Source organism: Magallana gigas, chromosome 1, assembly GCF_963853765.1.
Source record: "Magallana gigas chromosome 1, xbMagGiga1.1, whole genome shotgun sequence".
Taxonomy (NCBI): Eukaryota; Metazoa; Mollusca; class Bivalvia; order Ostreida; family Ostreidae; genus Magallana; species Magallana gigas.
This window is the reverse complement of record NC_088853.1, coordinates 38435294-38493859: the sequence shown is the minus strand read 5'-3', so window position 1 is coordinate 38493859 and position 58566 is coordinate 38435294. Positions and strand designations below refer to the sequence as shown.

Sequence of the window (58566 nt, the reverse complement as noted above, 5' to 3'; positions counted from 1 at the left end):
GAGCCTCTCAAATCTGTACACAATTCAAACACACAACTAACAAACACATTTGTTTCTTATTTATTCCCTCTAAAATGAATTAAAAAAAACACATGAATTTATTATGGATTTATAGAAAATGTTTAAGAATTGATTAATATGGTTTAATTGTTTACAAAAGCAGTTGGTCCCTGGGTTAACCTTGTATTCTGTTTTCATTTTAATATCAAGCAGCTGTAACCATTATCGCCAATAAATTCATAAAACTCACATATAGTATTTTTCGTGTGTATTTTTTTTTATCTCTTGATATCTATGTAAGTCATTTTTGTCTTTGATAAATGTTTCTTTATGAGCCACTGTATATTAAAAAATCGATGATCGATATTCTAGTACACTTTTGAGCAACGTGTAAATCGCCCTCTTTAAGTGTCTTTTTTTAATAAAGAAACGCACATAGACTCATTGTTGCCTTGAATTTGAAAAAATTGACAGGACGTGCATTTTATAAGTATAAGCCTCTTCAACATTTGCATTAAAAAAAAACTCACAAACATTTTAACTCACAAACATTTTGTCTGAATTATTTTGAATCCTAAATAGAAAGTTGTACATGTAATATATTTCGAAACAAATTTTTGAGAGGGTTATGATTTTTTGGAGTTATTTTACCTATTTATATACGGTTTGAAAAAATACAAGAGGCCACTGGATGCACCATATGCATTGAAAAGAATAAGTGCTATATTTAATCATAATTCGTAAGAAAAAATCCTCCTCTTAATGAAAGAATTTTTTTTTATTCCTTATGCTTAAAATGGAATTCATGTACAATATATAATTAATTTAAAAAATGTTGTAAGCATGACAAATATAAAACAACATGAATAGTCATATTCAGAGATATAATGAATTCAATGTTGTAATATATGTACATCTACCGAGTGTGATTCCCTATATGTTTAGCTCTATAGAAACACCTAGACTGAATTATACACGCCCCATTTATCGGTTTGTCAAAAGATATAGCGACCAAAGGAAGATCACGGACTGTACGAAGTACCATAGAAGAGAATTCGGCTTATTCTTTTATCTGGTGTATCAGAAGTATATAGTAAACTCAAATTCTCAAATTACAATCTAAATATGTTTAAGTATCGGTAAAATGGGCTTATTTTTTATCAGATTTTTAGACTTAAGATTTGAGATTATTTTAGTATGCCATTCAGTCATACCCTGACAATTTTTTTTTAATGTTCAAAATTACTATTTTATAACGATCCTCTTGACTTGTAGCAAAACAACGTCTGATTCTCTGCACATCGTACTTTGAGAAACGTGTGAATTGGTTACAACGTGCAACACATGCATTAAGAACAATACTGGCTCTTGATTTCTAGTTGCAAAGGATTTCTTTCGGAGAGTTTACTTAATTTCTCGCAATAGAAGTTTGAACACACGTAAACTTTGAATAAAAAGTCACTAAACTCATAAACCATGTGTAAATTTGAAACTATTTACACTAACATACCTTTTTTAGTTTTTACATCTTTTTTTTATTTTTTTGGAAGGTGGTGGGGGTTATACAAGTAAGAATCACCTTGTTCGCATGTTTGTCCGTCCGTCTGTCCGTGCAATCGTGTTTGATCCTTATTCTTTTAATTGAGAATCATTGGGAGTTTTTATTTCACACAAATATTGCTTATGACCTTAAGGTATGTTTTGATTCGAACCATGGTTATTTGGGCAAGTTCAATGTCATTGGAAAGAAAAAAATATGTCTCCGCTCTTTATCTTTCTTATGAAGAAACATTGGTCGTTCCCACCTCACACAACTATTGCTTACGACCTGAGGTTGTGTCATGAAACTGAATCAAATGCATGTGTCAAATTCATGGAAACTGCAAAGAAAATGCATATTTTTATAATAATAGTACACTTTTTGTCATGGAAAATTATTAGAAGCTGAAATTTGACACAATTATGTCCAGACATTGAGCTTTAATTAATTTTTGTAAGTTCTAGATCACCATAAAAATAGCATGCCATCGACCTTATCGGTCACCTAAGTAACTGCACTATGGCTTTGTCACTGTACATTCATGTGCATTATGGTTACAAGGTTAATGAAATCATTTTAATTATTTAGGAATTGATAAATCAACTTAACTTTCTAGATTCTATGAACTATCAAAATACTATAGCCTGACATACAGAGATATTATTTTATAATACAAACTTCAACCGGATTGAATTTTACAAAACGCTAATCATGAGTATGTGTACATTGTTCATGTGAAAAACAGATTACTTTTAGGTGGGTTTTATTTTTTAAAAAAAATCATAAAGTCACCCGGTTATATTTATTCTACTGCTAATATAATTAGTAAATTTAGTAATTAGTAATTTTTAAAGTTTTTGTAATAGAAGATTGTTTGTAATCCGTGCCAACGAAAGATATTAAATAAGTTGTAGAACTTGAATATCAATCGTTTTAAAATCAATAATGTTAAGTTTTTTTATAACCAAGAAAGGTGTAGCAAAATTAGTCTTGTTTTTTTTTTTAAATATTCTATAACAAGAACTTCATGGAAAAATCTAAATTGCTGTATTGATGCCTTGTTAGATTAAATAAAAAACTTGAAGTAGAGGGGGGAATTTTAAAATGAAATCATGTAAGCTAACATAAAGTTCATAGGTGAATCATGATTTTTTTTCTAGTAATAGCGATAGCGTTAACCGTTAAACTAAAATATGAAAAACAACTTGTTTTAGTGTTTTTTTTATTTTTTTGTTTATTTTTCGGTTTTCTTCTTTTTTTAAAGTGATTTTCAAACACTGGAAGCAATGATCAAAATCAAGAAACCGCATATGTAGTTAGTTCAGTGCCATTGTCATATTTCATTCCATGTAATTTGTGTGCCCGTTAGCCTTCAATTGTTTAAAAACATAATTCTTTTGTCTCTGTTACAGTAAAAAGCTGAAATGTTGTTATAATTGTCACTAGTGGTAAGACGGCCCTAACATGCGATTAAAAGGTTTATCAAAATAAAAAAGGGCAACTACGTGTATGATGATGTTAATAAAGATTCAAACCCGCAGTAAAACTTTTATTATTCTGATATATCTAAGGGTTATTACACAGTTTTCTATATGACGTCATCGCGACGTTATCACTTGAGGGACAAACAAGACTAGCCCCTATAGAGAAATGTTGTTAACACGTGTTACATATATACAGTACCTGCAACGTTATTTTTTACAAGATAAACGATAGGATAGGATACACGCACGAAAGGATAGGATTAACGCACGATAGAACAGTATACACGCACGAAAGGATAGGATTAACGCACGATATAACAGTATAAACGCACGATATGATAGGATTGATACACGATAGGAAAGGGTAAACGATGTTCATGATAAACGTATGATCGCTTTAAACAATATGTACGAACAAACTGATAATGGCAGAATGTGATTTACGTGGAATTTCTTTTTAGTAACAATTGCCGAGTTGTTAATCATCGCTGCATCATTTATAGAATGTATAAAAACAACCAGTTTTTTTTTTCCAATTAAAATTATGAGCTTTAATGATCAATACATTTTCTGTATTGTTAAAATTGTTTTCATTACCGAACACCCTAGCCGATCGCCGCGAATATTTCAGCCCGAGATTTAATCACTCGGAAAATAGCGGGTTTAATTATATAAATCCAACTCTTGTATAACGTAAATATAAAATCTATCATTAGTACATTTCTTTATGTATAAGAAAATGATGCATTAAAAACGAATTATTACAGACAAATTAAATATTTACGCAGATACACATTCCGCGTAAGATTTGTTAACACTGTTTTCATTACCACACAACCTAGCTGATTGCCGAGAACATTTCAGCCTGAAATAAAATATCACACGGAAAATAACGGGTTCAAAATACAACTCGGGGTTTTAATTAAATATAAATTATATCATAAATAGTTCTGTTTCTGTAAAATATTATATTGCATAAAAGTTGATGTTTACGCAGGTATACACTCTGCGTACGATTTAATATATTCGATATACAGGTAAATATGTTACCTTGTTCCTAAGAACTTCGTATTTCATTTTCAATGTTAATAGATATGATTTACATATAACAGTGCGACATTTAAGTCCGGACATGACAAAGTCCGGGCTTTTAGCTACCCTTTCCGTTGGACATAGCTAACTTTTGTTTATATATCTTGGTGGGACATTTTACTTTGATCCTATCATATCAGCATGAATGTACACATTGCTCTAGTTTTCATATAATTGTCTCTCAAATATCAAAATCCCATGGGATTTTGGTGGGATTATTCATCCCATCTCAAACCCCACCAAAATCCCATGGGAGAAAAAAATCTTTGTGGGATATAAACTCCCGTGGCATTTTTTCTCCCATCATTGGTGTTGATAGGATAATTAATCCTATAAAAGGCTTTTATAGGATTTAAAATCCTATGAATGACCATGTTGGGATATTTTATCCCAGAGGATAAAAAGTCCTCTAAATATATCATCTTGATTGATTGTATGTTGGGGTTAACTAAACACTTATGATTTAATTGTCTGATCATATAGTCTAGTAAAAGCAATATTCAAACAACCAATGTATTAATTTATTAGATAATGTCATTATATCCATCTAATGAATTACACGTGCTAAATTATATGTACCATCAATAACATATTCTTCTTGAAATGACTTAATAGAGCTTATAACGATAAGATTTAACAAATTCTGAAAAATAAATACCAAAAATTACCAATTCTATTCAATATTAATAAAAATATCTCTGTTTATGTAAACCTATAAACTCTTACTTTTCACTGCTGCAAGGAGACTCATTTTTGTTTTAAATTTTGATTGATTGATATGAATTGATTTGATACTGTACATCAGGTGAACCGGCATGACCCAAGGAACAAGAATATATATGATTTATGGGCGGGGATCTCAACTGTTTTCAAGATATTTGGGCACTTCCTGTTCAAAGGGGGGGGGGGGGGGGTACATGACAACCCTTGGGGCCCATGACCTATACACTATTTGATGCTCCTTGACACAAGGAACAAGAATATATTTGGTTTAGGGGTGGGGATCTCAACCGTTTTCGAGATATTTGGGCACTTCCTGTTCAATGAGGGTCAGGACAACCCCCAGGGCCCATAACCTACATACCATTTGATGCCCCTTAACACAAAGAACAAGAATATAAGTAGTTTGAGGTTGGGGATCTCATAGGAATTTAATGAGATATTTAAATTAGGGCACTTCCTGTTTCAGGGGTAGACGGAACCACCCCCATATGGCCATAAACTATATACCATATGATGCCCCATTACACAAGGAACAAGAATATATATGGTTTAGGGGTGAGGAGTCACGGTTTTTTAAATATTAAGTAATATCCCAAACCTGGGGGTTGGGGATCGAATATATATAGTCCCCAGAGATCATATCTATAATGTACCATGTATTGACCATAATTAACACTCAATATATTTAGCATTTGAAAAATCCATGTAAATATCTTTAACGGTTTTCAAGTGATAACCGTTTACAATATAGTGTATAATTTTTCCCTAAGGATTCAGTGTTAGACCCCACCCCTATTTGACCCCCCAAGACTATGGTTGCCCAACCCCAATTTAAAAACAATAAATTTAAAATTTAAAACAGGGTATGCAGGCCTATCATATTCTAGATCTAGAGTTTTGTACAACTCTGTTCAGCCATCTCTGAGAAACGCAATGGACAAGTTCAGAGGCAAGAAAGAAGAAAAAGAAGAAACCGCTTTCAAAAACAATGTCTCCAAACTTCTTTTGGGAGACTTAATTACAAAAGGTACAATGTAAACAATTATTTTTATATATAGAAGGAGAGTTTATAAATACTCCCTCTTCGGTTACATGTGTAGAATGGCCATCACTTGAGTAAAATTTGGCCTACCCAGAAAGTTGGAATTCCTATCCTGATGACAATTTGTAGGCTTAAGTTAATTACTGAGATAAGAATAAATTAATACTTTTAAAACAGTTTTTATCAATTTAATCATTAAATTTATAAATCTGCAGTGAAGTGTCTCTCTCGGGTTTTATGAAATAACATTAAGAAACCTGACAAATTATACACCCATTTTTTTTTTAAAAAGAATATGTTTCTTTCAAATGTAGTAATTACATGTAAACAAATGTAGTTATCATAGTATCAACCTTAAAAACCCAAGTATATGTATCCTGTGCAAAAGTGATATTTAAGATGTTTTTACATTAGTTAAAAAATCATCTTCCTTCTTTCATTACGTATACATGTATGATATGTAAAGATACACTTGACCTTCAAATAACATCTAGCTACTATAATTACGGTACTACTACATGTATTGAAACAAACAAGAATCAACATATTTTTACACTTTTATTGTATATATGTGTCAAAAATGTAGAAATACATGTAAAAATTGAACATTTTTCATGAAATTCTTATCCATCTCCAGCTACCCTGGTGTGTTTGAATTTTATTTAAATTAAAGGTAGGCATATCATACTTGCAGGTCCTACTGTTTATCAAAAGGAGACTAGAAACCAGAATAGATAAGATATTCACTAACTTCCATTTTCATGGAAACAAAAAAAAAACATGCAGGATGGCATGTCTAGTTGTGAATAAAAATGCTACAAATCATCCAATTTACCAAAAAAGAGCAATTTCTTAGCATCGGTGATGATTATTTCAAATATGTGTAAGAAATGACCCAAGAAAATTGCCACAAGTTTCATAATACATGTATTAGGTAAAATATTTCAAACTATAAATGCTTTTTCTGACAATCAAAATATGGGGAGTGTAATACATGTAAGAGTATTTCTAAGTGATTTGATGATTTTATCATGGTAATATTATGTAGATGTATGTAGTACTGAATAAGGTTTCTTATTCAAGGAGGTTGAAAAACAATTGATGTCTAAAAGATTAAGTTAATATGTTTTACTATTTAAGTAGAGCCCCATGAATCTGTGTTACATAGAGGAGTGGGGAAATGGTAGGTTCACCTAAATGGCTATATTTTTCTTAAACCTCAATGGAATTGGCAATATGATGCATATTTTTTCTCCGAATTGCATAAGCTTTCTAATTTCATCTTTTCATAGAATTTTAGTGTAAGTTAAAGAGAGCAAGTCAGACAGTTTTGGATAATAATGGGAGTAACTCCCTCCTAAATTATTATTTTTTTTTTTAAATAAAATATGTTTAAAGATATTAATTGTTCCTCTTGAGTTGGGAATTGTAACTCATTTTTAAAAAAGTGTTCATCCCACGGGTACACAATTAATACTAAAGAAGTTTTCCCATGCTTTTCCTTTATGAAAAAAGTCATTGTCCCATGCCTGTTAAATGAACTGGGTCCCATCATTGTGATAAATTTAAGGTTCTCAAAAATTATAGCTCATACAGCCTCAAAACATTAGATTTGCTCATCTGACTTACATTGGAATCATTATTATATGATTGACATTTATTAGTCAAGATTGTTTTAAATATTTACTGAATGGCGGATCAGAGGCTAGAACCCATTAATTTCTTAAAGAACATTTATTTATTATGCAGTTGTATTATGTTGGTCTCAGTGGTACTTATATAGATATTGTGAGGTTATACTATAAACACTTAAATGTTTATTCAATAGTTATGTTACATATTAAATTTTTCCTAATACTGTACTCAATGAGCTTAAATAAAGCTCTGAATACATACATGTATTTTTAACCAGTGAACCCTAATGTTCAACAACTCTCTCTCTCTCTCTCTCTCTCTCTCTCTCTCTCTCTCTCTCTCTCTCTCTCTCTCTCTCTCTCTCTCTCTCTCTCTGTCTCTCTCTCTCTCTAGAAGACGAAATACATGTATAGGACACATTCCAATTTCTTCTAAAATGAACTTAGATTACAATCTCAGAAGAAAACTATATCAAAGTGTTTTTTTCCAACTAATCTCTCTAATTTCTAAATTCAAACTCTCTTTTGTAATTTTCCAAGACAAGCTACAAATTTTATTCATTCTGCATTTTAATTAAGACAAATTAAGTTCTTGCCCATGCATAAAATCATAACTTAGTGTTAACAGTGACTTATCATAGGTCCAATAAGCAGGTGTTTGATTTATGTAATTGTATACTACTCAGTTGTAAAAGATATACACATGTCACAATAATAAATGATTTACTTACTTACATATAACTTAAATCATTCAACGGACTTATGTAAATTTAAATTGGTTTGGTAAGACTATCTTAGATGTCCAGCTCATTTAATTAAGTTATTCAAGGTTTTACAATCATCATATGATATATAACATCAAATTAATAATTTTGGGTAAAAATATGCTTTGCATAAAGACATTAATAATTGATAATTTTATACACATGTATAATATTATTTGAAGAATATAAGTTGACATATTAGTTTACTTTGTAATAGGAGTAGTAAAATAATTTGACTATAACAATAGAAACGGTTCCTGACAAAAGTCTTCAACCCCCCCCCCCCCCCCCCCAATGAGAGAATGCAAAGTGCACAGTCTATAATAGACATGATGCCAGACTATATATTGTTTTTTAAAATGTTGCCAATTGTACTAATGACAAAATTGAAATATGGTTCTGTTCATATTACTTATAAATATTTCCTTAAAATGAAAACAATACAAATATAGTAACAAAACTGTATTTAAACTTTATCAATATAGATCAATGCATAGTATATACCATTAGTATTATATTTATACCTTGATCTCAGATGGAGAGAACTAATATAGGCTAGTATTGCCTTCTGTTCAATGCAGATTCATTTATATACTTATATGTATATTTTTGAATAAAATATTTCTTAAACTATCAATGCATATAGTTTTGTGAATGCAATGATTTGTATTACATTGACTATATATGATAATCTACTCTTTCAACATTTTATTTCTTGCACATTCATTTCATTCATAATATATTTTTAATAGCTTTTAAATATTGTGTTGATGTCAATTACAAATAAGCTTTACATGTACCAGCTGTGTACATGGTAGCATCAAAAGTCTTTGTTGTGTTCATTGTGAATTCCTCATAGATAAGTCAACTGACCAAGGAGACACATTCTGTGTATACCTAATTACTATCCTATTGTCCTAAAGCATCTACCAATTCACATGGCAGTATCTACAGGTGTCAGTCTGTGTATATTAATTAACACCCTATTGTTCTACAAAGAATGGAGATATACACGTGTAAGACACGTGCGAGCAGATACCAGATTGAACAGAAACACGTGACACAGGTGAACTCGCTCGAGGCTAAAATTGGATGAAGAAAATAATTAAGAACATACATGTACTTACTGCTCATGATAGCAAAATTTTCCCCTAGTTTGTCTTCACTCCACTTCCGAGTATTGGAAACTGTGAACCAGTTTATCAAGTTGCATGATACAATGGAAATTTGGCACATACAAGGAGTGAATTGTGAATCTTTATTTTAATTTTGGATTGTTTTTCATCCATTTTTAAGGTTCTGCGTTCTTATCTTTTTTTTAGTGGAAGTTCAGAAGCAAGAAATTTTTACCGAACACTTATCATTAAGGTCTTCCGTCTCTACGAAATCAAACACGGTTTTTATTACGTGAATGTAAACATTATTAACCAATTTTGTTAACTTTAATCGTTACTATCAATATAAATGAATTATTTAATTAATTAATCAGATAGCTTTTGGCATAAGATATTTACGTGGATCAATGCGACATATATCATTTTAAGTAAATGGTAGTTGTCTTGCCAGTGAGACACCAACGTCCCTGGTTTTGCTAATCCCGTTACAATGCCATCCCGAAACGAAGATAATTATATTCACATTTTGCCAATCAACACAAGTGTGCGTAAGTTTTAAAACACTGTTAATTATCGGGCTTCTTAACATGTATTAAACGGGATGCCACAAATTTGGACTGATCATTTAATTAAATTATTTCGTGTAAATCCAAGTTAAATGCAATACATGCATGATTTTGAGAATCATTTTTAAGAATGAACAAGTGCTTCGGTTATTATGAAAAAAATATCATTGGTTTCTAATTAGAACGTATAAATGATCACGAATTTCAAAGATAATGCTAAGCTGAATATCAAACCGGCAGTGGCAAAACGCGTATCATTGACCGGACAGACCCACTTGAAAATTTACAATTTACAAGAAATATCAAAATATGCCTCTGACCCCCTGGCAAACTAAAATGTCACTTCGAACCCAACCCCCCCCCCCCTCACCAAGGAAAAAAAGCTGGATCGGTGCATTTCAAGTCCATAGCACCGGGCGGTGATGTACATAAATGTCCCTGGTAGTACTATAAAACATCAAAAAGTAATTATTCAAATTTTAAATAAATAACCATAACAAGGGGTGAAATACTCTATATTTTTAAGAATATATTTTTCCGAAGAAAAAATTAGATTTACTTTTATTGAATTTCAGTTTATATCCTTTTTAATAAGATAGCCTTACCTTATATTTATAATAAAAGCACATAAATTTAAAGCGCGAATGGCGCAGTGGCTGCGCGGAGGGCGATGTATGTAGCACTATTGTGTTAGCGTGGGTTCAAATCACGCTAGCGGCACTGATTTTTCTCCAAAATGTCTTCATAATTAATACAAGTTTATAATTGAGAGCAAAATTAATCACAAGCTTAGCAAGTTGAGTGAAAACAAAAAATCTAGACAAAATCCACTGACTTGTGTGCTGTGTACACAATGACCTTCTCGATATACATGTACATACAAAACGACATGAATACAAAATATGTACACAGATATACAAAGCAAATATATAGGAATTGGTAAATAATATGTTTACTAGTTAAGCATCACAAATAAAGCTCTATGAAATGGAGTATTTACGGCATGAATGCTAGCAGTTTGATAGTATTGAAAATTATTTGTTCTACTTACATACTATAATTAAGGCGACATATTTAACATTATTTTATTAATTTGCTTATTCGACATGCGGAAGAGAGGCTACGAGATCAACAGGAAGGAAATTACCTTAAAAAGCTTTACAAAACAAAATTCGATTTTGCAGTTAAAAATTAAAAAAATTGATATAGCTCTGATGTTTTGACGTATCTAGTTATTTTAAGTATTGTAGATTTAGAAATTTGTATCCGTAATTATTTTGTTAAAATCAAGTTTCTTTTTAAAGGATTTTGGCTATTATCGTTGCCTTTTTAACCGATGATTACGATATCTTAAACGCTTGCATGGGCAGATTGGTGTTCATTATTCAGTTATTGATTACATAATCTCCCTTCACACACGAATGACCCGAGACGATGGCACAGGTAAACTAACGAAGCTACTGCTCCAGACACGTGTGTGTCTGGGGTATGTATACACATGGTACACGAGTCTGGTGAACAAAGAGGAGGTTTCACACCTCTAGACTGGTAAATTGATTTGTGTATAATTAGCTACTCAATTATTAACAGCTAAAACAGAAATTAAATACTGTGTAAAATAAGCATTCATTAGCTTATACACGGGTAAAGTCCGTCAATCAGTGGTTAAAGAAATATTTTCAAAATATGCCTTAAATGTTACTTATCTTATCATTTAAAAAATGACAAAACTCACAATTCAGCAATTTAAACCTTATTTAAAAAATGCTATCAAGTAATAATGAAGTAATAATTTCGGAAGTAATTACGTTCCTGGTCTTAATTTCTTGTCCAATAAACACTTTTCTAACTTTTCTTTCGAGCGCTATAGTCAGCAATTTAACTCCAAATAGCTTAATTAAATTGTTATACTGACACCGATTCATTATTAAAACTGAAAGAAACTTTAACATATCTTGACAAAGGATGTAAATATGTGTAAAATAAAATTCCATTTATCGTATTTTCAAAGAAGTTACTAGACAAACTTCATCATGCGGCCATCTTGGACTTTCGCCTTGATCCGTTAATAATCCCTCGATTGTTTGTTAAAATGTGCACGCTTTTTTGCTGGTTATTAGTCCGAAATCAATATTAAAATGAATAATCGGGCAATATTGATGTAATTTCGGACAGGTAGCATCGTTTTTGACCCCCCCCCCCCCCCAATTCAAAAACGATGCTACCTGCCTAAAATTACATCCCAGACTCATCCAAAAAATCTTGACAAGCAAAAAAAAAAAAAAAATAAAAAAAAAATAAAGGGGAAATTGAAAATCTTCTATATCCTTATCCGTGGGGGAGGGCGGGAGCTGGCGTGGTATATATCTGTAACTTCAATTTCACTCTTAATTTCCTTAATTAATACTTATATATTATATGGGGGTAGCTCCATGATAATTCAATTTTTTATATGTAAACACGGTAAATGCAAGCCCCCCCCCCCCCCCCCGACCGATGTTTCGTGCCTGAATTTTATGTCTCATACGAGGAATAGACCCCCACGTTACTTTTAACAAAACATATTTATTAATATCATTATTGATGTCATGAAAAAACATCCGAAAAATGTTTTAAAAATATATGTCTATAACAATAGTGTCTTGATTGATTGTCAATTTGCTACATAGAATACACATGTGATGCAAAATGTGTCACACATTTGACTTAATTCATGAAGCAAACGTTAACAAGTTTCCGAATTCGGCATTTTTGTTCGATAAAATATGGGTTTAAACTCAAACAACAGTATATTTAGTCATTCAGTGTTGATAAGGAAATTTAAAAAAAAAATGTTCATATATCGAAAAAGCAATGCAAGAAAACAGTTTTCATACGATATTCTTGTTTCTTATATTATAGTAGTTGACCCCGTGACGCCACAGTTCATCCTGCGCCAAATCGGCTTGATTAAAATTCGTTCTGAAGGTGTGAAATCGGGTTTTCCCCAAATATCTCGAAAAGTACCTATGCGACCGCAAAATTTTCAGGATGGTTTTACACATAGATCTCCATTATATCAAAAATTGACCACACTATACATGTAGGTAGTCTAGATACCGTTTGTCCCTGGTATACTTTAAAGCAGTACTAAAGCAAGCAAATAATGAGAGAGAGAGAGAGAGAGAGAGAGAGAGAGAGAGAGAGAGAGAGAGAGATTTCAAAAAATAAAACATTTGGTAAACGATTAATTCATATATAATTTCTTTTACAGGGAAAAAATATTGTAAACAGTAAATTGAATTTTAAACAAAAATTTCACTTTTGTGTTATCCTAGAACCGTACATCTCGGATTTAATTACAGGTACCAAGTCTTAAACAGTCCGGGATATAATTACATGTATATACAATACGAACCACCGAGGGGTAAGAATATTAATCAAGGTGACAGTCTGGAAATATACGGGTTGATGTTTGCAACATTGCCACCTTTGGTCTTCTGTACTATGTATGTGCATGTATTTTTAAAATACACTTATTTGATCTACTGTTACTTACACGTATGCAGGTAATATACACAAGTACAGAAACTCGCTCAAGCTGAGCTCGGTACAACCAACCTATAGAAATAGCGTTTGTGAAATTTATTAAACTTAGCGACAATTTGAAGTCTTGTTACCTTCTTACATGTATCAAAACAACAACAATCACATTGAAAAAACACCCAAACAGTCTCACTATAATGACTTAATTAAACTACAAAACTTGATACAGTTATTTTAGCATGATTTTGAAGTCAATATAAAACTTTTTTTTTTTCCAAATGTTATATTTTACTCTCTTTTATTAAAAAAATCTGCACATTGAGTAACAATGCGGCGTAGACAATCGCCGTTATTGACGATGTGGTGATGTGGTTCTTGTTCTGTACACCTGACTCCATGAAACATGATATGAGATTGTCTTAGTATTCCGAATTCTTTTAAAAGGGGGGGGGGGTATTTAACAATCGGGTTCGTAATTCAACATAATTATTACACTCCAAGATGAAAAATGGGAACATCACTGGGAACATCGGTCTGATCAGAGTTGAGAAATGACTACATGAGAAATATGAGAAGTTTATGAGCATTAGATATGAAAAAACGTCATCATTGGGTAAACATTTGGTTGCTTACAATCTGCATAAGGTATTTTTTGAGCGTTGCATTAGTACTGCACAGCAACAAAGGTCATTCTTATCTGCTGAGGTAAAGAACTGCACCTGTTAGACGCTCACCATCTATACATCATTGTGCCAAATATTCATCTCTTTTCGGGATGGATTTTTTATACACTGATTTTAGGTGGGAAGCGCCTATGGTAATTACAAGAAAGAGCTATATAATATGTAATGAAATTATAAGTTCCTAAGAGATAGATAACAAGAAAGTCTAATTAGATGGATTAAAAATGAAGAACCAAATAATAACTATTTATTGAGGATTAGAATCTGCATTTTATAGTAAACATGCACATACAGTATTTTTGAAAATAAACACAATACATCCTCACATGTCTTTAAAAGATTAATATCAGATGAAAACATGAAATGTTAGTACAGTTGTTGATCCAATCAATTGCTATGAGACAGAGGAGTTTAATGTTATGTGCAAATTAAGGTGAAATAACAAAAGAAAATAATCTATTATGAGAAATCATGAGAAAAATATCTGTGATATATGGGAAAATTTATCCTATGTGAAAAATCATGGGATATATCCCATTTTCTTTATTATATGGGATTTTTTGTCCTATATGGGAGAATTAATCCCATCTTTTAACAATGGTGGGATTTTTTCTCCAACATGGGACAATTTATCCCACAGTACTTTTTCTCCCATGGGATTTTGGTGGGGTTTGAGATGGGATGAAAAATCCCACCAAAATCCCATGGGATTTTGATATTTGAGAGACAATTATAAGAAAACTAGAGCAATGTGTACATTCATGTTGACATGATAGGATCAAAGTAAAATGTCCCACCAAGATATATAAACAAAAGTAAGCTATGTCCAACAGAAAGGGTAGCTAAAAGCCCGGACTTTGTCATGTCCGGAGTTAAATGTTATATAATATTGGTTAATTTTGATCTAAAAAAATTAAAAAATTAGTATCCTGACGGAATGTTGGATAGGATTTTACAATTATTGTTCGATAAATATTCGAATACGACGCACCGAACGAGTTGCAACTTAGTAATAAATTTACTTGCTTATGAAAAGGCACGAAACGATTAACACGATAGGAAAAACGGAAGAATTGTTCAAATTAAACGATAAACCTGATAGGATTAACGCACGATAGGATAGGATTAACGCACGATAGAACAGTATACACGCCCGATAGGATAGAATTAACGCACGATATAACAGTATACACGCACGATACGATAGGATTGATACACGATACGATAGGATAGGATTGTAAAAAATAATGTTGCGGGAACTGTATTTATATAATAATTAAAAGAAAAAAATATTTTATGTATACCGCTTAAAAACAGCAAGAAAATTCCAACCCATCATGCTTTCGACTGAGCCCCCCTTCCCCCCCCCCCCCCCCCCCCCCCGGGATTTAACACGAAACCTTGTTTAGCTACCTAAATGACGGGGTCATAATAAGAAAATTATTTTGATTGTTTTTGTTTATTAAAATTTTAATCATACAAGTTTATTTTAAAGATATGAAACAATATTGTATTAAAATGTTATTCACGCTGTATTGTATCATTTAAGACAGTTTTGAATTAAAGTAACGTAATGTTTTTGAGGTTAGTTTTGCTCTAGGCACTCTTATTTTCTGTGGAAACAATAGGCTCACATTATTTGTACATATCCCGAAAACGTATCTAAATCCTTAACTACGCAAATATGAATCCATAGTAAAAAAAAAATCACAAAAAGCAAACTTTAAACAAACACTTTTTTTCACAAGAGAAACAGTGATCTGATTATGTTCTTTAAATTATTTGTGTACATGCACATATATTTGTACCTTGCAAAAACAGACGTGCACTGAATAACTTGTGATGCAACAATTTAATAGGATGAACGCTGAAAGAACTGAAAAGTAGTCCAAATACTCAATGTATTATAAAAAATAAAATATTTCAATACGGACAATAATAATTAGCCGAATAAGATATTGATTATGGACGCAACATAGATTTATTAGAGATAATTTGATTTTGGGAAAATCATATCGCATGTTTACAAGTCTAGAATCTGTAAGCTTTGTTTTCATACAGAATGTTTAACTGGTTACTGCAAATGATACTAATATGTTTTAGTCCAGATTAGATGAAGTGTACCCTAATGTTTACAGACATTTACTCTCTCTCTCTCTCTCTCTCTCTCTCTCTCTCTCTCTCTCTCTCTCTCTCTCTCTCTCTCTCTCTCTCTCTCTGCTTCGTAGATATTTTACTAAACATTTGTATCCTGTAATTATTTCCTGTATCAAAGTGTTCATGGAACACCGTCAGTTATTCTACATTGTAGTTGATTTTTTTTACATCACTTTCGGCGTTTGCTTATAACTATGTTCTTTGTGATATTTTACATGGGACTTTTGGCGATTTCAAAGGCTTATGGTAAGATTTCATACATATGATGTCATCTAAGTTTGCCAGTGTATTAAGTATTATTTTTCATAAATTGTAATATCTTTATTAACGTAAATCATTCTTATAAACACGGATAACTATGTACCTATACTTCTTATCAAAAATATTAATATAACTTTTTTACATGTTCATGTATTTGCATGTATAACATTCAATATGGATATGTGTATACTGTGAAAATAATATAATTGTCACATGTAATTTATGTAAAACTAATTTTTAGTGTATTAAGTATGTGTATGCTTTTCTGTATACATGTATCTCTTTTAATGAATTGCATTTTATATAATAAAAAAAAACCAATACATAAATGAAACAGTATATTTGCCTCTGATCGAGAATTATTCTCAAAATATTAATGTTATTTATACCATATCTGATATGATATGTGTACTGTATGTGTTGGGTGTGTGTTTGTTTACAGATAACGTTGCCGTCAATAAACCAGCATACCAGCAGTATCCACACGGACCAAGTGGTGACAGATATGACGCCAGTAACGCTGTGGACGGACGTAAATCTGACCTAAGCTTGAATGGTGGTCAATGTGCTGTATCAGATTGGCGACAAACCGCCACCTGGTGGGTGAACCTGAGCAGCATCCACAGTATACATCACATCACTATCTACTTCTTGACGAACAATAACGGTATAGTCATTATGTAACTTGGAAATGATAGCCTCTGTGGTATAAACTGCCATCACGAAAATTATACGCTTTTTATTTACATGTTAACAATTTTGTTTTCTCAGAATATTAAATCTTTATATGATTTTCCCTGTTACTTTCGAAGATGCAATACCGAGAAAATGTTGATTTTAATGTAATTCAAACCGGACAAAATTAAACTATTTCAATGGATGTAATGAACATGAATATTAAATGAAACAAAAGACCAAATCCATAATTTTTTTTTTTAAATTAGAATAACAATTTTAGAGAAAGTTAGATGATGAAATCATGAGTTTGCTAAATTCACTTTAAAGTAGGTATGATTATTTGTTTTAAAATGAGATGAAATGCCAGGAGTCTTTTGAGGTAAGACTTGCGGTAACAGGGAGATTACTCACATATTTTCATAGTGACGTAATACTAACTATCTTACACATGTATTATCTCACCTGAAATGAAAGCTAAAATATGCTTTTTTGATCACTATTGGTCTGTCGTCTGTCTGTCCGTCCATCCGTAAACTACTTCACATTTTCAACATCTTCTCCAGAACCACAGGGCCAATAAAACTATTTTTGACACAAAACACTTTTACGCAAAGATGATTCAAAGCATCCTCAGGTGGTGTTGATTCAAAGTTGTAAAATTATCATTTCTGGGGATAGTGTTGGGCCATAATAATGGTCGCATTTTTACATAAGAATATATAGAGAAAAGTCTTTAAAAATCGTCTTCTCAGAAACAAAACAGTCTGAAAAGCTAAAACTTATTTGAAAGCATTGATTAGACCCTGAGAGAACCCGAGGTCGGCACTGAAAGTACTGATAAACCCTGAGAGACATCGAGGTTTGAACTGAGGGTACTGAGGGAAAAAAACCCTGAGAGACCCTGAGGTCGGCACTGAGGGTACTGAGAAAACCCTGAGAGACCCTAAGGTCGGCACTTAATACGAAACTTTTTTTTTATGCAGCTGCGCCGCCTTCACGTCAAAATTCAGTGTAAAGTCGTTGTCAGATTTCTATTGCCTGGTAAATATATTTGTACCATTTCCGTGTTCCATCTCGAACATTAGTGAAACTTAATCAAAAGTTAGTCGCAAAAAATAGCAAAATGAACATTTTTAATTAGATTTCTTTTATCATTAACTGCACAGGTGTTTGAGGACAGGATCGAACCCCCCCCCCCCCCCTCCTACCCTTCCGCTCCCATCCCAGGATATAGACTACCGGGACTTGATTTATTTATTTTTTTTTTTTGTTAAATTATCCTTTTAGGACATATTTCTAATCTAATTTATACATTCACTGCCCAAAAGTACCTAAAACAAACATTTTTTTTTAATTTAAATCAGACCCTCTACATATGTAATACAAGAAGGTTGCTAACTTCGTATGCTAGCCGAGAGGCACTGTTGATGAATATTTGTTGAAATGTACTCTCAAACTTCGTCTACCATTAAAAAAGGGTGATCTCATTTCGTAGCCCGATTCCCTTCACTGAATATCTGTATTCCGTGCCCGTGTAAATAAATTTATTAGGCAAATAGGACAATCTACACCGACAAGTTGCAAGTTTTGAACCGATCCATCTAGAACCAACGAAAGTGAGGGTTTATCGCAAGGAAGATAACTCCGACAGATTTACGAAATTGCATGGCAAACTCGAACAATTCATTAGAAGTATGTTTATGTTTATTCACCAATCAAATGCCCTCGGGAGAGGGGGGGGGATAAGCATTATAACAATAAAACAACATGATTATAACAAATAATGGATGACATATATAATTATTATACTTTCATGTTAAGTACTGAAATCTGATTGGTTAAGACGAAGTTTATAATCCGTTACTATTACCCTCTGCGTTAGCAACACACTTGGCAACGGGTAACATAACGAATTGTTACATACGCGTAAATGATGTGCGTACGGTTCGCCGGAGAATTCAAGTCATTCCAATAGAAAAGCAGTTAAGTTTTCTTTAAAATTGACATTCAGTATAATAACATAAATACATGTAGTGCCTGTTTGGGAGGATAACAGTTGAAATTGACACCCCTTGAAGACCATAGTCAACCTCATATATAATATTGTACTGTAAAGTAAGCATAGTAAACTACAATGCATGCAATGGGAGGTACATTTGATATAACACACATCAAGTTGTCATACACATATGCAAGGGTATACATTGATGAATTCTAATTTTTTTATCGTCTTCGGTACTGGAAAATCTAAAAGAAGGCACTCATACTAAGTGTATTACAATGGAAGACATAAAAGAGAAAAGTAAAAATAAATTATGTTACGAGTTATCTTTCTTGCGATAAACCCTTACTTCCGTTGGTTCTAGATGGACGAAGTTAGCAACCTTCTTGAATTATATGTACAGAGGGTCTGAGTTTTTTTTAAAATGTTTGTTTTATGTAATTTTGAGCAATGGATGAATAAATTAAATTAGAAATATGTCATAAAAGGATAATTTAATATAAAAAGAAAAGAAAATTAAAGCCTCGGGGGTCTATATATCTATATACTGGGGAAGGTGGAAGGGGGGGGGGTCGATCCTGTCCTCAAGCACCTGTGATTAACTGTAAGTCTACGGACACTTAGAAAGTGGATGTTAAAGTTTTTCAATCTCCGATTTCATGCCTGCGCCGGGTATCCCGACCACTCTGTTGTAAACAAGATATTAAACATTTTTGAAATATTACTTTCTTTAATTACTTGTTGGGGTATCTTTATATTTGTATCTTTATAATGTTTATGCCAATTTCACCAAAATTCGTCACTAAGTAAGGGAAATATTCGAGTTGTCTCAATAATTTCCGAACAACCCTAGTATATCTTGTATATTCTATGTTAGTTCCAGTGTTTTTCTGATCATGGGCAAAGAAAAGAATTAACAATTGATATACACAACGGAAGTTTTAGTAGAAGTAATATGCAGCGTTTAAGAAAAACAGTACTGTGGAAGTTCTATTTTAATGAGATGTCAAATTGAAATGACTGTCATTATTTAGACTAATTATTTCTTTTGATGCATTATTATTGTAAAAAAAATGTTGTAGTTTTAACAAAAAATGAAACGTTTTGTTTGAAAATAAAACCTTAATATAATCAGACAATATAATAAGGCTCATACTCAGACATGATTTCTTTTTCTCACTTAATCTCAGAGTTGCTAAAAAGAAATTTTGACAAAATTAAAATATAAATGATCATTATAAAAATTAATATCAGCTTTTATAATTTTCTTTTCATCGAATAATTTAGATCGTTTTTCTACTAAAAGTGACCTCAGGGTCTCTTAGGGTTTCTTCAGTACCCTCAGTGCCGACATCAGGGTCTCTCAGGGCTTCATTAGTACCCTCAGTACCTGCCTTACGGTCTCTCATGGCTTCCGCAGTACCCTCAGTGCAAACCTCATGGTCCATTAGTACCTTCAGTGCAGACATCATGGTCTCTCAGGGTTTCCTAAGTACCCTCAATGAATGCCATTCAGGGTTTCCTCAGGGTTTTTTTTATACTCTCAGTTTTTTCATTACAGTAGTGTATAAAGAATTAATCTTTTAAAGATATTCGTCTCAAAAAACAATCAACCAGGAAAACTGAAGCTTATGATGAAGCATCTTCAGGTAGTGTAGATTAAAAATTGTAAAAAGTATTACCTTCGGAAATAGTTAGGGACTACAATGATGGGTTGAAATTTTACATAGGAATATTAAAGAAAACAGTCTTTAAATATCTTCTTCTCAGACACAGATCAGCCAGGAAGGCTGAAAAATGAGTGGAAGCATCCTTAGTTAGTGTATATAAAAATGTGTGAAAATCGTGCCCCCGGGGATAGGAAAGGGCAAACATGGTGGGGGGGGGGGGGGTCGGATTTTTATATAGGAATATATATAAAAAAAAAAGTCTTTAGAAAACCTTCTTCCAAAAATCCAATCAGCCAGGAAAGTTGTAACTTGTGTGGAAGCATCCCCAGGTAGTGTTGATTCAATGTTGTGAAACTCATGAGCCCTGGGGGTAGGGTATGGCCACGATGAATGTCGAATTTTTACATAGGAATATATTAATTAACCAATTTGAAATCTAAAAAAAATCTTCTTTTTTTGGCTAAACAAGCTGAAACTTAAGTGGAAGCATCCTCAGGTAGTGTAGATTCAAAGTTGTGAAAATCATGATCCCTGGGGGTTAGAATGGGGTCACAGCGTGGGGGGAGGGTGCCAATTTTTATCTAGGAATTATTAAAAATCTTATTCTAAAAAAAACATTTACATAGAAAAGCTGTAACTTTCGTAAAAACAGCTTCAGATAGTGTAGATTTAAATTTATTAAAATCAAAATTTTAAGGAGAAGGGTGGTGCCACATTCGGGATCCAATTGTACAAGGAAAATATTTTAATTATTCAAAGAAAATAAAATGTTATTACATATGGTTTTACTTATATGCAAGGATTTTGACACATTGCTGATTCTTTAAAATTGATTTGACTCTAGCCCTTGGACGATTCTTGGGCCTCACAAGGGGTTCACAAATTGATGTAGGTTTATATCTCATATACAAACACTTCTTTAGGATCTTTTCTAGCACTGCAATGCTTATCAACATGTGTCATGACAATAAAACATCTGGTTATAAACGGGACGTGACTATAAACATAAGAATATATAAGAGGAAATATATGTTTTGCTAATACATAATATACATGTATTACATGAATATCACATTTTCAAGATATTTTGCATTATGACTCCATTCAGCTGATTCTGTCATGTCTATTGTTGCAGGTGAGCGTTGTGGACCATGGGGGTCTTGTGTTAGATATGAGGTGAAGATTTAAATGAAATAATTCGTTAACGATTTCATTTTTTTATTTAGCGGGGTTTTGTTGTTTAAAGTTGAAAAAATAACAGACTGAAAACATTCATTTTTATTAATGTTTACAGAAGCGAAGTCTGCAACATATGCTTTAAAAAAGGGTATTAGAAACACAATATTACACTAAGATAAGTTTTTTCCTGATTTCCATGGACTTTAAAAGGTTTTAATAAAGGTGTTTTTGTTCATATTATTGTAGTCCTAAATGGGTTGTTCCATTTTATTTTATTTTCAAATAGCTCATTAGCAATTAATCGAAACGAATCATGATACAAATAATGACATTTTTTTCTTAAAAACTTTTAGGTATAAATAACCCTTATAGTAGTCACATACAAAATGTGTGTTGCAAAAACGCTGAACAAAAAACGGAACGGAACGTAAAACTGAAAATATCATATCACTTTTACCGCTTTAAAATGCAATAGATTGGCCAGAAACGATTAACGTTGTATGATTTATCCATATCTAATGAATGATTATCAACATGTGACTGCCTTATTGATATTCTTATAAATGTCTAACAAATATACACGTTGCATTATATTCAATTGGCGTTAGTAAAATACAAAATGAAACAAAAATCAAATATATACGAATTGTCTATTATTAACAAGATTAAATAGGTAAATTAGCTATATCTCTTCACTTATTTTTCGGGTATGGTATTGCTGGCATAACGTAACGCAGTTAGTGAAAGCGTTTCGTATGTTTCATTAGTATTTTTATAATTCAAATATGATGTATAAATTTACATCGACAATGAATGTTCTGTGTTCTATACAATCTTAAATTACAATACAGTATCATTAAGATGAAAACAACCGGACGACTGTGACATTCAAAATAAAAATACAGTTAACATTAAAATACTCGGTACTTAGTGAAACTAGTATTTTTAGCAATGCAATTTTGTTTACGTTTGAATTACTTGGCAGCTGTTCATTCCTGCAGCAAAATATGTATATAAGATCCGAATAGAGAGCTTTAGACATTGCCTATGTTGATTTTCCGATTAAAGATTTGGACTGTAGTCTGTCGATCCCAAAATCTCCATGCAACATATTTGGACAATTAAAAAAAAAATACACATACCTGTAAAAGATGCAATGGAAATCGATGAAACGGGAAACATCCAAGAAAACGTCATTGACGCATTATCATTTTTAATCGGAAAAATTCACAGGATCGAATAACAGATTTCTTACGGAGATTTATAATGGGAAATGTTGACACCTTTTCTCTATTTGGAAGTCACACAGAAGACCGTGCACACTTTTTCAGCGTTATCACCTGGGTCTCTTGAAATGAAAATTTTAGCCGTGTATTGAAGCCAGCTGATGAGCTAGAGAAGGTCGACGTTTTAAAGAAGGATTAATGAGAATAGTTCATGCTTCTGAAAGAAAACCGCTTGAACCTTGAGGTATATATAAATATCAAGTTGTTCAGCAAGATGTTTATCAAGGATATTTTGGGGCAGAATATAGTGGTCAATGCATGTACTGTTAATTTTGAGGAAATAATTATTTTTGAATAAATAATCCAATATTGCTAATCTTTCAAAAAAAAATTACATGAAGTATATCGTTTTTGGCATGAACAAATCTATCAAGTAAATAGCATTAGATAAGATTGTCTTTTATACGTCCCGTTTCGCTTTCCGGTCCCTTTTCCGTTCCGCGTTTTAGCAACACCCCATTTAAAATGTACATATTTTTCACAAAATAATTTCCTTAACATGACAGTTTGAAATAATTCACTTCTGTGTTTATAATACTCGTACGACAGAATTATTTAAAGTTCATAACAGACTTTAGTATAGCGAACAAAACGGAATGTAGCTTTGGTACAATACCATAAAACTGTAGGCCGCAAACCTGACTGTAAGGTTCTGAATCACAATTAACTAATTTATCAACCTTCCACGTATGCCAATGTATTAACGCATTACCTAAGGTAAACAAGTAACGGTATAAACTGTATAGAGTTTTCAAAAAATGATTGTGTAGTAACGAAAATGTTCAGTCCTTCCTAAATTATTAGACAACAGTTTGCGCAAAGTTATAACAAAACAAAATTGTCTCTCATCTAAAACCCCAATTTATTGAATCATAGCGGGTAGACAACATAGAAATCAAACGATAGTCTTCGTGATAACTTTTTTTTCAGATTGCACTTAGGAATACTTAAACCCCCTGAATGCAGATTAACACAAACAATTTCCAACATATATTCATAACTATCATGTCGACCAGATACAATTACTATTAGTAAATATATGATTCTTACAATCACGATATACTTCTTTTTAGTGTTTTAGAGGGACACTTGAATGGTCAGATTTAAGTTTTACCTTCTGTTAATAACATTGTTTTTCTACACGAATTATGAGCGACGGTTAGGTATATGCTATTCTTGAAAACGATCTCTATAGCAAAAATATCCTGGTGTTTATTAAAACAAACCAATGATTTCAAAAATATAAGATATTGTGTTAAAGAAGGAGCTAGAACGATAAAGAAACCTTCGTATGTATAGCTCTTCTAAATCGTAAGAAGTGTTTTTAGGGTCAGATAGTAAAGGGATTAAAATTTTTAGATTAACTTGAAAAATGTTTCATGTTATCTACCCACCACGGTTATTAACTATATAATCTTCACTGGTGTATCTTAAGGTTTTTATTGGGGTTCAAGTGGTTTTTGTTAAAGAAGGTGTTAGGTGCCTTTTCAGGTTCTTTACTGTTTGGATTAAACTTCCTAGTTTTTAAGAGAGGGTTCAGGCCGCTCTTCCGCTATGCACTCTTTCATGCAATATATGACACTGACTGAATTCCAATTTGTTAGCACGATCGTATCGCTATGACTTAAAAACGTATATAGTTTTAAACAAGGAAGTTTTAATTATGTATTTTTTTCCCTGACAATTCTTTCTAACGACAATCATATACAATAGCTGCGGAACATTTCATAATACTATTGATATTAAATCGTTGTCTAGTACTTTTAAATCACAATGGTACAACTGGTGTTGTTGAAAAATACCAGTTAAAATGTTCAAAATACGGTATTATAATTTTGTTTATATATAGAAATGATTTAATAGTAGGTATCATTTTCTTTTTCTGAGAGAATTCTCAGAGTTTAGCCCCCACCATTATATTTTATATTATAAAAAATAATGGTGGTGTTGTTATTTTAAACGGCAACTATATGAACTTGCATATATATTCCATGTAATTGTGCGTTTAACTATGTAGCTGTTTTAATCGATAGGTGCAAGGAGAATGTGTGATACATGTATGTTGCGTATATAGTGCAGTTGATATTTAGCAATGTTTTAGTTGATATTGTAAAAAAGGAAAATTTTATAAAATTGTTTTTCACTGGATCGATAACTTCTTGTACAGATTCCAGCTTAAGGGCGTACATAGCAGACAATTTACTTGGATTCTCTGTGTATGTCTCCAATACCACGGATAAATCACAGGGAACGTTGTGTTTTAAGGACAGCAACTTCACAATAATATCAATACCTCCTGTTTTCACAACAAACTGTTTTGTTCATGGGCAATATGTCATCTACTACAACGAGAGACTTCCAGGAGTTGTCTACCCTGACGGTTATGACAGTTTTGTATATAGTGCCCTCTGTGAAGTAGAGGTGTATGGTGAGTGTTCTTTATAATTTCATTAACCTTTAAACAAATATCTTAAATATTTTTCTTATATGGTCACATGGTTACCTTTATTGTCAAAACATGAAACAATAAACTAGTGTGCATACCCTGAGGATTTAATCAGTAAACAACATGTTGTCACTTCCAATAAAACTATCAAATTTTGTTCAATCATTTAAAGTATCTTTTTTTTTCTCGAAATGCCCCCCCCCCCCACCACCCCCCAGAAAGAATAGTAAAATGTCATGCTTAGCAATTTTTAATATCGACGTGACTTATTTAAACTAAGCACAGAGAAACTTTTTGCTATTCAATCAATATAAAGATGACTTAGTAAAAGGACTGTTGAATTCCAAGCATTTCATTTAGCCTCTTTCTCTAAGGGTCATGGGTGTTGCATGTATGTTAGGACGGGGTTAAAGTTGCGAGATGAATAACTGAACAGATCGCATATATACCTTTACAATATGTTATTTGGTGTTGTTAATTTTTTATAATATCTTTTTAGTTGTAGCTTGGATAATTTAATTAGTGTATTATATCTTTATAATATCTATTACATCTCTAAACACCTTCCGTCGTATTGCTTAAATTATATAAAAGCACACAATTTTATGGCATAGTCAAATGCATGGTTGATGAGAGTACTTCTGCCATACCATAAAATTTATGACTTTAAGACCAGCATCTTTGCTAGCCAAGGGTTTTCGGTCCACTTCGCTCCCCATAAACCAAATGAGATCTGCCAAGGGTTTATGGGAAGCTGGGTGGATTGAAAATCCTTGGCTATCGAAGATGTTAGGTCATAGTCCTTAAGTTGGAGAGACGGATCTGCATGTTAAAATAGTCATTTACTGGATATGCATTGATTTTTTTTACCATTAATGCATCATCATTTTTTTTAACTAATTAACATTCTGTCTGTACATTATGCCATGCTTTCCAAATGCATGTGCACCTTATTTTAGCTTGATAAAGGTGAAGCTCATAACTGGTTTATCACACGTGTATCATCAGTGTGTCTCGGTTTCTAATTCTGCTATACTACTTGCTAGCCAAGAAAATGAAAGTATTGCCGTGATATACTTTTGACTCATGCTTAATTATAATGTACTAGATTTAAATGGAAAGGAATTTGAATAATGGCCATACAGTATTTTTTTTTGTTATTTCAATACATGTACCTAGTTAAGTAAACAATATGTAAATTACATGCAGTGAATATCTATTTTTTCTATCTTTATATATGATTATGTAAACGTATAGTTAACCGTACCCAATGTTGTCAAGTACATAGGAATGCTAATTGGTAAAATGTTCTCCAAATAGTTGTTTTTGTATACATATATTTACCATATCGTTTATTTTTTTATTATCTCCAATAGCTTTAACCTAATAAAATGCATATATTGAATCTTCGAACTTTCATTATGGTATTGATCATGCACATGCGTTGTCTTATAAATACTGCTTATAAATACGCACATTGTTATTCATCCATTTATTATTGTCAATGAATGGAAACATTATTCAATAAATGAATATTTTACAGGATAAATTTAACAATCACAATCAATCACACTAAAACCAATTGACCCCCCTCTTGTTTTCTCAAACGTCACACAATCACCTAAAAAGCATCTGAAGTTTCCTTACAAATTCAAATATAAACTTCAATACTTCCTGTTCATGTAAATAAAACGCATGGTACTCAATTGAAATTGAAGATCATTGCAAGAAATATATTTTTTTAAAAATCATTTAGCTTTTTCTTTAAAGGTGTTCAAACAACAGGGTGTTAAGGATCTAACTGTTTTGTCATAAAGTTGCAATATGTTTCTGGTTGGATTGGAATTTGTATTGATGAACTTTCAAACATACCAATATACACAGTCACGTAAATGGACGCCTCTTGCATCTTAATTCATTAAGAATATATAAAAATAATTAAAACAAAAATTGTGTTATAAATAATTGTTAATGTACAGGATGTCCGGAAACAGGATATTACGGATCTAACTGCTCCATTCCCTGTCCAGAAGTCAACTGTCAATACTGTCACATAGAGACGGGCACCTTTAAGCAAGTGCTTATAGGTCCTTAATGTCCAAACTTCTTTAAGCTACCTTTAAGCCACCTTTAAGCATCTTTAAGTGGCATTTACGCTCTCTTTACACTGCCTTTACACTGTCTTTAAGTGGCCTTTAAGTCAATATTGATCAAGCTGAACAATAAAAATATATATTAAATGCAATTTAAGCTCTTTTATAGAGATGGCAAGGGGGTCATCCGAGTGATAATATAATTTCCAAAGAAAGGGGGGGTGTTCCAGGCGGTTTTAATCGTCGCTCCATTAAACACAGATCGCTATCATCAGCACCGCTCTGATGGACACAGATTGCCGTTATAAAAATCTTTATAATTTTTTGGGGGTTTCAAAATTATTGTAGGTATGAGCGCAGTCTCTGTATCTTAATATGTGCATAAAACTAATTAAAGTATGTTTGTTTCCTATTATAAATTAATCGGTGAAAAATCTCTCTCTCTCTCTCTCTCTCTCTCTCTCTCTCTCTCTCTCAGTTCATCCGGGTATTAAACAAAATAAAGATAATGAACCAAAAAATGCATGATTTAATTTGTTAATCGGTTTAAGGTTTGTATTTTTTTTTCAATTTTCATTATTTCTAACTCTAGATCTGCTAGATACATGTTAAAGATGAAAAGACTCTCAACTGCCTTTGTTATATCGGGCAGGATATTACTGCTTTGTTTGTCTAGACATAGTTTTGTTCGTTTGTGTATATCTAATTAAAGTCTATTGTTTTTCCAACTTAAGAAAACCCCTGGAACTAACACAGAATATACAAGATATACACAACAGGTGTGTCGTGTGCCCAGGTGCACGTCAGGGTTTCTAAAGGCATTGAATCTTAGTATGTACGAGTATACGATAAGTCTAGTGAATAAAAGTTAATCTACATTTGTAATTCATTTTCAAAGTATTATTTCCTAGCTCTGGGTTTCAAAGATGTTACGTCTACAAATTAACGATACATGTATGTAAGAGTAAAATCTTGAGGCTAATTAATTAATGTACCGGTGATCATAAATAGGGGTTGATTATTTAAATATATGTATAAGGGTAAATATGTCAAATATACCCGGCCTGGCACATCATACAATTGTATGTACAAGTCATTTGCAATTGCCACATGCAGTAAATACGTCACCGGTAATTGGTAATTTTGTTTGTTATAGAATTGATAGTTTAAAAATCATGTACATGTACATACAATTACATGTAAATATTTAAACATATTGGAACGGCGCCGCGATCATGAAAACCGGGAAATTGCGGGAAATTGAACAAATACCCTAATAGTATCAATGCATTTAATAAAAGAAATTATTTCATTTTCTTTCTTACATTTTTATAGCTATAAATTAGATGAACGTATCTACTCGGTTTAAATTTATTAACTAAGAAAGCCTACTATAGTGAACCTAACGGTTTCCATTTAGGTATAATATATTTTTGTTCACTGAAGACCAAGTTCCGTATTTCATTCTAAATACATGCATGCATGTAATTTATAAATTAGATATAATTGATTGTTACAAACTGAATGGTTTGTCAAAATCTTTTCAAGTAAACACATTCAATACAGTGATTCAATATCCACTGATATATAGGATATAAAAACGCTCATTTATATGTAAGTTGCCGTGGCGCAGAGGATGTGTGGTGATGATAGTAAACTAAGGGTCCCGGGTTCAATTCTCGCCGTGGCCGGTTTTTTTGTGTTTTTTTTCATTTTTCTTTCTAGAACAAAAACCGTTTTAATACCTTTTCTTTCATAAAGTTAATACATTTTGTTGGAAATTAAGCACAATATTGAATTAAATTTTTTTTAATGGCTTAAAGGTGGCTTAAAGGTAGCTTAAAGGTGGCTTAAAGGTGGCTTAAAGAAGTTTGGACATTAAGGACATATAAGTTGTCCTTAAAGGTGGCTTAAAGGTGGCTTAAAGATAGTCTTTAAGCTGCCTTTAAGCCATCTTTACGCTTTCTTTAAGCCACCTTTAAGCAATACTTATGATACTGTGACATGTGATAAGATTATCCAATCAGAAAGTAGCAATGGCTACTGAAACAGATGCTAGATGAACATATCACCTGGGACTAGAGAAAACTCATTCAAGGCCTTATTGCTATCTGGATAAGAATGTAAGTTATTTTAAAGTCTTATATATTTCTTTTCTTTTCATATTTTTAAAGATATTGACAAAATCTATTTTAATCATAAACAATACTACTGATATGGAAGAATTAGTCTAAGTACCCAACAAGTTTGTCAATGTTTCTTGTGTTTGTAAAGAAGTTTTATTGTAAAACTTTCCTTCAAGAAGATTTTTTCTATCTGCGAGTGTTTTTAGCATAAATTTTCATCTCCAATCGTTTTACACATTGATTTCAGTTTTAAAACTGGTCTTTAATGTATGTAAACAAAATCATTGCACAATCCTTATTTACATTACAAAGCCTTAAATTGTGTCACAGTGAACTATCTTGCATAAAACTTAACAACTGACAATCATTTCGAATAATCATTTTAAATGCCTTATTTGTGCATTCAAAACAGCAAAATAAATTATGACAAAAATCTCATAGTGATTAATTGTTTAATTAACTTTTTGTCTTAAAAATTGACATTGTTTCAATGATTAAATTTCTTTAGCTGTTCCAAATCAGCTATATAACCACTTCTTGGGGTCTAACATAGAAACATTTCGGGAAAATTGTAAATGGTAATAGATTAAAAATACAGGTTTAACATCGGTATCTTGAACTTGAGGTGACTTCAACAAAATTTCGAGATACATGTATCCAGGGGTTCAAGATATCTATAGTGGCTTTCTGATTACTTCCATTCTTATATAAATTATTAAATGAATGTTTCATTTTAAATATGACTTAAAAATTTTCATTATTAAATCAATGTTTCGTTTTAAATATGACTTAAAATTTTTGTCACTCGACAGTTTACAACTTGCAATGGGATGAAGCACTTACCATGTAATTACTGAAATTTATCACGTATGAAATGAAATATACGGCTTGAAATTTAACAAATAACACATATAATTTTTATTATCTAGCTAATACACACAGTATATTTTTGTATTTTTTGTGTTTGTGAAGCTAATGTATTTTATATTAATTTATTGTACTCATCAGTCTTCATATCTAGTAATTATATTGAAAAGTGGAAACATTTCACATGTATGATAAATCATAGTCACTTCACAAGCTGTGTATTCAATATGTCCGTATACAGTACGTGTGTTTTATTAAACACATTTGCGATAATCATGGCTGTGTTTAATCTAAATTTTATAGATGTGTATAAAGGTGGTATGGGATGGGACATCTGTTGATATTACCTACTGTGGATTCAAATAAATTTATTAATTATAATTATTATTTATAATTAGAATACTTTCACCGGTTTAGAATTTTCAAATTTTACAATATTTAACCCCAAAAAAAGCTTTTGATAAAAGATGTGCCCCACAACACCTTAAATGCCCATAACACACAAGCAGCCATCTTAATAAACTACGTCTCACATGATTGAGCTACAATAGTTTTGAAAGGTGTAAATATTGCCGTGGGCAGGCGTGTGAAGTAATGATACCATGCAATCATGTTAAATTAGGGCAGCTGTTAAAAATAAATGACTCCAATTTGAGATAAATCAGGTAAAATTAGCGTTTCAGCCCTTCAATATACCTTACATAAGCAGGGTATTCGAAAATATGTACCATATTCGAGATATCAGGTGTTTTTAAAAACATTTATATAGAAAAAACGTTCGGGACCGGCGGTAGACTTCAACATAAGCAGGGTATTCAAGATATTCCTTGTTCGAGCTACCGATATTTACCTCTCATTGGTATTGGATCTTTAGAAACCTAATGGCTATATGTATATAATATTGGGTGCAGTATAAGGAAAGTTGTATGGACCTCTTTGGACCCCAAAATGAACAAATAAGCTAACCTCTAGGTCATATACATATACTTTTTCTTTGTTTTTTGTAGAATCATGTGATGATGACCCTTTTTATTTAACAGAATCATGTGATGATGACCCTTTCAATTTAGCACCTGGAAGTAGAAGTCAATTAAGGCTGGATGAGCTTTTTAATGGTAAGTCAACACATACATAATGTATGTACAACATTTGTGTAATGTATGTACATTTTTTATGATGTATATGTAGTATGATTGTACCTCACAGGCACCTGCATGATGTAATATATCTTTTTCATAATAAAAAAAATATACCCTATACCTAAAAATACACAATTAAGGTACATTTGCTGCCATCTAATAGCTTGGATTAATTTATTTATAACATACACTTCAGTCTGATTTTAAGCCTGAACCTCAATCATAAAACTGTTTTTGATCCTCTTGATTTTGCAGTCTTTCATATACATTTAATTAAACTCTAAATGACCATACTAGGAGACAGGCGAAGTGCTTTCACTAAGACCTTTCCAAGTTTTATCTGTTTCTTTATGTCGACTACCATTTATATCGTGTTCTGGATCAGCGTTCATCATGAACCTCTTTGTTGTTATTAAATTTACATTAACTCCCTTAATTATAATTTTATTGGTTAATATATTCTGGTTCGGGAGAGATTTTGTTTTATTCAGTGATATCATGATTGACATCAATTTCCCCGCCGTAAAGTTATGTTTCATTGATTCTCATTGGTTAATCATAAAGTGTTGACCAATGATATTTCCGCTTTTGTAGTGTGCCATTTTTTCTTCGGAACATATTGGGGGTCTAGTAAATAGGTAAAAAAAAGAACAATCAATGTTCTGGAATTCCTTAGCGAGAAAATGTGTTTTTTCCAAATTTGATGTGCCCTTTGGGATGCACTTATAATGAAATAATGCATCCTGGGCGAAATTTGTGCATATTTTACGCAGGATGCACATCAAAATGAATCATTGTATAAAGGTAAAAAGTCTTTTTCAAGCTGATTTTTTTAATTGCTAATTCGTTTTGAACATAAAAAAAACAATTCCTATAGAGCTTATCACATTCATTTTAGCTCTAAACTTGGAATTCTCTTGTCGAAATTGTAATATGTAAACAAAAGCAAGACCTGAGCTTTGTTTATTTTGAGTTCAATATCTTGCTCGATAACTGACAATCAAATTTTGGTTGACTATTAGAAATGCTTTACTGAAGGATATTGTAAATATCAATAACGGGAAAAAAAAATGGCGAAAATCGTGAGAATGCCCCTTTAATACATCAATTAAACGTTTTTCATTTGATGACCTTGTGGCAAAAATATGTTTATGGATTTTTAACATTATTGGGAACTTGACTCGAATCGATCAAATACCAAACCTGAATATGAAACATGTTTGTATATATAAATCATTTTTGGGAGTTGATTTTAAACCGCTGACAAGTCTTAGTTCTTGAATATAATAGAAAAATTCGATGTAATTTATGCTGAAGCATTGTTTTTTCAAGGAAACTTATCTATAAACACTTTGAAAATAGTAAGATTTTATATAATACGAACAATTTAGATATTTATGTAGTCTCATGTATTCCTACGCCAGAGTTTAATATAGTCTCGTTCAACCAGACGCTCGGTTATCTCCGTAAATGCTTGTCGGAGATTAACGGAGACAGCTGAGCGTCTGGTTGAACGAGACTGGAGTTCAATATCAATAGTGCTTGGATCCATATAATTTTTAGAATTGTCTCGATGACTAATACATAGTTTGAAATCTATCTTTAAATATAACACAACATGATTCATATGGGGTTTCTCTAAATTCTTGTCCGAAAAGTCTAATTAAAATTCATATTATAAAAAAGTGCGTAATTTAAATACAGACTAGAAACTAATTGCCACGCAAGATAAGTTGATTTGAAGATAAATGATAATCGATAAAATCAACTCCCGTCAGTACTTCACTACTTTGATTTGATACATAGAATTTTGCGAATGCCAGTATTTATATCCACTTCCATGGTTTTTACTTGATTCAAAATCAACGCCTTTTGAATTGTTGGTATCTGTACATATCATTGCTTTTTTTTGGAAGGGATTACCCTAAGTATGACATTAAAATGTCAACTGATCTGTCCTCTGTTTAACCATCCATCCCATATCTAAAGCAGTAGATGCAGGATGAGGGGTCATTTTCATTGTTGACAGATAAAATGCATTGATTTGGTTGAATTAGTTGAAGCTTATATAGATGACGAACGACCATTTGAAGATGCAAATTAACTTTATCAATGAATTTCCACCGAAATTTTTGCAGGTATGACTGTCCTAAAAAAAAACCAAAAATGGCGGCGAGGTGTACCTTAATTGTGTATTATTAGAGTATTTTTTTATTACAAGAAAATTACATAAGGTCAAGTGCCTGTGTTATAACTTTATAAAAAATCTGAAATATTTCTTTGTTGTTGTAGAATCACATCATGATGATGATGATCAGAGCTATCCTGACATCTGGACAAAGAGCAAAATTGGAGCCCTGGATTCACAGTTTAAAAGGCAAAATTGGAGCCCTGGATTCACAGTTAAAAAGGCAAAATTGGAGCCCTGGATTCACAGTTTAAAAGGTATGTACAACACTTGTATAATTATGTATGTATATAATTATATTATCTTGTACCTGTCAAACAATTTGTTAAGTTTTTTTTGAGACTTTTATTGTAATTTGTTAACTTATTATATTGCATTATTTCTATTGGAGACAAAGAAAAATTTTATAATTCATTGTGAAGTGTCAGCTGTAGACAATGATAAAAGAATGCTAGCAGTCATTTGAAACACACACACACATAAATATTAATTCTAATTTGTAGATTGAAAGTTTTTGTAAACAGAGTTTAGGTTAGCAGCATAGAAAAATCACTGCATGCAGACCTTTCAACTCTGGAAAAGAAACCTTGGACACCCAAGACCTTGTTGAGGCCAGGGGCAAGGTATGTGCATTAAATATGTATGGGTTCCTATGTTTAAAAATAATTACAAGAGAAAACTGCTCTTTGTAAACTGAAAGGTTCAGAAAGGTTTCTGGTAAAGCTGTGCCATTCAGTCAAGTTTTAGTTAACTTTCAGAAGGGCAAAGGTTTTTCCTATGAATTTTATTTATGATATAATGTATTATATGGGCAAATCTGAAAAGTGTAGGGCGGGTTAATCATCGGGCAGTTACCTTGGATCTGAAAATTTAAATTAAGATATGCAAATAAATAATTATGTATGTATATAAATTAGTATTAAATTACATACATTTTTATACCACTACTTATCTGTAGTACATGTACTCTAAGCTTGTACGTTAATTTGTGAACCATGAACAGATTGTGTTAACAATTCTGTGTCTGTATAAATAGATGATGCATGCATAAAACAAGAAATTGAATTATCTGAAAATTCTTATTTGGGACAGTGATAATAGTTAAAGTGAAAATTGACCTAAAAAAATTAGCAAAGAGAGAGATACGATGCACTACAGTATACATCCACTCCCTGATTTGATATAAAATAAAACAATTTGTAATGAATATATAAAGGTCATGTACCTGAAGCGTTGTATCATATAAATGTACAAATTCCCATGCTTGTGTGGGATATCATCTATGTTATTTAAATAGAAATTAAATTTTATTTCAATATTTAATCAATGTATTTTTTTTATCAATTGCAGAAATAGCAAGCAGTCTACCTGACCTTTATGAGAGACGTAAGATAATTTTTTAAACTATATAGTGATCACGATATTTGACATGTTTGATATAAGGGAAAAAAAATACAGTCCTTCTTGCCCAGTAAGGTTATATTTTAACATTGAAATGCTTTCTTAGGTCGGTATATCCCTCCAACTATTTTTAGAATCGGTAGGACAAGAACGTAGTGCCTTTAAGCAAAATAGTTCCTATACTTGCAGAGTGTAGATGCATTTATTGGGACATTTTAAATCAGAATGCTTGATACGTGTCAGAAAAGAGGATTAGCAATTTTAAAAGCTAGTGTCATAAATTATCATTTGAAGGAAAGAATTGAAATTGATGTACTGCACCCTTTCCAAAACTGTGAAATTCACAACATTGCATTTTCAATACAGACACATTTTGCCGGAAAACGAATATGACTTCACATTACGAAATTTTAACAGAAAAGAGGCAATTTGATGAGCTTTCATTCAAGAGGTCCCTTGTTGCTGAACGAAAAATAGGACTGGAGCTATGCACAGGAACATTTACATTACCGCTTATGGAAATGCATTAGTGGACTAATACCAATATTGAGCTCCATGCTGGTAAGGTATATTCCATGTTTATTTGCAATTATTATGATAAACATGCATTTTTCTGTTGTACATCTTCTCAATTATGTAAACAACCTAAATTTCCAACAAGTTCGATCATTTAGATAACTCATTCTATAAAAAATTCATCACACACACACACACCCCACCCCCCCCACCCCCAATCCCCTTTGGGATTTTCAGAAAACCAATTTAATGAATTAAAGAAATTCTGATTTTGTCGTGAAAGTAATTTATTTTGAGTTTTTTTTATTTAAAAAAATAACAAAATATCGTATTTAAGTAAGTAAAAGTAAATGTAGAGAAGTTGAAATTTTCTAATGAAGGAAAATACTTCATTTAAGCTGTGTCTAGCTATCTACAGACCCTGAAACATGCTACAACACCTTTAAAACGAACCGTACCGTTCTATGCAAGAAACAAACCGTACCGTTCACAAAACAAAACGTACCGTTCATAAAGCGAACCCAACAGTTCACAAAACGAACCGTACCGTTACCGAGAGAGAGAGAGAGAGAGAGAGAGAGAGAGAGCTTGTGTAATTATATTACTTAAATTGAAGTTTTATCACTAAACCATTGTTTACTTTAGGTTTTTATATTCGGTCTTTTGAGCGGGATTTTATTTCAGGACCCCACGTGCTTCGCCTCTCAATCAGTTTAAGTATAGCAGATCACGCCATGCGCCGCGTGCTACTTGGCTCCTCCTTCATAGCTACATGTAGAAGAAAAGTATCGAATGAAAACGTTTTAGTTTTATGTTTACTTTCTTAAATCCTCATTTTAAAGAGTGCTCCTATTTGCAATTATTCAACAACCATTTCCTTCCGAGTTCATAGTTATAACTCATGTGCATGAGAGTTTATATCCATCGCTGTCGTATTTTTTTTTTTTTTTTTTTTGTTATTATACTCTGTCCTGAGTTTTTGCTTCCACCACTTTTTGCTTGATATTTCAATAATAGTAAATACCTTTGTGGTCAAACTAAGTTCATTCACTAATATAAAAAATGTCCAGATTATCTGTTTTGAAACGCCCCCTCTACCACTTCAGGTTTCAATGCACATCCCGAAATTGAAAGTCTACAGAGATTTTGCATTGCAACAGCCATTAATAAGCCCGGATGATAACGTTAAAAAATTGCGCGATGTATTCCGATTGCATTCCGAATGGAGAAAAGATGTAAACATTCTCCATTATAGATCTCCGTAAGGAATCTGTTTTCATTCTGGTGAATTTTTCTGAATGGAAAGGGATAATTCTTCAATGAAGATATCTTGAATATATTCCCTTTCATCGATTTCAATTGTATTTCTTTCACATGTATGTGTGTTTTTATTAAAAATCATCAACAATTGATGGAAGCAATATAACTTGGGACAGACTATAGATAAATTCTTGATATATTTATCACTTTTAACATTCAGTTGTTGATTGCCGTGAAGTTTTCCATGTCCTGTTTACAACAAGTACTTGAGTAAAAGGTACATGAAATATAAACAGGTTAGCCAGCATTTGTAAAATATCAGCTAAATCGCATGCATACAGTGAAAAGCGGACACTTGTCCAACAAAATGATAAATATCACCACTAAAAGCTATTAAATTATTGTGTGTATCCAGTTGTGTACATGATAATTTATCGTAAGAAATATGGTACATGTACTTGTATAGTTTAACTGGATAACAAAAACTAATAGTCATATTTTGACTATACACGCGGTATTATTTCAGGTAAGAGAAGCGATTACGGCTTACATGTAGGTGTGATCTGTGTATACGAACAAATGCAGAAAATCATAGAATCACTATTCAAATGAATAAAAATCTGTGTCGAAAAACTTTAAAACAGTTACTTTCAAGATTTCTAAACTGAAATTCATTGTTTATTTTAAGTTGTTTAAATTGCGTGTATTTTTACATTGTCTATTCACCAGGGGAATTTGATCGGCATCAGAATGCAATAAAGAGTGATCATAAGAATTATGAATAAAGAAATAGAAAGATACTTGTAAATATAACAACTAGCCGAAAAGTAAGACAGCGAGAAGGAAATTAAAGAAATATCGGGAAAAGTCTGGGCTATTTTTCATAGCAATTTTAAATGGATTTGAAATATTTAATGACTTCAATACATGTATAGAAATAATAATTTTAAGATATGCTTGTTATCGCCAGATCACTGAATTACATGTAACAAACACATGTCGGATTAAAGTCAAACTTCTTTTAATCTATTCTAATAATTGCATATATCTAAAATTAAATACATGTAAGAATATTAACAGACTAATCAAAATTAAAACTACCCTCAGCTTCCCTGTTTTCAGTGAGTACACGTTTTATGCAATGTATCAAAAACGAGATAATGGATGGCAGTTCTGATTTTAATTAGATTGAAATACATTTATTATATATTATATAAAGAAAGAAAAAAGGCTTGTCATAATTACCACCTTGCTGAAGTCAATCAGACAAAAACTAAAGAAAATTATATTGAGAAAAATCAAAGCGCTCAGGCCACGCCTGCCTCATTAATAAAACACGCAAACCATTCACAAAGGATGCAGCTATTTTTAGCAAATCGTACCGTGCAAGAAGCGAACCATGCTGTTCAAAAAGTGTACCGAACCGAACCGTGCAACTGGTGCAGTAGCCCGTTTCAGGGTCTGTAATATTAGTTTGCATTGTAAGAGAGTTGCATTTAATGCCTGGTACGTTCCAATTCTATGTTTATGATTATAGATGTGCATTAAACTTGCGCAAACAAATCTGTTTCGTATGTGTTATGACTACGTAGATGTACGTATGCACACTTTAATATATGTAAAAGCCTACCATGTTGCTTAGTACTAAATCCATAAAACCTATCCTTGTTAATCATAATCAAAGTATTGAATGAAATTATCTGTAATCATTTTATGTTGGGGGTGGGGGTTGATATTGAATGTTTGAAGGGGGGGGTGTTGGTAATGGTCTTTAGGTTGTACAAATGTATGAAGATGTAGTTGTTTGTTGTCTAGCTGATCTCTCTCTCTCTCTCTCTCTCTCTCTCTCTCTCTCATGAAAATGCAAATTTGTAAATTCAAAACATTTCATTTTAGATACCTTGTAAATTGAACTTCATCAAAGATTAAACCACATCAATGAGACACACTAGATGTAAGTAAAACAATTTTTTGTAACAATGATGTCTAATTACACTTGTCCAAGTTTGAAAGAAGGAACCTGTAAAAACTATATTATATACTCAGTATTTGACATGCAGATAAGTACTGGGAAACTTTATATTGATTATACATATGTCACAGACTTAGTGGGTATTTTTTATTCTTCTAGATTTTAAACTCTAGTTAACTGACTCTTTGCCATAGGATATGTTTTTCTATAAATGTTACCATGGTTATCATATAGAAGAGTAAAAGAAACCTCCTTATTAGCAAGTTCCTTTTCCTTATGACATACATGTATCTTTAATTGGTTAAGTAATGGTGCATTTCTTCTGAAACTAAGGTTAAATAAAGTACAGCAAATATTACACTTACATGAGTAAAAATAATTCATCACTATGACATCTTTATGATGTCATATAGGTGAGGTAATCTCAAGCTAGCATCAAAATGGAGCAAAAACTGAACTAAGGGTTTGACAATATATAGTCTTATAACTTTTTTATTTACAGACCAATACCTATATGTAATACATGTTCATTGATGGATAGGAAAATTCTTATACTTTTCTATTTTACCTCTTCATATGGTGTTTGAAAACAATTCCTTTTTTGTAACTAAAGAAAAACTCATTATTTGTGCGATAAAAATTTTATAAAATCAGACATAATTGAGTTTTTTCATTAGATTATGAACAAAATAAATTTGGTAAAATTTTGAATGTTTATGTTTTACATGTATTTTTATCTTTGAGATAAAAGTTTCCTCAATATATGTTTTTAAGAACATCGAATGCTAATGAACTAGATGTTGTTTAATTAAATTTTGACTGGACAATTTTGTTCAGATTTAATGCATGTGTCTCAATGCTGCAAAATCCATAATTATGTATTGATTTTTTCCCAATTTGGAATCATGGTTCTGTATGGTGTCTGGAATGAATATGTATAAGCTTAGAATTGTAAATAACCACAATGACTATTTCATATTGGGTATATACCTCTAACTATTTTTAGAATCGGTAGGACAAGAGAGTGTTTCCTTTAAGCAAAATAGTTGCTAAATTGCAGAGTGTATATACATTTATTGGGACATTTGAAATCGGAATGCTTGACACATGTTAGAAAAAAGGATTTGCAATTTTAAAACATAGTGTCATAATTAAATAATCATTTGAAGGAAAGAATTGAAATTGTTTGACGTACACCCTTTCCAAAACTGTGAAATTCCCTACTTTTACTTTCAATTTTCAGAGTTTTTCAGTACAGACTTCACACCATAAAACTTTAACAGAAAAGAGGCAATTTGATGAGCTTTCATTCAAGAGGTCCCTCGTTGCTGAACGAAAAATAGGGCTGGAGCTATGAACAGGAACATTTACATTACCGCTTATGAAAAATGCATCTGTGGACTATACTCAGGCGTTTCATGTGGATACGAAGGTAGCGAGCATTGCAGGAAAAATACACAGCTAGTGTTAGAAAGCATTTAATGGGGTTTACCATCCGAAAAATCTGGTAATTGAAGTGGTGAAATGACGGGTGGCTGCCAAAAGGGTACCCCCTTTGTCTGGACAACTCATACAGTTTTCAAGATATAAAGGTTTTTTGTTTTGCAGATCAATTGTATATATAATCGAGATATGCATTATTGCTAGGATTTTAACTTTTGTAAATTTTTGCAAAAAATACTCACTTTTGAACTAGTCAATTGCTTATAGGGTACATCTTTTGTGCAAATAACTCCTCCCAACAGTTTTGAATATAGGGATATCTTAATTTTGCAGATTAATTGTACAATTGATTATCTCAACCCCCATAAACTTGAAATGATGACCAAATATCTTTAAAAAAAAATGGGATTTCCACCCCTAAACAATAACTATTCTTGTTCATTGTGTAGGTCATGACATTAGAGGGTGGTTATGAAGATAAACATTTACAATTTTCTTCAATACAGAATGTTGATACAGGAAAAACATTCGATATTTTTATATTATATATTATATATATCAACAAGAGTAAATGGTCAAACAAGAGAAAAAGGAAGTAAGGGGATATTTTTCAGACTGTTGCACATCAAATACACTCCCATGAATGAAAATGTGCCCAAGACTTACAGAATGTAACTAAAAGTGAGGAAGAATATTGTGGAAAAGGATATAGGAGACCATAAAGAATAAATATGGAATGACCTTAAAAGAGTTAAAAAGTAATAAATTTGCTAAGATTTGCACTTTTGATTGAGTTGTTTTAGTGTACATATAACTTTGATGAAATTGTTAGTAATATATGTGTGTGCTCATAGAAAAGAACATCATGCATATGCATTGTAATACCAGTATATATAGTATTGAAATTATTGATCATGTTAAGATTTTCAAAGTTTATGATGAGTAACAGTATGTGAATTGTAATTCCTCACATACAAAAATCTTTGTCACTGTTTTAAGAAAAAAAGCCAAACTGTACCAGTATGCCGATATGAACATTTTTTGAAAATTTTTCGATGTGTATTTTATATGAGTCAGACAATAACTGTTGATTATTTAAACTTTCTCTGCATGTTTGTATGCGAGCTGAATATTATGCTAGTTTAAAGGTCTAATAAATTGTCTGTTTGATCTTCTTAACCATACATGTAAGATGTCTGACAATCTTTCTGTAAGATTTGATAAATTTGTTTCAGTATAATTTGTGTACATGCATTTGTGTAAATTTCAAGAAATTATTTAACTCCATCAAACTCTGCCATGCATTATGTATCAGTAATTGAAATATATCTTCAAAGTTACATCCCAGCAATTTTGAACTTTGGTGAAGGAATACATACGACTACAAAAAATATCTAAATTGTTCGTACCATTTAAAATCTGACTATTTTCAAGGTATTTATAAATAAGTTTCTGTGAAAAACAATGCTTTTGAATACATTACAACACAATTAATAATTATTTCCAAGTACTAAGTCTTGTCAGCAGTGATGATGTGTGCATAGGTCCGAACACTGTTGCGATGTAAGGGTAAAATGGCTTATGACATGGAAAGTGTTGATTTTGGGCTGACAGATGGTTGTTAATGTGTTTTTGTGTAAAATAAATTAGCGCTAGCGAACAGCGTACCTATGTAACACTTGTTGTTTTTATTCATTAAGCACTTTAATATTATTTTATATTTGGACGAGCGTAGTGAGGGAGAATTTATAAAAGGTTTTTTTTTACGTGTCACAAAATTTGCGAAACTGGGAGAGATATGTAATATGTATTTTTAATTTGCGTCAGTCATTTCTTGCCATTTGAAAAGTTTCTAAAAAAAAAAGAATACAGGATATTATTTCTATGAATTTAAAAAATTAAGATATAAAAGTGGTCGCGAAAATTACATTTAGATCATTGCAAAAATTGCGGTATTGTATACATGTTGCAAAGATAGTACTTTAATTAACTCAGATGTTTCCCTGGATTACTTTGTTGGCTAAAATTGCACATTTCTGTATTACCCAGTAAGCCACAAAATTTTCCATATGCTTTGTTGGGTAAATGTAATCAGGAATAAACCCCCAAAAGCATGGACAAGGCTGTGACTTAATGGGTAATGGATACTAGTATAGGTATTTACCCCTAAAAACAGTGACAGTGTTTTACTTATTGTTTTATTTATTGGGTTATTATAAGAACAATACCCAGGAAAGCATAGAGAGCTGAAAGACTTATAAAGTATAACAAAACAAATAATGGACAAGTCTGTGACTTATAGGGTATTGCCCAACAAAACATGGACAAGTCTGTGACTTATAGGGTATTACCCAACAAAACATGGACAAGTCTGTGACTTATAAGGTATTACCCAACAAAGCATGGGCAAGTCTGTGACTTATAGGGTATTACCTAACAAAACACGGACAAGTCTGTGACTTATAGGGTATTACCCAACAAAGCATGGCCAAGTCTGTGACTTATAGGGTATTACCCAACAAAGCATGGTCAAGTCTGTGACTTATAGGGTATTACCCAACAATTCACGGACAAGTCTGTGACTTATAGGGTAATACCCAAGAAAGCATGGACAAGTCTGTGACTTATAGGGTATTACCCAACGAAACACTTTATATGGTAATCCCCATATCTCTGAACTAGTAGCGCCCCCCCCCCCTTTTTAATGTTCCTAATCAAATAAATTCCTATACTAGATTAAAACAAAGTAGGTCACAGGCCTGTTCGTTCTCTGTTGAGTATTACTTCATCTAATCTAGTAACACATGCTTTGTTGGGGTACTGTAATAATAGACTTAAAAAATTACTATTTTATGCTTTGTGAATTATTTTAAAAATTTCATGAATTAAATACAAATAATGATTTTGATAATTTTATTTCAAAAATGCATGGTAATATCTAGAATTATGTACCCAAGAAGATGATGGACATTTATTGATACCCAATTAATCTGCGTAGAAATTTAACCCAATAAATGTATTTTCGTGTGAAACCATGTCTTGTACCCAATAATGATACCCAATAAAGTTTTGGACATTATGTACCCAATATATGTCTAAATGTGTGTCCGTCTGTCTGTCCGTCTGTCTGTCCGTCCGTAACAAATTTTTGTCGCATTTATCTCAGCAACTATTTATCGCAGATGCTTGAAATTTTAACACAGTGTTTGTTATGGCATGCCATATCGTGGGATATATTTTTGTACCAATCGGACGTCAACTTCCTATTAAATGACGACTTTGCTTATTTTTTAACCAAAATTTTCAAACAAATTTTCGTCAAAGAATTCTCAGCAACTGTTTATTGCAGATGCTTGAAATTTTTACACAGTATTTGTATAGGCATACTTTATCGTGGGGTATATTTCTGTACTAATCGGGTGTCAACTTCCTGTTAAATGACGACTTTGTTTATTTTTAGACAAAATTTTCAAACAAATTTTCGTCAAAGATTTCTCAGCAGCTATTTATCGCAGATGCTTGAAATTTTTACACAGTATTTGTTAAGGCATGCCATATCGTGGAATATATTTTTGTACCAATCGGACGTCATCTTCCTGTTAAATGACGACTTTGTTTATTTTAGCCAAAATTTTCAAACATTTTCCTCAAAGATTTCTCAGCAGCTATTTATCGCAGATGCTTGAAATTTTAACACACTATTTGTTTAGACATGCCATATTTTGGGATATATTTCTGTACCAATCGGATGCCAGCTTTCTGTTAAATGTCGACTTTGCTTATTTTGCATATTTACATCAGAGCGGGGGTATCACTAGTGAGCATTGGCTCACAGATATCTTGTTACGTAAATTTATCTTAAAACAACACCGGCAGAAATATGTGAATATTGTTCCTTATTCCTTGGCGTCTCCTTTATGCAGCTAAATTTTGTTTGCGTATTCTCAATTAATATATTTGTATTCAAAGTGTGCTGAAAGTATACTCAAATGTAAATTTTACGGCTGTCTCCTATCATTGCGGTGTTGTAATAAGTATTCGATGAAATATTATATTCGCTTACATTGTTTTTATTGGTTTTGTTTTGATTTATTTTGTTTTGTGTTTTTTATGGTCTAGTTTGTTGTATTTAACTTTTTTCAATATTGTTTTATAGGTTAAAGAACGTAAATACTGTATATTTATAATAAACTCTTTCAGAAACGTTATATCAGGTTAATAAGTGTCTGTTGCATTTTGCAAATATGGTATGCTATCTTAATCAGTATCGTACATTAAGCGGAAGAGGTAATTATATAGTACGACTGTCTACATATATTTCTTAAATTAAACCCGTGATACTATCCACTCAACGTTCTTGAATACTTATTGAGGTCATAATATTTGACATTTTACAAATCATAGCGAAATATATAACCTTCAATCCTAATATGAGATGACCATGAACAGATAAAACTAAAAACAATGTTGTCACGTTGTATCTAGTAGAGTCAAGAGCATACAAGTATATAGTTAATTATTGTGTGCGCTATGCACATTCCACTGAAGATTAATATGCCGATCGACCTGCTCTGTTTATGTATATGATGCTGGTGTTCAATTATTTGAAGCTACAAACCATAAGGCGACACTTTTTGGAACGGAAATCGGTTATCAAACATTACTACGGTAATGATACATTGATAAAGTGTTTCTGAACATGTGATTGGTCTTGCCTAATAGAATACCGCAGTCAAATTTCTTATTAAAGATATCACGAATAAATACTTGATAATGTGGTGATAAGTGAAGAAAAGGTCAATCAACAATTTTACGATTGGCAAAGTTGTTTGATTGTTAACTCAAAAAACCGCAATAAATACTAAATAGGATCCTACACCTCCGATATCTATAAAAGGAGAAAGTTCATTACAAATAGCTATAAGATATTACTGATCTGAGAGGACTTGTTCCTATGAAACTACCCCCTCGCGCTTACGTAAGTCAACGAAAGATATTATTATACGTTGTAGAACAGGGTTATCAAACGTTGTAAAATAAATTAGGTTCATGTTCAGGTATGAAACGAAAAGTTAGGAAAATATCATTAAATTTGAATCATTGATTTTTGTGTTATAAACTGTGTTGCAAGGTTTCTTAAATAAAAATGCCTTCAATTAGTATGTTGTAATTAATAAATTAAGCATCAAAATCTACTTCCTTCAAGTATTCTTAAAAAGACAACTAAGTTTGGATTTCTTGAATTCTAAATGTTTATGCTCTGTGTCATCACAAATACTATTTACATGGTTACACTAAAAGATTGCGTTTATTTCTGCTAATATATTCACATACATTTTGGGTTTTACATCTTAGGTAGATAAATAACATTGGAATGAAATGATAAATGAACACAAAAGGGCTGTATTATATGTAACGACTACCTAAATACATAGAGTATTGTTTACAATATAAGAACAAACAAGTTAATGGGCGATAACGCTACCGTTAATGTGTACATATAATAGAAAAAGATAACAAGTTAAACCTGCAATTAGAAAGCAGGAAGTAAATACTGCTAAAAACAGTACTAGTTGTACCTCTTAAAGAGACGGTATTTAGAATACATAAAGGAAATGAAACGATGAAAAATGAACAACACATCAAATTATCTCTCTCTCTCTATCTGTCTCTCTCTCTCTCTCTGTCTTTCTCTCTCTCTTTCTTTCTCTTTCTCTCTCTCTCTCTCTCTCTCTCTCTCTCTCTCTCTCTCTCTCTCTCTCTCTCTCTCTCTCTCTCTCTCTCTCTCTCTCTCTCTCTCTCTCTCTCTCTCTCTCTCTCTCTCTCCACGTTATCCAGAACATGTGTCTATATTTTGTATAATAGAATTTATAAGACAAGATGAAAGGAAATGGATACACTCTAAAAATTAAAAGGACATTGTAAATAAATTGATCATCCTTTCAGATATTACAAAAATATACATAAATCAACCCATTTCCGTTGATTCTAGATGTTTGTTTGCACTGTTATGAAAATAAATATGTTCCTTTCTTTACACTTTTTTTACTTCCTTGTGTTAGTGTGCTCCTCGTACAAATCAATTTAAATCCTCATTTAAGTCGACGTTAAATATAACTATTTTTAGATGTAAAACAGTACTGTTACAAAATGGTACATGTTTTTATTTTCTTTAATGTCTGTTTATCTTTTTCTAATAAATTTCCATGTATTTGTTTGTTCCTTGTACAGCTTCATATAATTTTTTTGATTTAACAACTAAAATAAATAGGTGTTTCAAATTAGTTGTCTACATTGTATTATTAGGGTAATTACATGTACTTCAGTAAGGCTACATCTTTTTGATTCTAAAAAAAAATCATAATCAGTTTAACTAACGTTATTGATACCAAAAAAAAATAATTTCTAACTGAATCTTAAAATTTTTTCTAATAATATGAAATAAGAATAAAAAGATACAATTTTATGTGAAGGCAAGATAAATCTCGGTACATAAATACATTAAGTTTTAGAAAATAGTTCAAATAGGTTTAACATAAAACAATATTGACGAACGGTTTAACAAAACATTTTTTACCGGATAATTATCTTTGTCCCAAGGTGGAATTCTTGCGACTGCAATATTACAATACAATATTACAGCTCCGTATGATTTAGATAAGATAATAATAACGACCCACTCCTTTTTCCTGAAAGAAAAATTATCGCACATGTATTTCTGTTCTTGTGTCCTAACGATGTCATTGAAATCAAATAACTTTTAACAGTTTGAATGAACATTAAAAACGTAACTGAATCATCCAAAATAATCAGATTTTTGTGTGTGTTTTTTTTAATGTAAGAAGCAATTGAGTTGTGCATTAACTATTTAAACAAATCAATAAATTTTTTTTTGTTGAAAAATAATGTTAATTTTAATTACTATCTAGATAATTACTGATAAGTTTAAATTCGATCATAGCTTTCGGACATCATCTCACACGGTTTAAAATGCAAGACGTGTAATGTGTTGCTCTTGTGCAGGCATTCTTTACTTATTTTCAATAAGTACGAGTAAAGATAATATACGTTTGAAAAGTTTGACGACTCATTCATGTTGCTTTAAGTCGGTCTATTATATAAGAATTTTTAACTTGATGCTGCTTTCTTATGTTTTAGAGTACTGGTTTCATTAAGGGGAACACCACTGATTCAGTTTGACAAGTACCATTCATAAGTAAAATTACATTGAATTTGCAGAAAGTTAAATTATTTTTGACATTCTATATTAATTCATGGGAAATTGGGCACCATTATAAAGATCAGGTCAATATCCTGCTAAGTACAGTTTTTGGAGAGACTGTAGACATTCTAGATATATTCCATGAGTCAAAAATGTACAAACCACCAATAAATCGTATTTATTTACTTATTTTTGTCATGTTTTATAGAAAATGATCGACAGTGCAAAACATGATTATTCTGTGTGTTTGCCTACAATTTATGCCCTGATACGCCGCACCAAACAAAGTTATTTGTATGAGGCATCATTATAAGAATTTATAATTCTGTAGGCACCTTTTATTGCATTTACTCAACCTTGACCTCTATGGCCGTTGTCCAAGTATAATTTGTTGCCAGTTGCAAAATGAATTGGAAATTCTTTTCGTCTGTAGTGTTCATTTCACAGATAACATTTCCAATTATTTGCATTAATCAAGAATAAAAAAAAGTTTTTAGTCGAGAAAAGACTACAAACGCAGTGATGATTTGACATGATATATTTTTTTTAACAAATATTAAAAGAATATTCATCTTATAAAGTCATCAAGCAGGTCAGAATTCCGAACAAGTGATTGACATTGAAGGCGGAAATAACCAATTTTTTTTTATTTTTTTTACACCGAAAGTGGCTGTATCTATGTGCTCTGTAGATTACTTACAAAAGCATGATATAGGTCTACGTATCAAAAGTAGATCGTCATTTGTATTTATTAGAAATTAACCCTTCACATGTATAACAACTCTGATGTGATGATTATAGAAATTTATTAAAAACCTGAAACATAATCTTATAGTGCTCTTAGTCTCACGCAATTCTACACTGAATCCACAATAAAATTATTATGTCGTATCCATGGTGAATAAATTGTTAATGAAAGAAATGCATATACATTTTTTGGGGTTTATTAATCCACCTTGGTTATCTCTTATATCTGAAAACAAATACTATGGGACAACAACGTCTTACTTAAAAGCAACGTATGTGTTCATCTGTTGGTTCGAACTACTTTTACTTTTCTCTGTTCATTCCACTAGCCACAGTAGTCTTTGACGCATAGATGACACAATCAATGCTGACTTTCTTCAATCTTCTCCCGAACCTGAACTATTACAGAATCAAAATGTCGGTTACTGCCTTCAGAACTTTACAATAATCCTGTTTCTTGATTTTCACAAAATGAATTTTATGAACATTTCAACCTAGTGTGTCAAAGGTAACACTTTTTTTCCACGACGTTTTGTTACATATACGTTAGAGCTGAACAATTGGTAACTATGGACATATTTTGCTGTCAACTCTACGTCTAAATGAATAAACAATGTCAGCATAAAACGGAGAAGTTGAACAAATTATAAATTAGTCTGAACAAGTATAGAGAGTGAATAGAATAGGATGTAACTAGTAGAATCAAGAATAGTTGAGGTGCACTTTCTAGTATCTTGTTCACTCTACATAATATTATATTGTAGATCGACTGCAATATTCACACCATCTACGTATTCATTTGTTAATATTACTGTACACATTTTTAACCATACAAATCATAAGGTTTTTTTATAACTTGACTACAATTTTAAAATTTGCAAACATGCATTCCAGGTGTTGAATAAATGATATGTATGTGAACGGTGCTTTGAGGAATGAGCATCACATACAGGTGGACATATCTGAGATATATTGTATGCGATCAACAATTCAAAGTTCTTTACAATTAAAAACAATATTACATGAGATACATATCAATCGCTAAATTTGATCCATTTATGCTTTTCAGATATATAGGTCTGTATTTCTAAGTATTTTAACCCATGTATTCTATATCTTACAGGTATTCGCTATTTTACAAAGAAGCTGCGTAAAAGAAAAATACCATTATATATGTATCCTTGTGTATGCTTATGTTCCAAGAATATTAACAAAATAGTTGTATAGTTAAAAGGAAGATAACTGTAAAATAAATATAACACTAATTATTCCCAATTATCAGCATAAGTGTGAGTCAGTCGGTGCCGATTATTACTTAAATATATCTTAAAAGAACACCGGCAGAAATATGTGAATATTGTTCCTTATTCCTTGGCGTCTCCTTTATGCAGCTAAATTTTGTTCGCGTATTCTCAATTAATACATTTCTATTCAAAGTGTACTGAAAGTATACTCAAATGTAATTTTTACGGCTGTCTCCTATCATTGCGGTGTTGTATTTTGTATTCGATGAAATATTATATTCGCTTACATTGTTTTTATTGGTTTTGTTTTTATTGGTTTTGTTTTGATTTGTGTTTTTTTTTTTTTTTTTTTTTTTTGGGGGGGGGGGGGAGGGGTCTAGTTTGTTATATTTAACTTTTTCCAATAGTGTTGTGTAAGTTAAAGAGTTTAAATACTGTAGATGTATAATAAACAATTTCAAAAACGTTATATTAGGTTAATAAGTGTCTGTTGTATTTTGCAAATAGGTTATGCTATTTTGATCAGAATCGTTAATTAAGCAGAAGAGGTAACTATATAATAAGACTGTCTACATATATTTCTTAAATTAAACCCTTGATAGTATCCACTCAACGTTCTTAAATACGTATTGAAGTCATAATATATGACATCTTACAAATCATAGCGAAATATATAATTTTCAATCATAATATGAGATGACCATGAACAGATAAAACTAAAAACAACCTTGTCATGTTGTATCTAGTAGAGTCAAGAGCATACATGAATACAGTTAATTAGTGTGTGCGCTATGCACACTCCACTGAAGATTAATATGCCGAACGACCTGCTCTGGTTATGTATATGATACTGGTGTTCAATTATTTGAAGCTACTAACCATAAGGCGACACTTTTTGGAACGGAAATTGGTTATCAAACATTACTAAGGTAATGATACATTAAGAAAGTGTTCTGTACATGTGAATGATCTTGCATAATAGAATACCGCAGTCAAATTTCTTATTAAAGATATGACGAATAAATACTTGATAATGTGATGATCAGTTAAGAAAAGGTCAATCAACAATTTTGCGATTGGCGAAATTGTGTATTTGTTAACTAAAAAAAAAACACATACACACTGAATGGAAGGTTATACCTCTGTTGTTTATAAAGGAGAGAGTTCATTACAAACAGCTATAAAATATTACTGATCTGAGAAGACTTGTTTCTACGATACGACCCCTTGCGCTTTCGTAAGTGCCAACGAAATATATCAATATACGTTGTAGAACTTGGTTATCAATCGTTGTAAAATGAATTAAGTTCAGGTTCAGGTATAAAAGGAAAAGTTGGGAAAATATCATTAAATTTGAATAATTGATTCCTGTGTTATTAACTGTTGTGCAAAGTTTCTTAAATAAAAATGTGAAGTCTTCAATTAGTATGTTGTAATCAATAAATTAAGCATCAAGATCTACTTCCTTCAAGTATTTTTAAAACGGCAACTAAGTTTGGATTTCTTGAATTCTAAATGTTTATGCTCTGTGTCATCACAAATACTATTAACATGGTTACACTAAAAGATTGCTTTTATTTCTGCTAACATATTCACATACATTTTAGATTTTACATCTTAGCTAAATAAATACTATTGGAATGGCATGATAAATAAACACAAAAGGGCTGTATTATATGTAACGCTCACATAAATACATAGAGCATTTTAAGAACAAACTTTAACAAAGACACAAGTTAATGGGCGATAACGCTACCGCTAATATGCACATATAATAGGAAACAAGAAAAAGATAACAAGTTGTATTTGCAATTAGAAAGCAGGAAGTAAGTACTGCTAAAAACAGTTGTACCTCTTAAAGGGAAGGTATTTAGAATACATAAAGGAAATTAAACGATAAAAAATGAACAAAACATCTCTCTCTCTCTCTCTCTCTCTCTCTCTCTCTCCACGTTATGCAGAACATTTGTCTATATTTTTTTATAATAGGATTTATAAGACAAGATGACAGGAAATGGATACACTCTAAAAAATTTAAGGACATTATAAATAAATTGATCATCGTTTCAGATATTACAAAAATATACTCAAATCAACCCATTTTCGTTTGTTCTAGATGTTTGTTTGCATTGTTACGAAAATAAATATGTTCCTTTCTTTACACTTTTTTTACTTCCTTGTGTTAGTGTGCTCCTCGTACGAATCAATTTGAATCCTCATTTAAGTCGATGTTAAATATAAATATTTTTAGTGGTACTGTTACAAAATGGTACATGTTTTTATTTTCTTTAATGTCTGTTTATCTTTATCTAATAAATTTCCCTGTATTAGCTTGTTCCTTGTACAGCTTCATATAATTTTTTGATTTAACAACTAAAAAAGTAGGTGTTTCAAATTAGTTGTCTACATTGTATTATTAGGGTTATTACATGTTCTTTAATGAGGCTACACATCTTTGATTCTAAAAAAAAATCATAACCAGTTTTACCAACGTTATTAATACAAAAACAAAATAATTTCTAATTTAATCTTAAAATATTTTCTAATAATATGAAATGAGCATAAAAAGAAACAATTTTTATGTGAAGGCAAGATAAATCTAGGAACATAATAACCTTAAGTTTTAGAATATAATTCAAAAAGGTTTAACATATAAAATTATTTTGACGAACGGTTTAACAGAATTTTTTTTTATAGGATAATTATCGTTGTCCCAAGATGGAATTCTTGCGACCGCAATATTACAATACAATATTACACCTCCGTATGATTTTTTTCATTCAAACTAAACAGCAATATCTCTCAAATTTACAAATTTCTTATTTCAATATTGTGACACAAAAAAGTAATGTACCTGAATCTGACAATATCTGTTAAATGTTAAACAGTGTTAATATTTAAATTTACTGATTTGTTTAAACAGTAAATGCACATCTCAATCGCTTCTTACATGTAAAATAAAAACATTTAACACACTAAAATGTGATTCTTTTCGATGATTCCAATAAATTTTAAATTATCATTCAAACCGTTTAAAGTTATTTGATTTCAATGACAGCGTTAGCACACCAGAACACAAATGCATGTGCGATAATTTGTCTTTCAGGAAAAAAGGAGTGTGTCGTTATTATTATCTTATCTAAACCAGTATGAGGTAAGAAGAAGGAATTGTTTAAAAAAAAAAACCTTGATCCCCACCCCCACCCCCCTCCTATTGCACACGCATACACAGACATAGACCAAAGAGCACACTGCTTGACATACATAAATGTTGAACATTTAACAATGAAAAACAATAGATGTTAACAAACAGCATTAAACTAAACCGTGTCAAAAACCGAGTGTGTGTATACATCTTCTACATAAAGATTTATGATGAAGTACAATTGATGAGCAAAATAAAAGTCAGATAAAAGAAGGAGAACTTACTAGTATTCAGGCAAAAGATGTACCCTATATGGAATATTTTGCACAGAAATGATTCAAATCAACTGATGTTTTTTCCCTTGAATTCTACTTATAAATAGCAAAAAAAGGAGCAAGAACTATGTGTATCTCTGATAAATATTTAATTTGTTTTAAACATAAGAACTTCCTAATTTGAAATCTGGGGAGGAAGTATCAAGGTGAGTGTGTATCATGCATGCAATATTTTGCAAAAATAAAACAAAAATACAATGATGTCACCACATTAAGTAAAATCCAATCGTATAAGTTTCTACAAACTTATATCAACCGTTTTTAAATGAAAAAAAAGACCTAGCAAAAGCGTTAACATTAACTTTCTGAAGTCTTCTTTCAAAATGAGCGCTCTACCGTGCACTTACGTAAATGATTAAAGGACGGAATTGTATAAAAGCATTTTTATTCCTCGATTGTTTGATCCAATTAATTTCTAAATTAAAAAAAAAAAAATTAAAATTTAGCATAACATAAAGACTTAATTGAGTAAATCTTAAATACAAAATAAATTCCTCCGTTGCGATTACACCATCGTACCGTAAATAACCATTAGAGTCTTGTCTTAGCATTAAAACCTGCCCAGGGGGCATGATATCGATTATTTAGGATGAGTAACTATTCTTCATCATATGTACTTGATTAATCGGAATAATACATAGTATCATTTAGAGCCCCACTCAAACACTAGAACCCCTGACCAGGGAGCTATAGACTTCACGGTTTTGGAAGAGGCACTCTTGCTTATCAAAACCATGTACTTATAGATCAGTTGGTTAATACTCACGAGCAGAGAAGAGATGTATGATTTTAAAAAAAATAATAATGTATTTTCACTATATAATAATTAGAGTTTAACCCTAACACAAGAACCCCTGACTAAAAAATCACAATTTTGGAAGAGGCAATCTTCCTGGTCATTTTTTTGTACTTAGATCGTGAGCTTAATGCCAAAAAGCAGAGGATATTTAATGATATTTTCAATATATAATCAGTAGATCCCGCAGTATCGCCGGAACCCAAGAGGACATTAATTTCACAATTTGGTAGGAAGCTCAGTGCTTTTTACAAGCATGCCAGCAGGTTCACAGCTTGATGTCCAGGATAAAGGACGCTTTTAATTTAACTTTAATTTTGTTGATTATAGTCCCACTCCTCGGGCCCCATAGGTGGGAGGGAGCAGGGTCATGCATTTTTCAACGTTGTTTTTCTTTCCTTCACCCACATATGATATATGCTAAATTTGGTTGATATGGGTTCCGGAGTTTCAGAGCGGAAGCTGGAATGCTTAAAAGTTTACGAACGACGAAGGACGAGCGACGACGGACAAAAACAGATTGCAGTAGAAAATGTAAAATTTAAAAAAAACAAATTCATTATAAGCTTTTTTTGCGAAATTTGATTTAAGGCTATCTTTACACACATTTAAACAATATATAATAATATTGTGTAACTTAAGGTCAATATCTAGTAAATGAAATGTACCTACGGCTTTATGAAATGCAAGATATGAATAGTTTTAATGATGCTTCATAACAATATCTTTGTTCCATAGGGTGTATCGGGTGAATTTCTGGTAAGGCAAGCACAATGAAAACGTTTGTTTTAAACATCCATTTTCTATTGAAAATGAAGGATGAAATTAACTGTAGGGATTCTAGATATATCTTATTAGCTAAATGTGAACAAACACCGAACTTTGTTTTTATTTTTTTCACATTGCATTGAAAATGACAGTTTGAAACATGATCTTATTTCACCATAAATAAATATCTAATAACATATTGTAGTTAAGGCAGAAAACAGAACAACAGGGCCAAAGTTAACTGAAATGTGTATCATTTTATTGTTGCACTTATGTTGTCAACGTTATTTCCATTATGCTGGGTAGCCAAGTAGTGTGCATTGGATTTTTTTTTTTATCTTTTTCCGGTAAAATACAATAATATATTCTTCTCAATACGTTTAACGAAAAATAAATACTAACAAGGATTTTTTGTCATTCTATTTTTTATTACTTTATCACAAAGTATCCTGAATCAAACGTCTGGACAGCCTGTTGCTCCTAAATTGCTGATTTTAAGTTGCTTATTCGACGTCACCCATGCCATCGTTATGGCATGACATCACAGATGGTGTTACTCCGCCACCAACGGACTTTGACGTCCGTATCAACACGATACGATCGAACTTGAGTACAAACCATCGGACTTCCGCGTGACCATTGAACTTTGGAGTCTTACATATATAGAGAACTAGAGGATATCCAACATAAGCGCAAATATTAACAAATAAATATTGACATGAATGCCTAATACTTTTTGACATAATCTTTTTTTCTATTTCATGGGGTTTTTTTGTTGAACAAAATGTTAATTTTAATTACTTTCCAAATAATTAACTATACGTTAAAATTCGATTCTAGCTTTCGGACATCATTTCACTCGGTTTAAAATGCAGAACGTGTAAGGTGTTGCTCTTGTGCAGGCATGTTTTAGTTATTTCCAAAAAGTACGAGTAAAGATAATATACGTATGAGAAGTTTGACGACTAATTCATATTGCTTTAAGTTGGTCTATTATATTATAATTTTTGAACTTGATGCTGCTTCCTTATGTTATGGAGTATTGGTTTCATTAAGGGGAACGCCACTGATTCAGTTTAACAAGTACCATTCATAAATAAAATTACATTGAATTTGCAGAAAGTGAAACCATTTTTGACATTCTATAATAATTCATGGGAAAAGTAATTCCGATACCTAAATTTACACAATGTAATTTGACACCATTATAAAGATCACGTCAATAGCCTGTTTAATACATTTTTTGGACAACCTGTAGGCATTCTAGATATATTTCACGAGGAGTAAAAAATGTACAAACCGCCAATACAATTTACTTAGCAATTTTTTCTCATGTTTCATAGAAAATGATCGACAGTGCAAAACATGATTTTTCAGTATGTTTGCCTACAATTAAAGCCCCGATACACCACACCAAACAAAGTTATTTGTATGAGGCATCATTATAAGAATTTATATCTTGAATTTCATAACTCTGTAGGCACCTTTTATTGTATTTACTCGATCTTGACCTCTATGGCCGTTGTCCAGGTATAATTTGTTGACAGTCGCAAAATGAATTGGATTTTTTTTTTCTGTATTTTTCATTTCACGGAGGACATTTTCAAATTATTTGCATTAATCAAGAATAAGAAAAGAAGTTTTTAGTCGAAAAAGACTACAAACGCAGTGATTAATTGACGTTATATATTATTTTTTTTAACAATTATTAAAAGAATATTCATCTTATCAAGTCATGAAGCAGGTCAGAATTCTGAACAAGTGGTTGACATTGGAGGCGGAGATAACAAATGGTTTTTTTGTTTTTGTTTTTTTTTACACAGAAAGTGGCTGTATCTATGTGCTCTGTAGATTACTTACAAAAGCATGATATAGGCCTACGTATCAACAAAAATCTTCATTTGTATTTATTAGAAATTAACCCTTCACATGTATAACAACTCTGATTTGATGATTATAGAAATTTATTAAAAAACTGAAATATAATCTTATAGTGCTCTTAGTCTCACGCAATTCTACACTGAATCCACAATAAAATTATTATGTCAAAATGTGGGTTACTGCCTTCAGAACTTTACAATAATCCTGTTTCTTGATTTTCACAAAATGAATTTGATGAACATTCCAACCTAGTGTGTCAAAGGTAACACTTTTTTTCCACGACGTTTTGTTACATATACGTTAGAGCTGAACAAGTGGTAACTATGGACATATTTTGCTGTCAACTCTACGTCTAAATGAATAAACAATGTAAGCATAAAACGGAGAAGTTGAACAAATTATAATCTGGTTTGAACAGGTATAGAGAATGAATAAAATAGGCGGTAATTGGTAAAATCAAGAATAGTTAAGGTGCACTGCTAGTATCTTGTTCACTCTACATAATTATTATACAATGTATCGTAGATCGACTGCAATATTCACACCATCTACTTTTTCATTTGTAAATATTAATGTACACATTTTTAACCATACAAATCATAAGGTAGCTCTGTGTTTGTTTTATTTATTTATTTAAAAGTGTTAAATTAACATTCCCAAGAGATCATACATCACCTTATTTATATTCATATAACCAATTTCATAAAATATAGCTGCTACACTTGAAAAATTATCAATATGAAAGATCAGTGAACATATTATTGATTCTTATTGGCAAAATTAGAAAGGAAACAAATTGAACATGTACTAATACGAGTGGAGCTCAAATAATGTTTCTTCTCTTTAAAATTTGGAATATGTTTAGTAATTTGTAAGTTACGTTTACATGTAAATAAGAAAAACAATTTCAGCATGTTCACTGTTTTACAAAAAACAACGTCTGATATTCATGTATAACCTGTTTTCTCCTATGTGCACTTTTGATTCAACACGTTTTTTTTACAACTTAAAGAATTACGCAATGTTCAGAAATTATGACTCAACAACACAATAACTTCAGGAATTAATTACATTAAATACATTAATTATACATGTACACATCCTCGTACAGGTTGAAATGCTTAGCCTCTCTTTTATTAAATCCTTAACTCCTACATCCAGACATGAATACTTATCAGCTGTAATACCTCGGTTATCTTTTCAAGTATAACGTGCATTTCTAATGGATGTAAGGTTTCACTGATCTTGGGTGACTTGTTCTTATCTACCAAGTTATGTATACTTGAGTACATTGAATTGGATCAAACATTAGGTACATTGCCTATATATGTTATCTTCTGAACTCGTTTAATATGATAAAGAAAACCTTGATGGACGTGGACAATTTTGAAAAAAAAAATCGATAGACATTCAGAGGTCACTAGCTCAAACTAGGTTATTGATCTTATTTGAGATTGAAAAATGACACTTCAATAGAAGCGCTATAATGAACACTAGTTATTTGTTTGTTTCGTTGTTTTGCACCCCTTAGTAAACGTAATCTTTAAGGAAAACATTACTGTAATTTTGGATACTA

At 31.6% G+C, this 58566-nt stretch overlaps 1 long non-coding RNA gene across 2 annotated transcripts; it reads left to right on the top strand.

Moving 5' to 3' along the window:
• Positions 1-29962: 29962 nt before the first annotated feature.
• Positions 29963-42699, top strand: LOC136270133 (uncharacterized). Of its 2 annotated transcripts, none has more exons than XR_010707844.1 (8): positions 29963-30063; positions 31941-32048; positions 34365-34517; positions 34764-34883; positions 35611-35646; positions 36079-36222; positions 39334-39391; positions 40653-42699. It is a non-coding gene; the product is annotated as an uncharacterized lncRNA (long non-coding RNA). The 2 variants fall into 2 exon arrangements; XR_010707843.1 differs by having other exon boundaries at positions 36028-36222.
• The last annotated feature ends 15867 nt before the right edge of the window (positions 42700-58566 follow it).